The 67,460-nt window shown below is 34.8% G+C and overlaps 3 protein-coding genes across 3 annotated transcripts; 2 read left to right on the forward strand and 1 right to left on the reverse strand.

Moving 5' to 3' along the window:
* Positions 1-2,694: 2,694 nt before the first annotated feature.
* Positions 2,695-4,402, forward strand: LOC105218496 (transcription factor Adf-1-like). Its single transcript, XM_054227444.1, has 2 exons — positions 2,695-3,029; positions 3,996-4,402. Exons 1-2 carry the CDS (start codon positions 2,903-2,905, stop codon positions 4,400-4,402), a joined length of 534 nt encoding a protein of 177 aa, XP_054083419.1. The 5' UTR covers positions 2,695-2,902.
* A 14,091-nt stretch (positions 4,403-18,493) lies between these two features.
* Positions 18,494-60,634, forward strand: Aper1_10 (protein obstructor-E). The gene is made up of 6 exons (XM_011190118.3): positions 18,494-18,631; positions 20,353-20,410; positions 41,090-41,276; positions 41,807-41,925; positions 59,883-60,279; positions 60,363-60,634. Exons 2-6 carry the CDS (start codon positions 20,371-20,373, stop codon positions 60,511-60,513), a joined length of 894 nt encoding a protein of 297 aa, XP_011188420.1. The 5' UTR covers positions 18,494-18,631; positions 20,353-20,370; the 3' UTR covers positions 60,514-60,634.
* LOC105215925 (angiopoietin-4) lies at positions 51,072-52,348 on the reverse strand. The gene is made up of 4 exons (XM_011190117.3): positions 52,099-52,348; positions 51,968-52,033; positions 51,353-51,913; positions 51,072-51,299 (listed from the first exon to the last, which is right to left on the reverse strand). Exons 1-4 carry the CDS (start codon positions 52,290-52,292, stop codon positions 51,140-51,142), a joined length of 981 nt encoding a protein of 326 aa, XP_011188419.1. The 5' UTR covers positions 52,293-52,348; the 3' UTR covers positions 51,072-51,139.
* Positions 60,635-67,460: the final 6,826 nt, after the last annotated feature.

Consider the following 67,460-nt stretch of genomic DNA (forward strand, 5'->3'; position numbering starts at 1 on the left):
TATTTATATGTGCTATAATGACCCATATATATATATATTTACTGTTAGTACATATTACGCGCACTTCACAGCTAAGCGATAAGTCAATGCCTCACTCCCGCGGTCACTTAGTCGCTCCCTTCTGCTGGTTGGCGCTTCAGTGGCAACAGCTGCGCCGCCACTTTCGAAAACATTCACTCAACCGCGCTTTTCATTTAAAGTTAGAATTGCGGTGGCGGTCGCAATGGAGTTATCGTTCCATCTATCTATATCAGTGTGTGTGTTTGTTTGTTTGTTTGTGCCGCGTGCATTATTTTGTGCATTTAAGTGTAAAATGCGCCGCAACTGGCGTTGGCCATTTACCATTCAGCTTTACTTGGCGTCGGCTTTTAGGCGCAGCAGCACATTGCCGCTGCAGAAATGCACAGTGGAAATTACTTTAAAATACGCAAATTTGAGTTGAATTATCAGCGCACACAGAGTTGGACAGATGGATCTTTGGTGTGCGCTGTCAAGCCAATCTGCTGCTAAAAGATAGCGCTGGGCGCTGGGCGCTCGTTGCACTGCTCGTTGCATTAAATGGCGCTGCGTTATTTGCAAATGTCAGCCCAAGCCCAAGTAGTCAAGCAGTCAGGCAGTCAGGCCGTCAAGTTGCCAGTGGTAAATGGCACTTTGCACGAATTAAGTGGCAAGTGGTTATTAGTGACAGCTGTCTTCGTCGAACTTACAGCACAAGCGATTATGCCAAGTTTTAGTTTTGAGTATGCGAACGCCACACACTTTCTGTGGAATGCTTAAAGTAGCTATGCGTTAGTGAGACTTCAGAACTTGAAAAGTGCATCTAGTCTGTCAATCGCGCATCTTTTGAAGTAAGTTTCAAAATGTCAGAATCTAAATGTGCGCAACAAATAATATTCGAATATAAAATTATTTGAAATTCTTACTTCAAACAAACCCCAATTGGATTGGGTTGAAATGTTAGATATATTGACGAAATTAATGAGTTGTTAAGGGAAAGTCATGTGAGAGGATTAGCTGTTGATATTTCTCAATATAGATGTCCTTGTGACTTGATGACTCTTTTACTTCGGAGAATTCTATAAATTACCCACCCACAAATTGTAGTCTGCTTTTAGGTCGATATCGCTTTTATACTTCACAAAGCGATGCTGCAACTACTTAAACTCGTCGTCGTTTTCTGTAAGTCTGCAAAGTAGATCTCCATAGCGGCGATAACTTCCTCATTCGAATCAAACTTATATTCGGTGAGTGGGTTTGAAAATAAAAAGAAGTCGCTCGGATCAAATCTGCCTCGAGCAATTTGTTAGCGCGAAGACGGAGCCGACGAAGTTGTGAGCGTGTGCATTGTCTTAGTGTAAGATCACCCTTTTCTTCAATAAATGTGGCCTCAAATCTATTCATACATCTGTATATAGGAGCTCAATGACTGTTCTGTGCATTCTCCCGGTAGTCTATATAGATTTTGCCAGAAAACTGTGACTATTATCTGTCCGGCATATAGAACAGCCTTCGCCTTATTCGAAGCAGTAGCCGAGACAGATGAAATTCACTGTTTTTACTGCCTTTGATCTTCGGTTTATGTCAGTTGAACCATAGCTCTTCGTAATAATGACGCTGGAATCCCTTCGGTTTACACTTAAACAGCGTGAAACACTGTGATATGGTCTCACGGTTACGCTTATTGTCCGGACTGGGTAAACGTGGCATCTATCGTTCCGAAGGCTTTCATATTACCAAATATTTCGTGTAGAACCTTTTCTCACGTTGTCCTCCGTGGTAACCGCTTCCGGAGCATCTGAGGGAGGCTTATCAAAAATCGACATGCGATCATGTTAAAATTCCTTAAACCAATTTTCAAACTCTAGCAATCGAAGGAGGAGACTTACTTATTTTCATTCAAAACAAAATCGAATGAACGATTCTTTAGCATTTTTATAATATCCGTGGACCCACCAGCTTTCACACCCGGTCATACAAAATTTTGAGCCCACTTCGGATGATTTTTTCAGATAACCGTTTACCAGAATCTACTAACCACTGTAATTATAATAAGCGTTAGTAGCGCCATCGAACCGTCTGTATAAATATTTCTCAGACCCTCCTAATCATATTATCACCCTTCAGGGGAGCATAATTTTCAAAAAAATTAACCTCTGAATATTGAATTGAAGCATTGAACCCTATGGCCACTGCCAGCATGCAAGGAAATAATTTATCACAGTCTTTCGAACAAAGCAGATTTCCAACAGTGCTTACGCAGCTACTATATACATATCAATTCACACATAATGTTGTTATACGAGTATAACCCAAGCGATTTGTGTCGCGGTTTGACCCTTTTTGTTTGAGTATGTTAGCTCATATGTGTGTGGTTGTGCGCCTTGTTTTTCGTTGAAAAGATTGAATGCATTGCGCATTTTGTGACGCGCCAATCAGTTGATTATAGAGTGAGAGTACGAGTTTGCATGAGTTTGTGTACGAAAAAAATTTGTGTGTTCAAAAAATAGCGGGAATTTTTGTTTTTTGAAAAATAAAATATGTATTCATTCGTCTACATTAATGTTGTCGTCTTCAAAATAGTCCCCGTTCGATATCATGCACTTATGCCAGTGCTTCTTTCAATCGCTCTCAGCTCGATTTTTGGGATAGCCTTTGGCTATTTCAGATATATTAGTCTTGCTTGTAATGAGAACAATTTTAGGCTACGTTTATGACCGAGCGGATTCGCGTCGCGCGATGCGATGAAAATCGCTACTAGCGATCAAATACATAAATCCATATCGAAGTGTTTATCGTGCAGCGATTCAGCGAAAAGCGGTTTCAGCGAAAATGGAGCGACTGCTAGCGACGAAAATCAGCGATCAAAATTTTTGATTCAGTTGAGCGAATCGCGTTAAACACGATGGACAAATTTATTGAAAAAGTGCGAAATAAAGAATGTTTGTGGAATCTGCGTCATCCAGATTATCATAATAGAAACAAAATCAGAAAAGCTTGGGAAGAAGTTGAGAAAGAATGCGGTTTGGAAGGTAAGTAATAGTATTATTTTATTTTTATGTAATAAACAACCTATACTTAAGTGAATATAACATTTTTTTGAACAAAATATTCCTTAAAATTGTTTCGTATAGTCGTAGCAGCTTCAGAGCTTCTGTTATACTGCCTCTGCCTATTCATATTTATGGGAATAGTTTGCTGAACTTGCATTAAGGTTTGCATACAAACTCCCTCTTTATCAATTATAATATTGTGTAACAAACAAATAGTTTTAACAAATAGTTCTGCACCATAAATATCAGTTTCGATTGATTTGGTTAGTAAACGCCATTTGTTTGTAATAATACCAAAAGCACATTCAATGGATTTTCTGGATTTAGATAGCATTGTGTTGAATAGTTCAGAGTCATTGTTCAAATTTGTTTTAGAATATGGGCGCAATAAATATTTTCTGAGTGGATATGCTTCATCCCCAAGCATTACGAATGGTGCTGCAATTTCTGTGCCTGGTAGATTCCGCTCTTCTGGAATTTCATATTCTCCAGTTTCTATAAGCTTATGTAATGTTGAAGCTTCAAAAATGCCACCATCACTCTGTTTGCCATATGCTCCAACTTCAATGGCAGTAAACTTGTAGTCAGCAGAGGCAACGCCTTGTAAAACGATGGAAAAAAAGTGTTTGTAGTTGAAAAACATGCTGCCAGAATGCGGTGGCCTTTTGCAACGAATATGTTTGCCGTCGATACTTCCAATGCAATTCGGAAATCCCCATTTGGAGTAAAATTCGTCTGCTATTTTTATAAATTCTTCATTTGTTTTGCGATTCAAATGTTTGGAAACCAGAGACGTCCAAAGGGCGGCACATACTTCTCTAGTAATTTTGGCCACTGTGGCAATTCCTATGCGATAAGAAAAAGCCAAAGATCGGAATGAATTTCCCGTTGCTAAAAACCTGAAAATAAATATAAACGAAATTATTCTTTTTACATGTGTTTCAGCTGGCTCTGGTGCAAAAAAATGGAAAAACTTGAAAGACACCTATCGTAGAGAACTTCGTAAGGAAACTGTGGTTGCTTCAGGCAGCGCTGCAATGCCGCAATCAAAATGGACACATTTTAAGGATATGTGTTTTTTACAAGATACTATGGAATCGCGCTCCATGTCAGGTAACTTGATCAATGAAACAAGTTGTGATGAATTGGTGGAACTTGATGATGAAGATAAATCAGAAACTCCTGAATCCATAAAATTGATGCAGCCTACACCTAAAAAATTAAAGAAAAAACTTACAGAAAGCTCAGCGTTTTTGGAGTTGGAGGAAAAGAAGCTTAAGCTTCTAGAAAAAAGCAACGATGAGGAGGATGATGATTACCATTTTCTTATGAGTTTCAAAAAGTACAGTTAAGGTTTTATTTATTTTTTTAAGTAGGAAAATGTCTCATGGAACCATGTCCGACGAATATGGAGGCTGGAGCTTCGTTAGAGTATTGTTTTTTGGTCAAGACTACACGAACAAGCAACGAAGTGTGACTTTGTTGACTTTTAACAAACCAAAATCATCACACCTTACATTAGCGGCTGCTTCAGATAGAGTAAGCAATGCATACAGTTTTCTGAATCTCCAAACACGAGAAATTTTAAATTTCGAAATTCCCGTTATTTTTTGAACACATGCATGTAAGTTAGTGTCTATGTCAACGACGTGGTTAAAATGTTGCTAGCGCTATTGTGAGTCTCTGATGCATTACCAACGCGCAATTGGTTCACGAAAGCCTGGAATACAAGTACACACACAAATGGATGCACTGATATGTATTTGTATAAGTATACATGTATGTATGTGTGTGTTTGTGGAATATTATGTAAAAGTATGCGCATTTTGTAATTGGTTATGAAGAGTACCGGCAGCGAAAAATTATGCCATCATTTCAGGAATATACGTTTGTATGTGTATATGTGCTTGTGGATTCATGAGTATATGTATGTGTGTTGGCAACTGCATTGCCGCAATCTGAGCGCTCAAACGTGATGACAACCCAATTGACAAGAGATTGTCGCGTAACAGGCAGCCACAGTGTGTGGCATAATTGCATACATATACTCTGAAAACATATTTACAAATGCGTGAAATAATAAGTCGCTCATATGTTGAACATCAAACACTATGCTCACACATGTATATACATATGTATGAGAGTAAGCCTGTGTGTATGTGTGTTGGCATGCTGTAACCAATACACTGAACAAAAAAAAAAATGAAATGCACTTTATTTTCGGTGTCTATATATGTATGTGCGAGCACTCCATTGCTGTGTGCTGAGGTGCTGGCGATGTAGCATGCTTTTAGGCTTACATACTTGTTTTAATACAGTGCCGCGTACGGCGGGATTATGACATAAATCGTTGCATATTTTATGGTAATCAATTTTATGGGTGAGAAAATTTCAATATAACCAACTTGCACTTACTCCATTGCCTATACCACACATACATACATATATATATGCATACATACATATATACATGCATACATACATACATACAAATTCATATGTATGTGTGTGTGTGCAAAAAAGTGCATTTTAATGCACTACCACAACTGTAACGTCGCCGCAGCGAAACAAAAAAAAACCGGTTACTATGTGTGGTGGGCGAAAAAGTGCTTATAACCAAAAAACTTAAAACTCAATGCAACAACAACAAAACGCAAAGTAGTGAAAAACGCACGCTTGGCAAAGAAAATTACCAGCAGAAGTGCTGCAAAAAAAAGTGTCATACTTGGTTGTTGTTGTTTTTTGGTTTGGTTGTTTTTGTATTTTAAGCGGGTTAAGTGAAATTGTATAAGCCACACAGCCACTCACTGGCAGGAGCTGCATAAAATATATCGCTTTTTTATACACATACATTACGCTGAATAACGCTATCGCACACACACCCATACATATAAGCTTCATATGCCGTTTTATTTTTGCAACAAATACATATGCACATACATACATACAACAAGTAAGGAAAGGCTAAGTTCGGGTGCAACCGAACATTTTATACTCTCGCAATTTATTTAGAGATCTATCTATATTTTCGGTGAAAAATTACCCTTAGGCACTGAGTTCTTCATGTTTGATATCAGGGGCCTTGAAAAGTCATGGTTCGATTTTGACAATTTTTCCACAAGTGATGTCTCAGCTCAAATACAGTATTTGTGTAAAGTTTTATATCGCTATCTTTATCGGTTCCTTATGTACACATTATAAAGTGAACGAATCAGAAGGATTCAAAATTTAGTTATATGGGAAGTTGGCGTAGTTGTGAACCGTTTTGGCCCATATTCCACCTGTGTCATCAGGGTGTCAAGAAAATATTATATACCGAATTTCATTGAAATCTGTCGAGTCGTTCTTGAGATATGGTTTTTGACCCATAAGTGGGCGACGCCACGCCCATTTTCCATTTTGTAAAAAAATCTCAGTGCAACTTCCTTCTGCCATTTCTTATGTAAAATTTGGTGTTTCTGACGTTTCTCGTTAGTGAGTTAACCCACTTTGTATGGGAGGTGGGCGTGGTTATTATCCGATTTCTTTCATTTTTGGACTGTATGAAGAAGTAGCTAAAAGAAACGACTGCAGAAAGTTTGGTTTATATAGCTTTATTGGTTTGCGAGTTATTTGAGGGCGGGGTCACGCCCACTTTTCCAGAAAAATTACATCCAAATGTGCCGCTTCCTAATGCGATCCTATGTTCCAAATTTTATTTTCATAACTTTATTTATGGCTTAGTTATGGCACTTTATGTGTTTTTGGTTATCGCCATTTTGTGGGCGTGCCAGTGGTCCGATTCCGCCCATCTTCGAACTTAACCTTCTTATGGTGCCAAGGAACACGTGTTCGAAGTTTCATTAAGATTTCTCAATTTTTACTCAAGTTACAGCTTGCATGGATGGACAGACGGACGGACAGACAGACATCCGGATTTAAACTTTACTCGTCACCCTGATCACTTTGGTATATATAACCCTATATCTAACTCGTTTAGTTTTAGGACTTACAAACAACCGTTATGTGGACAAAACTATAATACTCTCTTAGCAACTTTGTTGCGAGAGTATAAAAATATAATGTTATATGTGCGTTTGCATTTTAAGCCATTTGACGCGGTTATTGGGGAGTTGGCTCAAGCATTATGAGATGAGCTGAAAAGTTAATAAGGAATATGGCGGCGTTGCATTGGTTGCAGCTTATTTCATATTTATATATAAAGGGTGATTTTTTAAGAGCTTGATAACTTTTTTTAAAAAAAAAACGCATAAAATTTGCAAAATCTCATCGGTTCTTTATTTGAAACGTTAGATTGGTTCATGACATTTACTTTTTGAAGATAATTTCATTTAAATGTTGACCGCGGCTGCGTCTTAGGTGGTCCATTCGGAAAGTCCAATTTTGGGCAACTTTTTCGAGCATTTCGGCCGGAATAGCCCGAATTTCTTCGGAAATGTTGTCTTCCAAAGCTGGAATAGTTGCTGGCTTATTTCTGTAGACTTTAGACTTGACGTAGCCCCACAAAAAATAGTCTAAAGGCGTTAAATCGCATGATCTTGGTGGCCAACTTACGGGTCCATTTCTTGAGATGAATTGTTCTCCGAAGTTTTCCCTCAAAATGGCCATAGAATCGCGAGCTGTGTGGCATGTAGCGCCATCTTGTTGAAACCACATGTCAACCAAGTTCAGTTCTTCCATTTTTGGCAACAAAAAGTTTGTTAGCATCGAACGATAGCGATCGCCATTCACCGTAACGTTGCGTCCAACAGCATCTTTGAAAAAATACGGTCCAATGATTCCACCAGCGTACAAACCACACCAAACAGTGCATTTTTCGGGATGCATGGGCAGTTCTTGAACGGCTTCTGGTTGCTCTTCACCCCAAATGCGGCAATTTTGCTTATTTACGTAGCCATTCAACCAGAAATGAGCCTCATCGCTGAACAAAATTTGTCGATAAAAAAGCGGATTTTCTGCCAACTTTTCTAGGGCCCATTCACTGAAAATTCGACGTTGTGGCAGATCGTTTCATCATTCATGATGAAATGTCAAAGCATACTGAGCATCTTTCTCTTTGACACCATGTCTGAAATCCCACGTGATCTGTCAAATACTAATGCATGAAAATCCTAACCTCAAAAAAATCACCCGTTATATGCATATATATATTTTCGGACAAATTGCATAAGCAAAAAAGCGCGTAAAATTTTTTTCGGTATTTATTTAACCAATTAAAAGGACGATTCTTTTGTGGAAATTCGATTTTTATAAGATAGATTATATAATGCAAAGAATTAAAAATATTATTGATGAACACAATGCAGTCACGATATTATGTTCAGAAAGTTCTGGTATAGCCTTTTCGCACAGGTGTTAATTGATAAATTAAGGGGTTAGGGGTAGACAGAGACACGAAAAACTGAGAATGTTCAGTAATTTTTGTTTGCTATTAAATCGTGTTATTTTACAAAAGTAATAATATGGCATTATTATACAATGTTTTGACTTAAAGTCACGAAAAATTAAAAAAAATCGTAAGTTATAGCTGTCTGTGTTGACCCAGTTTCAAAAAAAGGTCCTTGCGGTGACAATCATAAGTCTTTGGAGATTCATCTAATATCAATCGGTTAAAAAAAAATGTTTTATAAATAGATAATCCTGGGCCTGATCCGAAGCTTTTTTTTCAAAAATTAACAAAATGGCGGCCACAGAATTTTTTTTTTAGATTTTCGAGAAAAAATCAACAGTTAATTGGTCTTAAAAAATCGAAAATTTTGAAAAAAATCCTTCGGATCAGTCCTGAGTATATTATGTATTCTAAAAGCTGTAAATCGATGTTTCATTAAAATCTACTGAACGATTATCGAGTTACAGTTGTCATCAGTTCTAAAAACATAGTTTTGAGAAAAAAGCATTTAAAGTTTCACACTAGCGTGTTGCTGTGCCTGAGCGCTCTTTGTTATTTGTCGAATAACTCGAAAAGTAATTATCAGATCAACTTCAAATTTTCAGAGAATATTTTTAAGAATTTACTCTTAACGAAAATGAAAAAAAAAATTGACTACCACTAACCCCTTAAGATCGTTTACCAAACAAAATAAACATCTTATTTTACTATATTAATTCTTAATCGAATACAAATCAAGTTGGAACTGGAATGCAACTCTGTGGGTTTTTGTCCACGCTGTATATTTGGTTGTGGTGATAATAGCAATAGCAAACTGGCGATGAAACTTACCAATTTCTTATCAATAGCAACAACAAAAATGTATAATAGCGTTTTTAGACAGCTAAATTAATTGATCAATTAAAATTTTTATTGAGATACCCTTTTTTGCCTTTTATACTGCCGGCTACTCGATAACCGATCAGCTGTTATACATTTTTGTTTTTGCTTTTCATAAGGAGTTGCTAAGTTTCATCAGCTGATTAATATAACGTATGTCTTTGTTGCAGAGTTGTATTTGATTTTCAAGTCGATTAAAATTCAATTAAAATTAAATGTAGAATTTATTTTGTATGGTAAATCGATGTTAATAAGCATTTTAATCGAGCAGATGCCGGTTAATTGTTCAATTAGCTCCTATCTAAAAACGCTATAAGAACTGATCGTTAATAGAGTAGTGGGCTGTGCGAAAGGCAAAAACTGGTTTCTCAATTATAATTTTAATGTACTCAATTTATTTGGTTGTGCGAAAAAGTTATTATTATTATGACTCAATTAGCGAATATTTCGAAGCTATATCTAACAATTACTCTAATGGCTGGCACTATATGATACCATTTAAAGGTTTCTTCTCTAAATATTGTTAGTGGATTTGCGGCTCTTTAAATAGATTCAAAGTTTAAACAAAATAATTACAGTTAAACTTCCATAACTCGAACTCTTTAATGGGCAATAGAAGTCAAATTTCATACAAATTACTTTCTGTAACTCGAAAGTCCCTCTAACTCAAAGTTATTTTGTGGATTATGGTGATTCGAGTTAGGGAAGTTCAACTGTATATGATTAAACTATAACCATATCTGGTGTTTCTATGAATTACTGTCATTTATTGTTCTCCCACCGCCGACCATTGAGACCAGTCTTGAAAATAGATAAAATATATACAATATCACTTTATAATGAATGGTATCTGACTTAGCTAACTCATGTCCTATTTAAATTAGGTCTTAGATATTTGAGTATGGATTAGTTTCAGCTAAAAATTTTTGGTATAACTCTGCACTTATTTTTAAGCAAATATATTAAATACCAATAATATTTCGGTTAATCTTCGATTATTTCTTTGTTATTTCATTTGTTTCTTCATTTAAAGAAATGCCAATTCAAGTGCTTGCTGGCTTGGGTAGCATTAACTTGACATCTCCGTTACTTTTACCAATAAAGCAAGTCTTTGAAGCGCGATAAATGGAATATTGCATTAAAATGGTTGCAAATGTATATGAGTAGAGCATTACCAACATGTTTATAAAGTATTGGTTTGTAACTTCATTAAGTTAAAAACGTTATGTGTTCAAAAAATAACGGGAATTGCAAAATGTAAAATTAGTTGCCTTATTTTTTTGCAAGCATAATTGAAATCGTTAAAAGAGCTAAAGAAAAATTGAGTTCCAACGATTGGAAGAAGCGCTGGCATAAGTGCATAATATCTGTTGTTTACTATATAAGCCAATAACATTAATATAGACGATTGTATACATATTTTTTTATCAAAACAAGATTCCTGTTATTTTTTGAAGACATCTAGTACTTACTCCAAGTGTTTTATTCAAAGTTCTCCACAAAATTTAAAATAAAATTTTTCGCAGTAGATGATAATGTACATGATTTTATTAACCAGTACGACGATTTTTTTAACTGCTGCAATGATTGCTAAACAATTGATTTTATATTCTAATCAGGCATCTTACTGAAGTCTGAAGATCATCCAAGTCCAATTCGTCACATTTATGGTCACAAAAAGTCGCTTGATATACCTCTATTGAGTTACCTATTTGTTTTTCGCTCGTGTTAACTTTTCTTCCTTGTTCAACTCAACCCATAGCTTTCTCTTCTGAAGTCCATAAATCTCTGCCCGAAACTATGAAAAACTGTCGAATTGTTTCGGCAATTGTTTGTACTCACTTAAAACCACTTATCATAATATGTGGCAAAGCCAAGTGCTAGATGAAGAAAGCAAACAGCATATCTCTATTTCGAGCTAAGCTAATATACTCACTGCCATATCGTTTGGTTGCTGCTTTAAAGTGTGAAATACCCAGCAGATAATATTGTAATTAAAAATTTTTATTAATTTTGCCACACATGCAATATGCTAGTTTCGGTATTAGAATCCAATCCAAATTTACCATGTATTCCAAATATTTTGAAGTTGGGTTTAAGGTAGGATCTACGTGACCAAAGCGGGCCAGATTTTTTTAAACGGTGACGAACTTTCAAAATTATTATTACTAGGGGAATGCCTTTTGTCCCTAGAACAACAATAACTTTTGTCTAAGCCACTTTTCTGAATTGTCTAGACCATTTATGTTTCCTGGATAGAAGAGGACGAATCCTGGGTATATCTGATAGGCATCAGAACCCTAGAACAACAATAACTTTTATCTAAGCCACTTTTCTGAATTGTCTAGACTATTTATGTTTCCTGGATAGAAGAAGACGAATCCTGGGTATATCTGATAGGTATCAGAACCCCGAATAAAACAATATAAAAATGATATTTCCATATTCCTCATCATTCCGTCACATTAGGCAATCTCGAAATAATACCAAACTTAACCCGTCATAACCTCTTCGTTATACCTCAATCTCAAATTGATACTAGGTTCTCTGCCAACCAGGTGTAAGCTTATACTTCACATATCATTCCTGAAAGCACATAAGCCTCAATGCACACATTCATAGTGAAATCACTAGTTTCTGCTAACGCTTAGTCATATTTCCAGGAAGCAATTACACGTACAAAATTCCAATTCAGTTGCTGTCTTAGCTGAAGCAGAATACTCCCAGTATTACCAAAGGCACTGCAGCAAGCCAAAGCAGAAAAAGCAATTCAGTTTATAGCCAAGTACAAAGTACATACAGTACAGTATTTCGGCAGTAAAAGTGCAAGTGAGCCGAGTTGAAAAAGCATTGCATACTTGCAGGCGCTTTTCATAAATGCCATACAAACTGCAGTCATTCGTGCGCTGAGACACTATCAGCTTTTTGTTGCTGCTGTTGCATAGTGCGAAAAAGTTTCTTTTGTTTTTGTTTTTGTCATTTTACATCTGCCATGATGACAAATGAACCATTGGCTTGGAACTTCTTGCTGTCACAATGCTTTGCTGTCATTGTCATTGTGATTTTTGTTGCTGCCTTGCCATGATTGTCGCTGGTGTCGTTTCTTCAAGCAACGACTCTTGCACCAGATGCACATCTTTTGCTTGTGTTTTTGGGTTTTCTTTTTTGCTTTACTTCAATTTTACTGCTCTGACTCAGTTTTGGACCGCTTGCGCCACCACCAACCCTTTTTCATAATTTATTCAAAACGAATTTGTTTCACGCTCATTTTGGCGCAATCAAATGCAAATTTATGCACGTTTTCAATACTTTGGCCAACAGCAACGGCGGCAGCAACAACACCAGTAAAACAACAACAACGCAGTATATCAGCGCTCTGCTATGCAGTGTTCACTTGGCCGTCGAAGTTTGCCACTTTACACAGTCGGTTGCCTCCGCCCTTTTGTCGCACCGTTGTGTGCTTTAGCAGGACTATTCAAATTAGCTGCTTCGGGTGATTTTCGTAAAAACAAAAAGTCACCGAAAATATGACGCGTGAGTAGGGAAATTGCTGCTTGTCACAACGCTTATGTGCGAAGCTCTTTATGCTACTCCTCCTTCTACCACTTCTCATTTCACTCCTCACTCCTCTCGCTTTAAAACCACCATCCGCCAAGCAGGAGTGTCAGTGTCGTCGTCGCCCGTTTGTCGGGGCGTATGCGTGACATTTGTATTGTAGTGACACGGTCGTAAAACATAATACGCCACCGGCAATTTCTTGTTTATCATTTGTCATGCTCAAAGCGCAGCAGATATGTACGCTCGTCCGTTGTACATACTCGTAAGTTAATAATTGCTAAGGTGAATATGGCTGGCTCGTAATTATGTGGACACAAAATGGGGGCGAACGGCCGAAAGGCTAATAGGAGTGCAGAGTTGTTGGCCTTGTGTGAGGGAAGGGTGTAAATTATGTTGTTTTATGTATGCGCAGACCTTGCTGAGTTTTGTAGGCGGAAGTGAGGGTCATGCAGGGAGTAGAAAAGTGAAATGAGCATATTTTCAAGTTGCAAATGTGTGTCGATAAAGGCCTAATATCTGTCCTTTTCGTTGTACGAATGGGTTGAGTGAGTACGTTGTATGCTGTGGGTTAGGTCGCTTGCAATCTGGTCATCTTTAATTTGACTACATTATTTTACTTATCTGGAGATCTATTATTTAATGGAGCATATTGTGTGTTATTTTCATGGGAATGACATTAGTAGACGATTGTTAAATGCATAGACAATACGGTGTTTTTGGTATTGGAATTTGGTAGAGTAAGTGTGAGGGTTGATGGGATGGAGGAAGGTTGAAGCACATAAACTTGATTTATGAAGTAATTACAAATATCTCTAAGGGTCTTTCTATTATAATATGAATAATTTTAGGTTTTCATCGTTGCTTCAAGCTTTTACTCTTAGTATCCCTCCATTCGTTGGTTTGTTTTTGCTACCAGGGATAATTAAGATTTTCATTTAAAAGTGTGAAACATTCTTTTTTTTTCAAATTCAATGGAAGATATTAGTCATCTTCTAAGTGTTCCAAGCCGTCAGAAACCTAAACGTAATTATTTGGTGGCCTTAATAAGTTCTTAACTATGGAAATAGCACCTACTTTGCTCAATGATATCGACTTGAAAGCATATTATGTAGAAAGAGAAACCCATCAAAATTGTTTGTCGCTACAGAACCTTGTGAGCTTTGGCTTACAGCACATGTCACTTCCAGACATCTCAATCATTGGTAGTTTCCTTTCAATTTTTTCTGCCAAGCTTTATCATGTCTTCCTCGAGTTCGTCAATGCACATTTATCTTGGATCTTTTCGGATAGCATTCATGAATCTGTTCTGTAGCTTAGTACTGATCGAATGATGTTTTTTACAAGCTCAGTTTACAGCCCCAATTGAATAAACAGCATATGTAAATCACGGCCATTTAACAACATTAACATTTCTTCATGAACTTTTTGAAGGAAAAAATTTGGTCTACTTGACCTTTCTGGTTATCTAGACATTTCCTCCTCCAATGTCCAGTATTTGCCATACTGTGGTTGAAACAACTTGGTCCTTCGGCGAACCTAGCGAATAGGTTAGAATTCACAATAGCCGACTCAAGAAATTTGTAATAGATTCCAAGCGTTTTACCGAATCGTGTTGGTCTTTCTGATCCATTAGGAGTTTTTTGGTATCACAAAGGATAGTGCTAAAACCTGTCCTAGTGAGATCATATGTATACGTCGAGATCTGCCTATCAACCTAATCTTCCTGGATTAAATCCGCATTGATATTTTGGAAGGACATTTCCTGAGATAAAGGGAAAATATTGCCAGTAAAATTGACACTAATAATATGTCAGTCACAAATATACTATGTTAGTAATTTTGACACTGATGTTTAAGATATTTACTGACGCTTTGTTATAGGGGTGGGATTATCTGAACTTCAGTTTATGGGAGTGTGGTTCGTAGTTCATTTACAGTTTTCCGGATTTATTGCTTCTCAAATCTCTTCAATTAGGCACACACTTCGCCGAGCCTCTTAAATGTCTTAAAATTATGTAAGTAATCGGAATATCGTTAGGCTGCAGTATACGAGGGCTGCTATATATATTTCTGGCCTAGGCAACACTAAGTGTTGCCAGGTGCAAGCTGACATTTCCATTGGAAAGTTTGACATTTTTTAGCATAACATCACTCAGAACGTTTTGTCATTTAATCGTGAATTGTTTTATTTACAGGGAATTAAAAAATTCATTTCGGCCAAAAAATGGAATTAACTCGTGAACATATTCGTGCGATCATTTTTCACAACTTTCGACGTGGATTATATCGCGACAAGAGTGCATCGATGAACTAAAATCTTTGTATGGCTATGAAGCAACTGGTACAACGAATTCAATCGTGGCCGACGCTCGCTCAAAGACGAATTCCGTGAAGGTCGTCCAAAAACAGCCGTTGTGCCCGAAAACATCGATGCCGTACGTGAACTGATAATGCAAGACCGTCATGTAACATACCATCAGATAGAGGCATGCCTATGAATTTCTCCCACCAGCTTACATTCGATATTGCATGAACACCTGGCCGTAAAAAAGATTTGTTCTCGTTGGATCCCGCACAATTTGACAATCGCTCAAAAAAAGGCTCAAAAAAAGTGCTTCGAAAATTGGTTTGAGCGTGTATAAATCTTGATGGAGAATATTTTGAAAAACAATAAAACCATTTTCGTTGATAAATATTCCTATTTTCATTATTAGGCCAGAAATATGTATATATAGCAGCCCTCGTATATAAGCCAGGAATAAGTTCATCCTGTACATCAAACTCATGCCGCACCCTTTTTGATTACTAAATGCGATTTTCGACTTTGTCTTCTCTTCTTAAAAAAAATAAAATAAAATAACAAATAAATGCCCAATAAATTAACAGATTTCCTTTATATATGCAGCTAAAAATATACACCACCAATACTGCCAATTACGTATACGCTTCAACGACTTAATTAATATCGAACAGATACCGACCGTTTGCCACTAGTTGGTTATTTCCGTTTTGACCATATTCTCGCTTGTAGCATTATTGCAAGTCTCTGCTTGCATATGTATGGATTTTCAGTTATTTTTCACTTTATATCAGCTATTCGCTAATGATAGCCAACTAACCAGCTGTTTAAAAGCGCTTTATTGTTGTTGGTTTCTTTTTATTTTATTTTGTTATTGTTTTTTTGCTTATTTTTATTGCTCTTTGGCATCAAATGCAATTCAGGTTTCTTAGTTTATTTATAAATATGTACTTAAAGCCGGTTTAGCTGCGCACAAGCAACAGTCTTAAGCGCAAGCCGCAGTGGCAAAAGAAGAAGAAGCAGAAATAAATAAAAAGAAGAAGTAGTGGCAGCAGAGGAAGGTGAAAAATAGTAAAAAAGATAACATTTTGACAGTAATGAAAAAAGAACTTGCACAGACAAGTTGTTGTTGACTGTCGTTGAAGGCGAAGCAGTTCAAGTTTTTTTTTATATATATTTTGTGCGCTTGTATAGATTTAGGTGTTTGAGTGTGTGTGTGTGTAATTGTCCACACTTACATGGTGCTAGCTTGTTTTGATAGCGGTAATTGAAAGTTGTGGGTGCTACTTGTTCAGCGACTCTGTTTGGTGGTCGCGCTTATAAGCGGCTTAAAAGAGTGTATGACCCAAAGAGGCTTTACAACAACTTATTTTGGTCGATAGATGTATGTGTTTGTTTGTTTTTATGTGCTCACTGAGCGATTACAAAAGAGTGCAGAGCTAAGGCGTGAATGATTAGATACTTGTTTGTACTTAAAGTTACACTGAAGAGTGTGTGAGCTTAAGTTAGTGAGTCTATGACAAGTATTTCTTGAGTACTTTTGAAACTGTTGGGAAGATATACGTCTTATGAAACATCTGTAAAATTATTGCTTTCAGATATATGTATATATTAATTTTTATGATACTTCTCCGTCAGTAGTATATAGATCTTGATGAACTAAGTTGTAACTTCAAACTAATACTTCTAATGTTACTGAGAGCACTCTACAGTATCGTCTTTCGTTTACCATGTCCATAAGAGCTTGAAAACAATGATAAAACCAAGATTTAAATTGTCCGAAATCCCAGAAAAATTATTAAGAGAGGGTTAGAAGATCATGATCAAGCCTTTTAGAGGTCTTTTTTTCTCATCCAAGATAATTCATATTTTAAATCCGATTTAGGTACCCCAGCATACAAAAAGTTGGTTCAAAATATATAATTAATAATTACAGTCACTCCTTAGTATCGAAAACTACATAGCTATAACTTTTATAGGATATAATTCGTCATAAAAATCCTAAATACCTTTCTACAAGCATTTTTAGAGATTATTACACTGATCTGTCTTGGAAGTACAGTATACACGCTTTGAGACTTATTCTTTTATCCACAAAGATTATAAATTTTCTTAATATCCCCACAAAAAGTCTATAACTATGATTTTCATAACATGTAACAACTTTTTTCAAAGTTATGCGTAAACAGCCGGCTTGTTTGAGAATTATAAATTTATAAATACAAACATATATTTTTGTAGTACAACAATTATTTTTAGTATAAAAGTAGTAGATATGTATATCCACAAAATATATATATACTCTCTTAACTCGCTCTTCGTATATTTATTGCTTCTCTCTCTCTTTTTATCATAAAAATTCAATTTGTCCATTGAAATTCATTGTGTGTATTGATTTCAGGTTTGACAACTCAATTGCGCTGCTGAATTGAATTAGCTTTGCGCATGCGCATGCGCAGTGCGGCTATTATGCACTTTGCCAACTATTGTTTTATACAAGCAAGAAAAAAACAATAACAACAACAATAACTTGAAGTAAGTTACAAATACGCTACCGTTGTGGAACTGGGTATGTTAAAGTTTTAAGTTATTTGAATGTGTATATGGTATATATAAGTAGTTATATTACTAGGCTGGGTCTACTTAAAAAGAAAAAAACTCTCTTGGTGTACGATATGGGTATCTACTCAGTTTTAAATTTTAATCTAAACTGTATGTGCTTCTTAATCTACATTTAGCTAAGTATTTTGTTTAATTAATTATTATACCAGTTGATTATACCAGTTTGTTATATACCAGCTGCTTATTTGATTCATCATTCTCGGAGATTTATATACTTATATTTAATTATACCAAATTATTCATTTATACCAATTGATTATACCAGTTTTAAATTTTATACCAGTTCTTAGTTCGATTCACCATTATAAAATATTTATATATATTTAATTATGCCAGTTGTTTATACCAGTTTGGTTACTTGAACAAACAACTGGTATAAATTTTTAAACTAAAAGTAATAAACCCTGCGTTATAGCGATTCGACTGCAGCCAGTGTAGGGTACTACTTTACTTATACGCCAGTATTCTGCAAATAAATTAGCAAATAAATCGCATGTGTTTATTATTAACCAGAAAAAAAACTTGGATTTCTTGAAATTTTAGTTGTACCGTTCATCTGCTTCAAGATTTTCTTATACATATACAAAAAAAAAAATTTAAACATAAAAATATTTAGTGAGTGTGTGTGTATGCATACCTCCTATACTGGTACACATGCGTCAAAGCGCTGCCAAACAACTGAGGCCAACGCTGAAAACATGTATTTAATGTGGTGAGAAGTTGGTGGCGGCTCCTAGTCGTGGCTGGTCTGCGATCGCTGAGTGTGGGTTAGGGCTTGCAAGAAGTGTACATAAAAAGTCGAGAAAGAAATATATAGATAGAAACGTATAACAGGTATGGCAAAGCAGCCACGTCGAAGAATGTTGAAAATTTCAATAAAACTAAATTAATTCGAAAATAAATTAATGCAATTAAAATAATATTAATATAATCAAAAGAGTAAACATTTGACGTATGTGTATGCGGTGTTAAAAATAAATTAAATTCAAAGAATTGTTGAATAAACTGTGTTGTGCTAATGAAATGTGCAAAAAGTTTTGCCACGAATGCAAAATTTAATTATTCCTACATTTTTAATAGTAAATTTGAAACAATATTTAATTAAAACGCCTTGCAGTGTTATGCAATTTTATAAAAAGCGAAGTGTTAATTATTGATAATTTGTGGTGAAATCAAAATTTTGTGCATAAATATATTTTTTTTTAATACATGTAAAAGCATTCCTTGTTCAAAAGCATAAATATAATGGATGCGTTTTTGATAAAAAAAAAATATTTTTGTTACATTCATTATGCATTTGCATAATATAAAAGATGCGTTTTTGATAAAATTATTTTTTTTTAATTTTAATTTGATAAAACCAAAATTTTCATTTTCATAGTTTTTTTTATATTTTTCAATATTTTCTTTATTATCGTTATATATAATATACAATTTTTAACTTTGTAGTAAAACAATATTTTTGTTCTAATATCAATAAAAAAATTTAAATTATTAAAAAAAAATATATTTTATTTATGATTAATTTTTTCTCGAAATTTTTTTCAATAAAAATAAATTTAATATAAATATGTATATTTTCCTTAAAAAATTTTTAACAAAAATATATTTTTATTATTTTTTTTTATTTATATTCAATAAGTATATTTCAATATTTAATTTCTTTTCTGAATATTTCAATTTCTGAAATGTTTTAATAACAAATCTATAATTTTGTTTCTTTTAAAGAAAACCTCTAAAAAAATATATCGATAAAAAAATAGTTTATAACCAATGAAAAATTAATCTTTAAGAAAAATAAAAAAAAAATATAATACTTTACAGTTACTAATTTTATTATTTTTTTGTTTTGTGAAACAACCGTTAAAAAAATTAAAAATACTTTTTTTTATTAATTTTCTAAAAATTTAAAGATTTGTAAATTTTTTTTCCATGATTTGTAAAAAAAACTTATTTTTTACACAAAAATTTAGCACACCAAAACTCAGCTCTCTCTCTTTATGTATTTTAATAAATTTTTACAGTTAAGAAATATTTTTTTATTCACTGAAAATTTTTTTATATTTTTTTATGTCAAAAGTGCGTAAATTTTTTCCAAATAAAATCAAAATATGACGAAGAAATTTTTTTACCAAATTAATTAATTAATATAATTATTTTTTTTATACAAAATTGAATTCATTAGAATATTTTGATTTACGTTCAGAGCTATTTTGAGTTAAATTGCAAAAAAAAATATTTTATTTTTTGATCCAAAATAAATTGTAGAGTGTTATAAAATATTTTTCACACAATTAAATTAATTAAAAATCTCTAACACGGTTAATCGCAATTAATTTAAAAAAGAAAATATTCTGTACAAAATAAATTCTTTTCTTTTATTAAAGTAAAAAAAATATTGCAAACAATAAAATTCCGCATTAAATACCACGAAATATTTAACATTTTAACCATTTTCATTTATTTGCTTGTGCAATAAATTTTGATTTCATTTTACAAACCGCTCGCTCAGCTCAATTAAATAAAAAAACACACACATTTATAAATCGTTACAGTGTTGCAGTATAAATAAAATGGCGTTTTTGAAAATTTGCATATTCGCCATTGTTGTTGGTAAGTACATGGATATATACAAATACAATTCACAGTGAATTTATACACACATATCACTTATAAAAAATATATATAAAAATACATACAAATCAACAGCTTTAATTTGCAATTTGAATAATTTAACATTGACAATTAACTAAATTTCTCTGCACTTACTTATATATATGTATATATATATTATATTGTATATATATATTGTATATATCGATTTAATTATATATGTAAAATGTCATCCAACTGCATGTAATTGCATAAATAATTGGAGTTAATGAGTGAGTGATTGCTTAAATGTGTAATGAGTAGTTTTAATGTAATGAGTGTGAATATGTGATAGGTCAAAGGACGATGTACTATATGTGAGTTGGAACACGACTGCAGACTACAGGGTTTGAGAATGATGAAGGGTGGCAGGTAATCTTCAGAATCCGTCACAATTCTTAGAACTTGGTGTTATTAGCATTGGAAAATGATGTTCAAAAACATTTTAGCTGATTGACAACTGTTATATTGTGAATACTTAAAAGTATGATGGGTATCTTCCATACGGACTCTCTTTTGGGAAATCCCAACCCAAATAAAAAATATGCTTCAATAATCTTTCATATTTTTGGTTTTTAAGAAGTCTCAAACTTTGAGTTTTGAATCATTTTTTTTATAGAAACAATAAGTATCTTATTCTAGAAAACTTATACAAGATTTCGAAAACAGTCGCTGGACCTTTAAAGTTGAACACAAAATACAATAGTACATTTAATATAAACCGTTATCTAATCGATATAATCGTTCTTTAAGATCAGTTCAGTATACAATCTGTAGCGAAGAGAAACGATTAGCATTGAAATACTATTTAGAACATTGAAGTAATTTAGCAAGTAAAATGAGTTGACATGACTTTGACTGGGTTGGTCTCAATATGATTCCTGTACATGTTCGAAATTGCAGAGAATTGTTCTGGATCTGGCAAATTAGGCGGCTTAGTCATAATTTAATAGGTTGTCTCCCTTCCGCTTTTTTACTCGTTATTCAATGCTTTATAAAAAGTGTTACAGTGTTTGGATTTAGTTGAAATATGCGCCGTTTCGTTCGATAATCTGTTTCCATCTAGACGGCAGCTTCATGTTCGCAGTAGATGGTAGAATTAAGCGTCTGGCCATATGGGAGCAGCTTATAGTGGATGATTCCCTTCCAATCCCACCAAACACACAGCAAAACCTTCCTGGCCGTCAATCCCGGCTTGGCCACTGTTTGGGACGATTCACCGGCCTTCGACCACCACCGTTTTTGCTTGATATGTGATTAATTTTTGGTCGCCAGTCACCATCCGCTTCAGAAATGGGTCGAGTTCGTTCTGTTTCAGTAACATATCAGAGGCGTTGATTCGGTCCAGAAGGTTTTTTTGCGTATAATATTGCGGCACCCAAAATCAAGTTTTTTTGTGTATTCAGGCTTCTGCAGATGGTTTAAAATGGTTTGGTGACTAAATCTCATCTCCTGGGCGATGTCACGAGATGCCACATGCGGGTCTAACTCGATGCTTTCCATGATTTGATCGGTATTCGTCGTCACAGGTCTTACGCCGGCTTATCCATGGTGTCGTTTTCACCCGCTCTGAATCGTCGAAACCATTCCTCCGCAGTTCGAAGTGATAAAGTATCATCCCCCAAAACACCATTAATCTCACGGAACGTTTCTCTAGCGGATTTGCCTTTAAGGAAGGAAATCTTTGAAATAGCGCGTGTTTTGGCGTTAGTGAACTCCATGTTTACACGTCTATAACTGTTGAACGCAATATCCAAACTAATCATGCCTAGCGTCGTTTTGTAGGTTATGTCAAGACCGTTCAAAGATGTATAGTATTGTCAGATACGAGCTCTGTAGCGCTTTATACATAGCCGCGAAATTCAAAAGACTGAAAGACGGAAGGGAGATATTTGCAAATCTAATATATTTACATTTCAATGCTTCTTCGTGGACTTCCGAGATATTTAATCTTTATTTTTTTCTGGTGTTTCGGAATATTTTTTGCTTTATACGAAAACTCTCGATCAAGATATGTTGAATCGATCCTTAAACAAGCTTGGAGAGTTCGGAAATTCAACAAATTAAAACTTTTCGAGAGTCTGAGTGATTTTATATTGCCGAAACACGTGGTAAAATAGATAGAAATAAATGTCGCTCTAATTTCTTTCATTCTTAGAAGAAAAATGTTGATGAACAACATCTCAATGATATCATTTTTAAATTTATTAGTTTCTTAATCTTGTTGTTTAATTTTCTGCATATTCTGTTCGCCACTGGTCTTTTTATGGCATTTAATTAATAAGACTTATTTGCCTAAGAGTAGAGAAATAATAGATACGAGAGACGTCAGTCAGACAATCAGTCGATATGTGCATAAATCTTCATAAATTAAGCAACATTCGACGTCAGCATACCTTAATTCACTTTCAAGCAAGACAAAAAGTCACATAAAAAGAAAAAAATCAAAAAAATAATATTAAATGATAGCAATAGCATCTAATACCTCGTCTATATGTATGCAAACAGGTTGACGATGTGTGAGCCAATAGTTCTGACACTAAGTTATCGCCACAAAATGAACGGTACTTTAAGAATAAAATAAAAGCAAATAGGAGGGAATCATATTACTCTCAATCTATAGAAACAACCGTTAAGTGAACGAAACCTTCATATGTAACCGCCACAATTTGCGGTTAGCGCCCACGAACGCCTTTGAAGGATTTCACTTGTCTCGATAACAATTTGTATTGATTTCATCTAATAACTGTTATCGACACTAATCAACCGTTATTATATGCTGCTGTGCTGTCATGAACATTGCGTTGATGCCACTGTCAACACAACTATCTTCCTCCAGCGCCTCAGACAACATATTCGGCTTGCTGCAGGCATCATCCGAAGTTACATGAAAAGCCATTGAGCCATCAACCATTGGGAGACGTGCTATCAATAAGCCATCAATAGTCGTCAAATTATAGCTACTAGTTATCAAGTCTTACCGCTTTAACGTTACTCTTTATGTCGCTCGCCGACTGATGCCTTTATTTAACGTGGGCTTAGCGACTAGCTGGCTGGCTGTGGGTTTGTCGTCCGCATCTACGCACATTGCCATGCGTGTGCCTCAAACCTGTCTTTGCGCGTTCGTTTGCTTTGATTTGTTATGAAACCTGATGCTGTCGTCCAGCTGCTTTGTGGTAACAACAACAGCAACAGCAGCAGTAATGCTTGTTGAACATGGCATGACCTTAAAAGTGAAAGTGATTTTTGTTGGTAGTTGGTTGTGTCTTTTTATATTTGTTGTGTTGAGTTGTGTTGTTGTTGGTTGCTGTTTGTTTTTGTTGTTTATTTGTTTTTGTACTAGCGCCTTGTTGCTGCGATTTTTGCTACTTATGGTCTTTGGTTTTCAAGCATTTTATGTTGCTTCACTCAAACTTGTTTGGCATCAATATTGTTTTTGATGCTGTATTCGTTGACAACATGTAAATATTGATAAAATCGCTGATACTTATTTAATATTTTGTCACTTCTTGTTTACTTTGTTGCATAAGTCATTATATATATATTTCAGTGGCGATTTAAAGCTATTTTTGTTTTTAATCTTTTCTGTGCCTATAAAATATAGATGCTTGTTCAAGCCTAATTTATCGATTTTATCTATAAAAGTATTTCAAGACTAGGCCAGAACTCATCTAGAGAAATTAGTCATTTTGGGAAAAGTTTTAACCCTTTATTTGAGAAAAAAATCTTTTAGAGAAGTTTGCAGCGACAGGTTAGTAGGATCTACGCAGATCGTTGGTCTTGAATAATGAAGACGACCTCTGATTGGTCTGATGTCCTAGAACATTTGTATGCATATAGAAGAGCAAAGTAATTAGTTACTTCCTCAGAGGATATTCAGTCTTACTATCTATGATCTATGTCTCTTATAGACTGAACGATCGGAATCAAGGGCTTGTATGGGAATCTTCCGCATTTTACTACATATCTTCACGAAATTTGGTGTGAGTTGTTGTTCATAGAAATAATTTAATCTCCGAAAAAATTGTTCAGATCGGTTCACTATAGCATATAGCTGCCATACAAACCGAACGATCGGAATCAATGGCTTGTATGGAAAATTTTCGCATTTGACGTGGTATCTTCACGAAATCTGACATGGATTACTGCTTAAGGTAATACCCGGCTAAAAACAATTAGTAAAATGTTTTCTTTTTTTTTTACTTACTTTTTCTTAAGTCTTTAGATTTGCTTAAACACATAGTTACTAAAAGAAATGCACCTGTGAAGGGTATCTTAGCTTCGGTACAGCTGAAGTTAACGTTTTTTCTTGCTTTTTTTTAATTTTAATAGTAAACAATCCATATTTTCTAAAAACGTTAGCTAGTACTGGAAAGCTTATAAAGTGTTAATGTTTCATCAGGTTATGTTTTCCAGCCATCGCTGAGTAAAATATTCACAGATAGAGGTTGATCATCGGAGAATAGTCACTCGCCAATTAATCTACTTTTTCAACTTTTCAAAATCTAAATTCAGTATTTTAAGAATATAAAAGGCTAAGCTTGAACCATTATAGGAATATCCACATCCCAACCCTTTCTCTTTTCCAAAAAAATGCTCCTCCAAATCACTCCAAAAATGTTCGCGATTGTTAAGAAAATCAAAAACTCGAAAACCATTCCGTAGCAATTAACTCACCACACCTCAAATGGCAGCAACACTTATTGGTCAATTGAAGAAGACTGCCAGAAGTAAAACGTGTGGACACTATGCATGCAGAAGAGCATGCAAAATGGAAAATTTTCGAAGGAACGTAAATGTCTGCGCCGCTTTCGCACTTAAAATTCCAAACACGCCCCGGCACATAGTGGTCAGCAAGCCAAGTCATATGCACATACTACTCACGCATATATGCAGACATATGTACATATAAACACGAATGTGGGTTTATGAATGCGGCGATTTACACGTATTTCGGGTTCGTTGCACAGCTATTTACCAGAGTTATTGATGCATTCAAATGATATTTCGTTACATACATATCTACATTTGTATATGTAAGTATGTAAACACCAGCATAAGTCCATATGTCCATAGGTATGTTAGCGGCTGCCGAAAAAGTTGTAAAGTTCGGTTCAACTTGAATTGGCAATCGAGGTCGTTCGCTTTGATTTTATGAGCTGAGTAATTTGCAAAATGGGTCAACGGAAAATATTGATGCGAGTGTGATAAGCATTGTATATAAGTATATGTTTAATGTTACTACTTTTTCGTAATAAACTTTAATTGACTTCAAATGAAAGAAACGCAGAACAGGTTTCAAATATTTACGAGATTCAAGTATTTATTATCGAACCTGGTACTCCCAGTTTTATTTATGCGTATATTTAGTTACCTCTTCTAGGTTATGTATAATCTATATTCAACTGTCCAATGGTGTTAAAATCCATATTTTCTCAGCCGCTTCAGATGCAAACTAAGAAATTATATATAAATTTGAATGATCTGTTGTATTTGGATATTTCGAATCGTTTATAATGTTTTTGCCATTGTAACTAGTTAATATAATACAAACTAACGAACAATTTGTTTTGCTTATTGTATAATATAAATAAATTAAGGATGCTCTGCTTGTATATAGCGGAGAGTCTGACTACTGCATGAGGTGGTGCGGCTTTTTGCGTTTTAGTCTTTCTTTGCTTTCGCTTTGTGCGACAAGAGCAGAGCCTTCAGTGTTCACATGGTGTGAAAGTCTTTCCATGTGAGATTTGGCATATTTATGGATTGCTACGGCAACTGAATCAATTCCGAGATCGCGTTCAAGGTCTTGGCGGCGAATGTACCAAGGTGCATTGACGGCGCATCTTAGGTTTTTGTTTTGAAATCGTTGGATTTGTTCGACAGTGTTGAGCAGCCCCAAAGTTGAATACCATAAGTCCAAACTGGTTTGAGTATTTGCTTGTAAAGCAGGACTTTATTAAATATGGATAGAGCAGAGTTTCTACCCAATAGCCAATACATGTTTCTGTATTTTATTTCTAATTCTTCTTTTTTCTTTTTAACATGTGCGCTCCATCTAAATTTTGTATCTAATGACATACCCAAATATTTCCCAGTATTGTTTTTTGTGAAATGACTATTAACTCTTATATGCCAATCAGTTGTTAATATAGAGGTCCGGGGTTGTCATTGATACAAGTCAGTTCGTATCTGGCTGAATCAAGCATTAGAAGTAAATGTTTCAATCTTTTCGATCCAAGTTGTTCCACAGTGTGTTTAAAAACAGTCTATAGAACGTATGTAAGTCCATATGAGTGTTAGCCTCCACACCTTATGTATTTCAAACATAACCTCAAATTTTTGTTTAAAAAAATCTCATACACTTGCTTTTACAAGAGGAAACAGTTATATATTCAAATAAAGAATGTTCTGAAATAATTCCGGCTGAGGAGTTAGATTGTTTAGCTGTCTACTTGATATCTTTTATCTATTCGGTTACAGCCTATAAATACAAATCTCGAGTATTTGAATTCTTTATAACCAGTCCTGACTTCTATAATTTCTAAAATTATAGAGGAGATCTCTCGGAAAACAGCATAAAACCATGGAAAAAATCCTCATTTAAATATATAATGCTTTGGAAGCACACCACATTGTTCCCTCTTTGGAACTATACTCGGAACACCCTTAAACGATAAGCCGATCTATTGACAATTCTGCTAATGGTCTCAACATTACCTGCTTCTGTCAAGTCTATTCGACATACTTGAATTTCTGAGTCTTCTATTAGTACGTTTATGCTTCATTTCTACTCGGTTATATTCTACATGGGTAAAGCCTATAAGCATAAACGGCAAATACTCTACTCGAGCTAAATTCTGAATTGAATTCAATTGAGGGCTGCCACGTATTTATAAATTTGTCCGTATTTTCCAGATATAAGGGGTGTGCGGCATAAATCGGTTGAGAAGTGTTCGGGCAGAAATGCATGAGCAAAACCGACCACTGACCGACCCAAAAAAAAAACGTTTTTTCTACGAAAACCGACTATCCACTCGTCGAAGTTTTTGCAAAAAACCGGTTTTCGCTACACCATCCGACTACCCACAGTGCCACGGGTGGGCCACATAAACACGGGTGCCAAAAAGTAACGAATAACCGGTTACTGTAGTACTACACAGTGGTAAGTGGGGTGGGGCTTTTTAGCGAAAAATTGACAATACGGGAACCCTGTATATGCAATTTGTCAAAACAATATACACCGGCACAAAAAATCAGCTGATTTGACGTTAAACTTAACTCTAAATCCGTTTAAGCATCCGAGTTAACTCGTCTACATACGTAAAGAAAATGTGTATGTTCTATCCGAGTAGATCATTTAATCGTGGTGAAAAAGTGTTTATGCATGTGGGTTGAACTTACCCGTGTATAATATAACCGAGTAGAAGTGAAGCATAAACGTAGTATATGTGTGGAACCAATATGACCGAAGCTAAACCCCTTTAGAAGTACACCCCATCGTTCCCTCCTTGGGACTATTCTCGGAACACCCTACCTACATATTTGAATTTCTGAGTCTTCTATGTGTGGATAGATGCCATGCTAAAACTCTTGCATTCTCGAGATTTTCTGGTACTTTTACCATCAAATAGATGGCGTGGAACTAAGGGTCCTAAGGGTTCAACTTTTTTTACTTTAGCAAACCATATAAATGTGTATCTAATAACAAAGAATCATCTTGTCATTAAATGTGGAGCGTCGTTATGTTGAAACCTGATGTCAAAACCATCATTCAATTCAGACCCCATAATATCTCAATTATCAGAAAACTTCCGTCGATCTGCTTTGTACGTCTAACTGAAATTATTTTAGTTTAAACTAACAATTCGTACACCTCTAAACACCATATTATACTTGTTTATTATTACTCTTGCTGTAGTTGTAAAAGATTGTCTACCAACGACAGCTACTCGTTCATGTCTTTATACCTTGCCTTTCTATTAATTACTGCTACTGCTGTTGTTATAATTATATTTCATATTTTTAGTTTTATTTTTTCATATTTTTTATAATCACACTTGTTGTTGTTGCGAAATTGCAACATTGTCGTGTTGTGTTGTCTGCCTTTCATGCCAACATTGGCAGCACACTGACGTGTCGGCGAAAGGCTTGGCTCGAGTTTCTTCAGCTGACTTTGTTGGTAGCGCAAATGCTGTTGACATTGTTCATTATTGCTATTATTTATTTACTTTTATGCCAGTAGTACGTTCATTACTGTTATTGACTTGCTGCATCCGCGCGTGTGTATTTGTGCGCTTGAGTCATGCACTAATTATTGGCAATGTTCGGCACGTCATTGAAGCAGTTCAATGAAAATGTAAACTCTTAAATAGCAAAATGCACCTGCTACAACAACAACAAAAATGTATATAAAAATACAACAACAACAATAGTACACTTAAAGTCAGTTCAATTACATGTAACCTGATTTTGCACACGATATTGACATCAATCCACCACGCCACTTCATCCATATGCGAGTAAGTGAGTGAATTTGTGTGTATATATTTATATGTATGTGTTCATTTTTCTGTTAAATATCTACTTTTCTGTGCATTTACGCGCACTATCTGTATGCGACGACATACAGCCTCCGGCTGACATCGGTTCACCTTGAGCAGCCATACATTGCATGCTCGTTTGTTGTCTGCTTTTGGAGAAGGCGTTGCGGAGCCTTTAACCTTCAGTTTCGTATGTGAGTGTGTGTGCAATTTCGCGGAAGTTGCTCGTGTATTTGCTCGTTTATTTGCGCCTTTAATAGTAATGAATGGTGTCAAAGCTTTGTACCATGAGCAATGAGTCGAATGTGATTTCTGTCACTGAGCAAAGCCAAAAGTCTGTAGGCAATTCATAGACGAATTTTCGTGAACAATTTTGAATTATAGTATGAACTGGTTCCTTAAAAAATGTTCACATAACTCTAGGATCACTTCTTGCAATTCCTGTGGTCTGGAAGATATACCGATATCGGTAGGCTGTAGATAGCTTACCTCGGAAAATAATCGTCTTATCGTATCCGAGATAAAAAAGTTTACAATAGTCTTATCAAATATGGGAGCATATGTTAAATTTGAGATTTTTAAATAGTCAGAGATTCATTAACACAATCGTGGTGTTCTTAGGTCGAGTACTTTTTGTTCATCGATCTTGACAATATTGATCATATTTCATCTACAATTTTTCAAACAGAAAATTACTAGAATTTCGTCTCACTAAAAATCTTCTTCTTGCTTAGATATTTATTTGATCTGCCATTGCAACAAATTAGTTGTTTATTGGATGAATTATCGCATTTGGAAGTCTAGGAATAAAATGAATTTTAGTCATATCAGCTGATTTTACGAATCGTGAGCTTACTTATGCTCTCGCAGTTACCTTACTCTACCCTTTCTACTAAGTCACATACATAGTGAGATCCGCCTATATATAAATGATCAGTATGTTGAACTGAGTCGATTTAGCCATGTCCGTCTGTCTGTCCGTCCGTCCGCCTGTCTTTATATATACGAACGAGTCCTTCAGTTTTTATACTCTCGCAACAAATGTTGCTAAAGAGAGTATTATAGTTTTGTTCACATAACGGTTGTTTGTAACACCCAAAACTAAACGAGTTAGATATAGGGTTATATATATCAAAGTGATCAGGGTGAAGAGTGGAGTTCAAATCCGAATGTCTGTCTATCCGTCCGTCCGTCCGTCCATGGCCCCGCCCCCTACTAAGTTTTTTGTACATATCTCGCAAACCAATAGAGCTATATAAACCAAACTTTCTGCAGTCGCTTTTTCTAGCCACTTCCTAATACAGTCCAAAAATGAAAGAAACCAGATCATAACCACGCCCACCTCCCATACAAAAGTTAGGTTGAAAATTACTAAAAGTGGGTTAACTCACTAACGAAAAACGTCAGAAACACTAAATTTCACATAAGAAATGACAGATGAAAGCTGCACTCAGATTTTTTTACAAAATGGAAAATGGGCGTCGCCCACTTATGGGTCAAAAACCATATCTCAGAAACTACTCGACCGATTTCAATGAAACTTGGTTTGTAATAGTTTCCTTACATCCCAATGATTTGTTGTGAAGATAGGCCAAATCGCCTCGCAACCACGCCTACTTCCTATATACCAGAACTTTGAAGACGATCTGAATCGTTTACATTACAATATATAAAGTTAGTACTAAAGAAGATATCGGTGCAGAACTTCGCACAAATACTATGTTATTAGTGTGGCAGCCCCATTCTAAAAATCGCCGAAATCGGACTATAGGTTTTTAAGGCCCCATATATCGAACACGAGGACCTCGGTGCTTCTAACCTAATATTATGGTTTCCAACTTTCAATGGACTTTATACAATATGTATGACGAATATGTGGGTCAAATTGTGTATTATATAATATAAATAAAGTTAAATAAATAAATTGCGAGTGTATAAAATGTTCGGTTACACCCGAACTTAGCCCTTCCTTACTTGTTAAGAAATCGTTTTGAAATTTTGCAGATGTTATTTTCTCTTCAAGATTTCATTTGTCGGAACTGCCGATATCGGTTCACTATAGCATATAGTTGCCATACCAACCGAACGATCGGATCGGATCAATGGTTTGTATGGAAAATTTTCGCATTTGACGTGGTATCTTCACGAAATTTGACATGGATTACTGCTTAAGGTAATAATATAATCTCCGAAGAAATTGTTCAGATCGGTTAACTATATAACCTTAATGTTTCTAGCAAACAACGCGGCTAAAACGAATTAGTAAAATGTTTTCTTTTTTCACTTACTTTTTCTTACGTCTTTAGATTTGCTTACTAAAAGAAATGCACCTGTGAAGGGTATATTAGCCGAAGTTAACGTTTTTTCCTGTTTCAATTGATTTTGATCAAAATTTTTGGGAGAGATCTCTAAAGTCAAAACCAGTTTCCTCAAGCATAGGTGTTCCGATTTCTTATAGTCTGAGTCCAAGTTCCAAGTTTTAAAGGACACCATTTCGTATTACCATAAGTCTCATAAAAGTCGGTGAGTCCCTCCCAGCTTCCAATTTAAAACATATTTTACCTCAAAACTTACCAAAAATTCTAATTTCAATCAAATGCATCAACTTTTACTCTCAACTCAATGGCAATAACTCACTACAAGCGCTATCCTGAAAATATTTGCATAATATAGGAGTATACCTGCACTAGTTTGTACTTATATTTTAATGCCATCAATTATTGCCAATTAAGTGAACTTTGCCTAATTGCAACAATTTACATATTTGCCTCAAAACTTTAAATTCGTTCGACGTGTTAAATATTGCACAAATGCACGAACTTACCAAAATGGACTAAATGCCCCACATACAATTAAATTAAATTACGCTACAAATACATGCATAGTTTCAATTATGTAACTACTTGTTTGCTATTGTGTTTATAAATACCGAAAATACCTTTAGACTAATAAGTGTTGTGGCTGGTTGGGGGTCAAAGGGGAAACTGTTTTCCATGAAAACTTGAAATAATTATATGGATTAGATGTAAATATTTTGTTATCAAAACTATGTTTGTGGGTGTATAAATATACATAGAAACGAAATGCCAGCCCGACTGGAACAAAATTACAAATTAATAGATTAAAGGTTCAGTTTAGCGAAAGAAAATCGATCTCAGTATCTGTTTATATATAGGTTATTCAGAGTTTATACTCTGGTTCCTTATAACGCTTTATAACACTTTTGACATTTCCCTCTCTCTCTCTCTCCTAAATCATTGGTCTCTCTTCTACTCTCCTCTAAACTCCTCACTTCTCAACTCCACTATGTGCTTAACCTTAGGGTTTCACGGAGGAAGCTTGAAAGAAAACTCAAATTTCATTAAAATGTTACTAATTCTGAATGGCATATAAGTTAAGTTAAGCTTGGATTAGATTTCTAAAAAAAAAATTATTGAAAAAATCATAAATTACCTATAGGGCATTTAACCATTAATATCATTATCAGCCGTGATTTCAACGGTATCAAATCAATCCAAGTATTAAGTGCATTAGTTAAAAGGGAATATTCGCCACAATTATTTGTTGAAAGCCAATTCTATTTTACTGCCAGCTTACTTGTTGTACACGACGGATAAAAATATATATAAATATAAATATATGAAAATCTATAATATATATTTATCTATATAGGTACCTCTGTAATGCCTAAAATATTTATATTTATATATGGCGTAATTTCAAGCTTGCATTAATCGCATCCAATATAAGTTAATAACCCTTTAAATGTGTGTACATCAGTGCAATTCATATAATACAAGTATATCTATTATTATTATAACTGTTTCAATATATATGCCAGCGCTTTGCTGCGGTCTCTTTCACCACAAATTCAACAATTCGAAAATGATTTTAGTCCGTTTTCACTTAATTATTGGCAACAATTCACATTGCCAGCTTTATTTTGATTATATTTACATTTGTCTGTACATATATTGTTGGTTATTTAATTGAATCATTTGACCAAATTAGTTGTCGACAAATGGTGGTCTATATAATTTGTATAAACAGGTATTTAATTGAATAGTGACGGTTTGAGGTTAAATGTGCGGAGTTTTCTCGTCGCGATTTTCATTCATATTTAACGGTAGTAAATTTAAGAGTAGTACTTTAATTATACGGCTCTTAAAAGTAACTCTTTATGCTATCCCGTTGGATACTTTATAAGGAATGTTTCAAGATTGGATTGTTATTTTTGGAAGACCTACGACTTATATCAATCCACATGGCTAAAATTGAGGCAGTAGTCTGCTTTACAGGCTTAAAAAAATCGATTTTTTTGTTTTGTTTTAAATCTCTTCCAAAACTATCCAAGAATATGTCTTTAAAATTCCAGAGACCAATTCGACATATTTTCGAAGCTAGAGCAGTTTTAGTGGTTGAGCGTCGAACAGGTGCAAATGCTCAGGCAGACTTTAAAGCGCGTTTTCTCAAGTTTTCATTTTCACAAGTGTTAGAAAACAGTGCCGGCGGAAGCAAAAAGAATAAATGTCCGATCGAAAAAAACCAAAGTGATCTAGCTTCAGTATTAAATTATCTGCTATTTGAACTAAAAAAGTTGGACAAAAGTATTATTTAAACTACTTGTTTTGCAACTTAAAATCATTTTTCTTAAAAAAAGTGATTTTTTTTTATTAAACTTCGAAAAAATTTGGAATTTTATAACTTCTTCGGTATTTTTTTAGTTCATAAAGAAAAGAAACTTATAAAAGTTAAAAAAAAAATGTTCGTATGCTTCAGATGCATAGCACGACCTCCATCACCGGCACCGATTTACAAGTGCAGACTCCAGGCGCTCCAGAAAAATACTTACAACTTTGAAAAACTTTCAATATTTTTTAATAATAAATATTGTTTTTTAAGCCTTAAATATAGTACACTATCGTCTTAAAATTCCGTTTACCACAATAATTTCCTTCCCTTTCAAAAAAAAAAAAAATTGCTAAAAAAACGCTTTTTTCGGCTTCTAAAGCAGACTACTGCCTTGAGTAGATTTGAATTTTTATAGTGTGTACCCCTGTTATTTTTGTATTTTAATCACCGTACTCTATTTTAGAATTGATATCAATGAAATTAATCGAGGATAATACCAGTTTGATGGGGCTTCCGCATAAGAATTTATGAGATTTTTGTTGCCAAAAAGTACTTGAGTGTCTCTGTTGCAATCTAGCGTGAGAAGTATCTCGAATCCCAGTCTATAACTTTAGTTTTTTGTTAATTTTCCATTTTCGTTATATCTAAGGTCATAACGATTTCGGCACCCAACAAATTTTAGAACAAAAGTCGATCGTTCTCAAAGAATTTTGTAGCCCCTTACTGCAAGCTTGCCTAAATTCACCACACTTGTGGCATGCTAATACTCTTAGGCAGTTATTTGAAGAACTCGCTGTCATAATCTAATCAAAAGTTGCCTCACCACAATACGGTTAGGCGTTCTAACACGTAAAGCATGAAAACTGTCACCCCAAGTCAAAGAGTTTATTCTAGAACGGCATGTGGGCTCATGACAACAACTGCAACAACTCAAAGAAAATTTTATTCTCGAGTTATGTTAGTGTAATGTCAGGCTCTCTCTCTGCTGCCTAGTGACTTCTATCAAGAAATGAGTAAACTTGTTAATATTGTTAGGCAACATCCTCATGTAATCAAGACAAAATGCAACGCTGCGTCAACTAAATTAGCATTTAGTATGCGTGTTGGAATTTTTGTTGATAACAACAAACGCTTACAACACAAAATTGCTCGCATTTTGCTAGCAGCTTGTTGAACTCTGTGCAAAAGCGGGGGCGTGTCACTTTCATATACATACATACTCGTATATGCCGCTAAGCAGTTTTAATATCTAATCAGACATATTGCTGCTGCACTTGCCTGCAACTGCATGGTGACGCGACGGCATGTTGCTGAGGCTAAAATTAGCGTTTTGGGATTAATTAAGTGCCACTTGAAAATGTTAAACACGCTGCTAAGCGCAAGCACTTGTCGCCTACGGCACGAGTTTGAGGTTATGTAAACTACGTTGAATGTAAAAGCGACTGCCGGATGCAGCAGATAGTGGCAGTTAGAGCCAAAGAAGCGCGCTCGTGTTTGTGTGTGTGTGTGTGAAACTATGTCACAAGTGCAATTTTAATTACACACATAAGTTTACAGCTACATTAGCTTAGTAGATATCTCAACGATTTTAATATTCTCACACATACATACATACACACACATATGTTTCATAAGTTCATACATAATATACGAGTATATATACCATTGATATCCCCTTTGGGCCTACCTAATACACATACATATATAAGAGTAATGGAATTATAGCAAGCACATAACTTACATAGTATTCCCATATCGGTAATTTTGTAATCGGTTAAGTGCAATCCATATAATTTGCGTGGCATTGCTGTAAAAGTGTGCGTTTGCATGTATGTGTGCACGTCAAAGGCCGTGATAATTTGTAATTAATGATGACTCGTTTTAGGCGAAAGTGGGCCAAGACAATGCATTAGCAGCTTTTTACTTTATTTACTTAGAGAGATGTGCAAAAATGTAGTGAATGCTCAGTAATTGACTATTTTTTTGGAAGATTCTTAATATATTTTGGAGATACTGCTATTTTTTTTTTTGGTAAATCGGGGTAGGCACCTGCTCTGCTAAAACTAAATCTGAGTTCGAGAGACTTCAATAAGTTTGATGAGATTTTGAAGCTGCTTTGATGCTGATTGTCTTGACTATGGCAATAATAATACATTCAAAGAAAAGGAAAGGTCGAAAGAGTTTGAAAAAAAAAATCTCCTTAAGGGGTTATATACAGTTGGAATTTTAAAAAAATCGATTTTTTTATTTAATTTTCTTACAGCCCTATTCTGTGCACTTGACAAAATAACAAAAACATTGAAATTTTTTTCAAATTTTTATCAAGTAAAAAATTTTTTGGTATTCTGTGACAATTTTGATAAAATAAAAAGCTTGAGTACGCATAGCTTTTCCCCACACGTGTGGGAAAGAAAATAATGTAAACAGGAACAGCTGATTTCTGTCCAATTATATTGAAATGAATTGAAAAATTTATTTGAATTATTCTATAAAGTACGTTTTCACATGCATTTCAATTTTTGTTACAAAATAGTTAGTAATTTAACTTCAATTTCAGAATAAATTTGCTCTTGGTCTAGACGTGAAGTTTCTGAGAGTGCGCAAATATTCCATGCTCCGAATCTGGCCCTATTTTTCATGCATAAAGTCGTTATTTGTATGAGTGTTTGTTTTAACCGAGCCTTCTTCATTGTAGCTTCATTAATAAGTTTGGTTTACGATTGACCGGTTATCAGCCTATCTATCCGATTCTAATGAGATATCGACTGAAGCGTCCCGGACCTGATGCAAAGTTTTTGATTTGGTTTTACAACCCCATTCCCAGATCCCCCCTAATCTTTTGGTCCCCCGCAAAGCCATAGAATACTATATAATATAATACATCTACATATGTACATATGTCCTTTATAATATATTTAAAAATATTTGGAAAGCAATTTTGATTTAGTTGGTAGTTATGTTTAGCTTTAGAAAAGTTTTTTGGGGACTACGAAATCTTTGTTCATTATTGGCAAAAAGCTGAAGCTGTAATCGTATGTAATACAGAGAAAACAATGTCCTCAAAGTTACCCTCATTATCTTAATATTTTATATAAAAAAGGGAAAAATAAACTTCTTAATATAAAAACGGCTCAATACCGCGAGCCATCAACATGTTCATATGTTTCCTCTTTGTATAGAAATAACGACAAAAGTAAAATATCTCCATTGCAACAAATTCACTTTCACACCCATCCACAACCAGATATTTTATTTGTCAAGAGCATTTTACTTCTTAACAACTTATAAAGAAAAAAGCTTTTTATTTTAGACACAGAATACGAAATGCTTGATAAATTTCAAATTTTTACAAATTAGAAATTTGTTGAATTTGTAAAGTGCACAGAATAGGGCTGTTAATGTACATATATTTAAGAATACACACAGAAAATTTCATATCGTTCCGGTGAATATTTTCAAAGTTACAAGCAAATTTGAAAAGGCGTTTCAGAGTGCTTGGAAGTACAGGGTCCAAACTTTAAACGCGTTTTTCTCAAAATGGTGTTTTCAAAGTCAGTGACCAACATTACTCGAAAACGGCTAGACCGATTAGTCTCAAATTTTAACACGGCCTTCTTAAATATATTTTTTAGTGATTAATCGAAGATTTTTTCTCTCCGATAAATATTTTTTTTTTTATAAACAATTTAAGGCCGAAATTTCGGTGAAGAATCGATTTTTTTTTTGAGAAACCGCCATTTTGTCAAAAAATTTTATTTTGCTTATTCCTTCGATTAATTACTAGATTTAACATTATTTTAACGAAATCTGTTTGGTTTTTTAATTTCGGATGATCCAGTTCCGAGATATAGTGGTCACCGCAAAACGTCTTTTTTGAGAGGAGCTCCTGGAGATCAGCTGTAGCTCTTTTTCAAATAAATATTTTTACTAGTACTAAGTCTTAAAATACAGTTAAAAAATACCACAATATGTGTATAAATTTTTGGATCAATAAATTCAAAAGTTTTCTCAGAAAAAATTCTGGAAAATTCACTTTTTTTCGGCCATCTAACTGTATATAACCCCTTAAACACCCATATGTCGATAGTGTAGTAGCTAACTCTCTTATCGCCACATCCATGCTCAGTTCAGACTACCCAAGAACTGAGAATAATACTTTAAAATTAGAAGAATTAGAAAAAGATTTTCTTATCTCTGAGATCTGTAAATCTTTGCTTCATTCGACAAATCCAACATGGTTCACCACTGTAATAACGACTATCTAAACATTAGATGTATTGGGTCGTTCATAAAATAATTTCGTTTTTTAAACCCGATCTTTGTATTGTGTAAGACATTTTATGAAATTATATGTTCTTAATCTTACAAGATTCCGGTGTAGACATTGATTCCATGCTCATAAAATTGTTGATCCTAGCAGTCACAAAATTGGACGTCCTAATTTGAGGTGAAGGTTTTTCCATCCAAAAAAAGCACAAGTAATAATCCGAAGGTGCAAAGTCTCGATGATATGGTGGAGTTTCATTCAAGCTGCAAAAGCTTTTAGCGAGTCATCAAACTTGTATGAGGTCTCCCATTATCCTGGTGGAACACTACACCTTTTCTACTGATCAACTCTGGCCTCTTCTGTTTGAGTGAATCACTTCATTTGTCTAGCTGATCAGAATACACTTCAGAATTAATCGCGGTATTGTCCAGCAAAACCTCAAACGATCTTAAAACCTTAACGAACCCTTTGAAATTCTAACAAACAGACAACATAACCTTTTCTTTTGGTGTCTATCGGCCTTCAAAGTGGTTTGATCGGGTTCATCCTTTTTGAGCATGACGGTTTGCATTCATTAGAGTTCGTATTACGCTTTCTCTTTCTCTCTCTTTCATTCACTCGCCTATACCTTACTTATAATTCCCATCCGGTTTATTAATTTTATAATTTAGGCTGACAGAAACGTGGCTTCTAATAAAATCTTCTAAATATACAAATTATAAGCGTTAAAGACTGTTTATTAATTTTAAAATTTGCTATCAAAGAATCTACAAATAATTGTCGCTGTCTTTTTCAATATTTCTATCTTTGTACTCGTCCTAAAATAGATGCCTTTCACTTTTATTGACACAACCCCACACTCTCGTCTTATCTACACTTATCAACTTATATTTTTATAGCGATTCTAAATTTATTTTTCTCATCTTTTGAGCGTTTTTCACATTTCAACGGAACGACTCGGTACTTTCCCGCAACTCATATTTATGAAAACAAAGTAGTTACTTCTCTGAGAAACACTGCCACATATGGATAGATAGTATATATATTTTGCACAAATATTTGCTATGAAAACTACTTTGTGGTGAGCGACAAATACAACAAATATGAGTATGCAGTGTTGCAAGTAATTGCGTAAATAACGGTAAGACGTAAAGTGGCAAGTTGCAAGTTGAAAGTGGCAGCTGCACGTAAAGGTACTTAAGACAGACGGATTGGCAGGCAGATAAGCACCCTCACATGCATAGACGGATATCGAAAGTAACACAACAACAACAATAAAATAGAGAAATTACTTGACGGTTTTTAGAAATCGAAAAGTGACGTTTGTGGTTGCAAAAATTATGAAAATAAAATGGTAGAAGCGAGTCATGTATAAAATGTTGCAGAGCGTATGACAGCCACATACATGCAACAAGTTGATGTGTGGTGCTTGGTAAAATATATACCTATACTAAGTTGTAGGTGTTGTTGTTAGTTGTAGTATATATGTAGTAGTACAATCTTTTTGTTAAAAATTAATGTTTTGATATTTGTTGGTGTGAGTGTGTTTAGTATATGTTGGGCGTAGTGCCATTGACAGGGAGTGAAGTATTTAGTATGTGCGAGTATATGATTATTCTTGATGAATAGGATTTATGAAAAATAAAATAAAGTATATCTAAATTGAAAATATGAAGAATCAAATTGCAAATTATAACATAACACATTTATTCGGAAAAAATGTAATTTTTTAAGTCCCAAAATATATATCGAAAATCAAAATTTTTAATTAGAATTCATAAAAAAAATTATTTCCTATATAATTAAAAACAAGTAAGGAAGGGCTAATTTCGGGAGTAACCGAACATTTTATACTCTCGCAACTTATTTATTTAACTTTATTTATATTATATAATACAAAATTTGACCCACATATTCGTCATATATATTGTATAAAGTCCATTGAAAGTTGGAAACCCTAATATTAGGTTAGAAGCACCGAGGTCCTCGTGTTCGTTATATGGGGCCTTAAAAACCTATGGTCCGATTTCGGCGATTTTTAGAATGGGGCTGCCACGCTATTAACATAGTATTTGTGCAAAGTTCTGCACCGATATCTTCACTTTATATATTGTAAAGTAAACGATTCAGATTGTCTTCACAGTTATGGTATATAGGAAGTAAGTGTGGTTGTGAAGCGATTTGGCCTATTTTCACAACATATCATTGGGATATAAGGAAACTATTACAAACCAAGTTTCATTGAAATCGGTCGAGCAGTTCCTGAGGTATGGTTTTTGACCCATAAGTGGGCGACGTCACGCTCATTTTCCATTTTGTAAAAAAATCTGAATGCAGCTTCCATCTGCCATTTCTTATGTGAAATTTAGTGTTTCTGACTTTTGTCATTAGTGAGTTAACTCACTTTTAGTCATTTTCAATCTAACCTTTGTATGGGAGGTGGGCGTGATTACTATCCGATTTCTTTCATTTTTGGACTGTATAAGGGAATGGCTAAAAGAAACGACTGCAGAAAGTTTGGTTTATACAGTTTTTTTGGTTTGCAAGATATGTAGATATCCGAGATATGTACAAAAAACCTAGTTGGGGCTGGGTCATGCCCAATTTTCAAAAAAAAAGTACGTCCAAATGTGCCCCTCCATAATGTGATCCTATGTTCCAAATTTTTCACAACTTTATTTATGGCTTAGTTATGACACTGTATAGGTTTTCGGTTTCCGCCATTTTGTGGGAGTGGCAGTGGACCGATTTTGCCCATTTTCGAAAGCAACCTCCTCAGGGTGCTAAGGAATATGTGTTTTCATTAAGATATCTAAATTTTTACTCAAGTTATCGCTTGCACGGGCAGACGGACGGACAGACATCCGGATTTTAAATCCACTCGTCATCCTGATCATTTATATATACATAACCCCATATCTGACTCTTTTATTTCTTGGTGACACAAACAACCGTTTTGTGAACAAAACTATAATACTCTGTGCAACATGTTGCGAGAGTATAAAAATTATTGAATTTCCATAAAATTATTTTTAAAAGAAGAATAAAAAGATCGCAAGAAATTATATTAACTAAAACACTTAAAAGATTTGATTTCAAAGATTTATTGAAAAAGAATTCATGAAAATGGTTATGTGTTATAAAATTCTGTATTTTTGGTTTATAGAAATATATTTCTAACATATAAACCTTTTCACACAGGCACCGCCTTAGCGCAGCGCAACAATTTCCGTAAAGGCGCCGGACATCCAACCTCACAGCGACATCTGCCAAAGCGACCAACAGATCCACCACCAACGGAAGAGGGTTACGAGGCAACAGATGAATGCCCAGAAGCAAATGGTTTCTTCCCCGATTTGGAGCAGTGCGATAAATACTATTCATGCTTGTAAGTCTAAAAATATAATATTTTTATAAGCTTACATAAACTCAATATCCAACTTTTTTTTTATTCCCTTATAGAATTTTCTAATATTTCTAAGTCCTGCCACAAATTTTTACAAATTCCCAAGAAATAAAAATAACCTTATAGAAATCAATTTAATCGTAAAAATATATCAAACGTATTACGCACAGCTCATTTAATATCACTAACAAATTAATAAACACCAAAGCACTCAGTCAGTCAACCACCTATCCTCAACAGCCGTTCGAATAAACACATTAAGTGGCAACACTTATACAAACCGTTATAAATGTCTGTCTCGTGTGTTTTTTTTTCTTTTTCGACAGCAATATTTATAATCAATATATTTCATATAAAAATAATAAATGCTTTACGCGCTAGACTAACAACAATAACAGCAAAGAATTCCAATAATACGTCTGCTGCTTCTTTTGATTTCCTACACCCCCAAACTATATAGCATAATATTTATATCGACGTTATATACTTACACATGTATTAATTAATTGCAGCGAGGGCAAATCGACCGAACGCCTCTGTGCCGATGGCTTGGTCTTCAATGATTACAGTCCTCTGGAGGAAAAATGCGATCTGCCATACAACATTGATTGCAGCAAGCGTTCCAAATTACGTGAGTAGATTATCATAATAGCCATAGACACACATACACTTACATTTATAGTTATTAAGTATTTATTTTGGGTGAGCAAACAGTTGAGGCGAACGAACAATTTGTGCTTTACTTTGTGAGGTGTGAAAATGGGTGGGCGAATTTCTTTTGTATTGTATTAAAGGATATTAAATGAAGTCAGAGGCACGAAAAAAATGAGAATTTTCAGTAATTTTGTTTCGCTATTAAATCATGTTATTTTACAAAAGTAATAATATGACATTATTATACAGTGTTTTGACTTAAAGTCACGAAAATTTAAAAAAAAAAATTATAATTTCCAAAGTTATAGCTGTCTGCGTTGCCCCAGTTTCAAACAAAGGTCCTTGCGGTGAAAACGATAAGTCCGTGGAGATTCATCTAAAATCAATCGGATAAAAAAATTAGTTTTACAAATAGATAATCCTGGGCCTGTACCAAACTTTTTTTTCAAAAATTAACAAAATGGCGGCCTCAGGAAATTTTTTTCTAGATTTTCGGGAAAAAATCAACAGCTCGGTCGGTATTAAAAAATCGAAATTTTTGAAAAAATAAATCTTTAATTCAGGCCTGAGTTTATTATGCATTCTAAAGCTGTAGAAATTTCATTAAAATCTACCGAGCGGTTTCCGAGTTACAGTTGTCACCAGTTCAAAAAACATAGTTTTGAGATAAACGCATGCAGGCTGATCTGTTGCCATGCGGTTAATTAGAGCTACTGACGCTAGTTTGCTTTGGTGAATATTTATTTGTAAGAGATGCATTAGTAATGGTTACATCTACATCATATAGAGAATCGCTTAAAAGCTCTTTCTCGGTATATAAATTTGAGAGCCTGCCCGCTAGTTCAGACTCTGAGAAGCACTCACCTTGTTCGAGGCTATCGATATCGTTCGAGGACTCCATTGGATCTTCCTCTACCTCACCCATCTCGTTATCCGAGGTAAGATGGTTGATAGCGCCGGCATCCGCTTTGTAGGTCTTCACTTTGACTTTAGTGAAGCCATAATTAATTTCACCGCCACTTCTGTTCAGCGGTTCAATTGAGTCGTTAGTTAGCAACAACAGAATCTGCATCGTGGCCCTTTTGGTCTCCACGCCTGATTCAGTTGTTGCTTCTTCGAAAGCTTTCACAAATTTCCAACCCTCCGTTGGTAGGTTTGGGTTGCAAGCTTTGATTAGCTGCATGATCTGTTCCGGCTGGGATGGTGTAGCCAATCCCAGTATCCAAACCCTTGCCCTCGGCCTGGACGGAATGTCTTTTTTGTCGACGGCTATTAGCTTGGCTCCGGGATACACCTCTCCCACCTTCGCTATAGCGGCTTTATATAGCTGGACCGACCTTTCGTCATCACAAGCTACTAGCTTGATCTGACCCTGGTACCATCCAGCATCTATGCATGACGGCGGCGGGCCTGGATTGCTTAATAGCACTTCCAGAGCCACGTTAGCCAGCGCAGCCTGTACCCATTTCCATTGGGTTCTGGGGATTTTTCCTTCGGGGTCTCCCTCATCCAGAACACCAATGATGATGCGGTTCCGGGCCACTTCCGCAAAGGATCTGTTGGGCAACTCACCCCTTGTTTTAGGCCGCTTAGCTGACGGCTTAGCCTCTTCAGCTGACCTTTGCCTTTTAGTAGCGACAACTGGCGGTTCCATGCTAAAGTTGGGTAACACCGCTTTAGCACACTCCAAGGTTTCCTGGAGCCCTTTTGTGAGCTCCACCTTTGTTGGTGGGTACCGGTGCGCTCTTCGTAAGATGTATGCAGCGCGTTTCCTCTCCGCATACTTTGCTTTTGATGGCTCTTAAAGGTAGGCCATTCTCTGGTTGATACACCAGCAACTACACACTTGGCATCTTCCTTTGCCTTCTGCCTCCGGTTGGTAGGTCTGGCTCCGGCTGCCTTTGTTGTTTTGCTGGAACTTGGCTTCGCTGAAGTTTTTGTTAAGATTAAGATTTTACTCTTAACAAAAATGCAAAACAAAAAAATATTTTTTTGAAAATTCTGACTACCCCTTAACCTTTCATTTTTAAACTAATTGAATAACAGGGTGTTTCCGACCAATCATTCAATTATTCATTATTTCTGAGTAGCTCAGTACCTCAGTAATTTTTTCCTTCAGTCCTTTAGAGTCCTCTCCTGCTTTTCTATGCTATTTCATCTATTTTCAAATTTCATCTTATTTATTACCACTAAAACTTTCCGAGTTTGACGAAATATATGATAATGCAAATATTGATAGTGTTTAACCTTAAACCCGAAATGTCTCAATATTCGCACAATTTTTTTAATACTTTTGTTTATTTATATAATCATATTGTTGCACCAGGATTGAGATATCTAGACACTTTCTCCTTCACTGTTTAGCTTGCGCTAGATTCTAGCTGAAACATCTTTGCAGGACGTATTTTGGCGAACCGGTTGATCTATTCCTAATAAATTAATGCGACTCAACAAACTCGTGAAAGGCTCAAAACGCTTTGTCGGTTCATGAGGTTATTTGCCTATCAAAGTTGGATCGCTTGTGGATTTAGCATAGGGATTTGCCATATAACCTAACCTAAGGTCAGGTTTATGTTCTTTGTTGTTCCGTGTTCCGTTCTAATGTATAGTATACGTTCGTTGATCTCGAAAGCAGGAGAAAATATTCCTATACTATATACTACATTATATATTTCATTAGAAACTTGTGTAATCACGAAGCATCGGCTTTACAATGAAATGCAAGTTCTTACATAAATGGTAGTTCTTACTTAAATATAGATAAGAAAAAATATCTGTCTAACAAAAAAAGATCTGTTCAAACTTCTAAGATTATCACTATGAGAGGTTTCCTAAGGAATTTGTATTATAATGAGAGGATCTTAGATACATATCTCTAAGTCCTTAATTTAACTAAACAACCTTCTCTTTTAGAACTTGTACTGTTAATGGTTTCTAGTATATCTCTTTTGATTTTGATATTCCTCTAGTTTCGGAACACTTGTCACTTTCGTTATGGATCAATTTGTAGTCAAAAGAAAATGAGGATAGAGTTCCTCCGAGAGGCCACAGCTCTCTTAGGTTTTATTCACTAATTTTCCATTTCTTTATGAATCTTTTTGACTCTAAAGTCACTTAGTAGGAGAGTACTTGTTCATTAATGAAATAATTTTAGAACTATTTAAGGTAGATCACCGTATAGAAGCAGTTTTTTTTCCAGAAGGAGTAATTTGTATCTGGAGCTTCTAAGTTATCTTTGTTTGGTTCTTGGAACACAAGTGATGAGCCTTTAGGGTTTTAAAATTTAAACGGGAAAGGAATGACAAGTAATGTGATTTAAACATTTTAGCATAACATATTTTGTAGCTAAACCAAAATAAAACTGGTAACAGAGAGATTACATACGCTTACACACAAACTTAGTTCAGCATGCCCCAGTAAGCTATTTTTATAACAAGCGTGGATGAGACGTGAGCGGATTCGTTAATGAACTTAAAGTGGCGGCAGCTGGTTCACCAAGGAGCGGCAACTCATATTCACACATATACCATATACATTGGTGTACATATGGTTGTATAACTGTGCGTCGATTTTTCCGATAGGTGTGAATATTAACGCAGTGGTTTGGAAAACATTTGTTGGGTGTGAGAAAATGCCTTTCATGGTCCAATGTGTGTGGATAATATGTGAGTATGAAAAGTTGTTTTTGTATTGATTTTGTACTACGAGACTTTGTTTTTGTTTTGTTGGGTTTCCGCTTTGCAAACCCATATATTTCTATATAATTAGCCATTTTACTGCCCATGTCATGTTGACAGCAGTCCAGTGAACTATGGCTTTTCAACGGTCACGTGTCCACATCGGTGTTATTTGATGGTTGCATAACTTTGATGTGTTTGACGCCGAAGTTGACTGCGAAATGCACAAGAGAGTTGCGTAACATATTACATACTTTTTGAGGGCATTAGAAATTAGTAAGCTACTGTAGTCTTATAATTTTAAAATATATTCAAGTGATTTCATTGAAATATCATGGTGGATATAAACGGCATAAAGTAAACTGAAATGTCGAAAAACATTATATTGGAGTTAGGAGATGGTCTGGGGTGTTTTAATTTTTGGAATAGTTCTGGGATTGAAACTAAAGTACATATACTTGAAAAAATATTTCCATTCGATATGTCACATATTGGCCCGTGTTTCCGGCATAAAGTTAACCGAAAGTTCGTAAATTATTATATTTAGTATAAGATGACTAGACCCCCATCGAATGTTCAAAAATCATTATATTAGATAAATGAAGACTAAGGGTGTTTTATCCGTTTTTAGTATCAGACTACAATTTTATTAGAATAATTGATCGTTAAATATCAATAAGATATCTTTGAGATGAACCGATATTTCCGGTTTCCGGTCACTCATAGGCACTGCGGTCCTGATATTCGTTATCTAGGGTCTCAAAAAGTGAGTTTCTTTGTTTCTTCAATTTCATTCTACAAAACACCAATAATGTAGTGTTTATTCGTTCTATCGAAAAATTAAGTCATATAAATTTCTATCGACATAACCTCCAGATCCGAAAATTGTCTGTATTCTTAAATTAAACGTAAGAGCATCAAGAGCTAAAGTTTAGCTGCCATATATTCTAAAAATTATTTTTCAAAAGCGACTTTATCGCTTAACTGGCGGCAAAGATGGTATAAAACGTCAAAGTCACATACATAAATGTAAACAAACAAAATCATTTGACATGCAGCAAAGATTTTAGTGATTTTAAATTACACTAAAAAACTGAATTTGCGCTTACCGAAGAGATAAGAAAGCTGTGTGTACGCAGTCGATTTTCAATCGAAAACCACTTAAGTAGTCTGCGCGTAGATTTCTTTTACTGTTCTTCTTCTACTGTATATTTCGCTCCTTTCTACGCGCCCTCTGTGCTTTCATTAAAATGCAAGTAACGTAAAATGCGTAAATTGTAACATGCCGCGCATAGAAAATGTGGGGTAAATGCGAAGACTTGACATACTTTCGCGCTGCTTATGGCGTACTCTCTTTATTTTTTCTACTATTTTCATTTTTTGTTTCATATTTGGTTTATGGATTTGATTCTTTTTGTCCAAGTTCAATAGAATACAGATTTTATTTGATTAGTAGTCGCAGTGTAATCGTTGCGGGCATTCGAAAATATGAAATATCTTATACAGTTGCTGGTTATTTATGTTTATTGTTCGAGTGTATGAGTTGGCGGTACTCATGAGTATATGTACCAGTAGTGAGATCAAAACGATGAAGTTGTCATGCTATTGGCATAATTTTTAAAATTCAGCGCATAAAACATTTATCACTTGACAATCTTTGTCAGTGCTCATGCCACTCAAAAGTGTAGCGAAATTTAAAATGGTGCTATGATTGGAATAAGTAACATTATTTATTTTCATTACTGGCCGAAAATTGAACCAATGTATGAAACTCAATAACTTAAAAACAATCTGATGATCACTTATTTGACGCAGTGAGTTCATGGAGGAGGTACATATCTATCATAGGGATGCAATGATCCTTTGGCATATTTTTGAAAGTTTGAGATCTCTTCAAGAAATAGTTAAACTATAATTTATGAATGTGTTTTCATTAACATAGGCTTTAGAACTACACTAGCCTAATTATCCGTTCTCCTTCTCAATCTGATTTCCTTCACTCTAATTCGAAGTCAGATTTTGTCTAAGATGATCGACCCAGAGCGATAGGGAAACGGGTTATAATGATCTCCTGTACTTTATAAGAAGTTTGACTGCTCTCCTTATACAGTTACCTAATTTAAACTTATGTTTACACAATAGCTGGTCCAGCAAGCTTAAAACGATTGCTTTTTTAAGTTAAAATTTAATTTATAGCTTTCTTTTTAATATTTTTCATATAAGTAATGAATAAAGTCCATGTTTTAGTCTCCATAGCAATCTATTCAGCAAAGGGACTTCCATATATGTATTTAGCTGGATTCGACAATTCAAACTGTCTATCTTCTTTTTTCTATGAAGTCGAATACAGATACTGTTATTCATCGAACAACTATACATTGTCTCTCTCTCTCTCGTTGTTTTGACTTACACATTCTTGTTTTCTCTCGATCTCTCTCTCTTTGTTTCTTTGCATAACACTTTGTTATTTCTCTATCTGTCTCTCTAGTCGAATACAGATACCGTTATTCTACCATCGACTATTTTTTTCTCTCTTTCTCTAATATCTCTTTGTTCTCTCTTTTTCTCTCTATCTCTATCTATCTCTTTGTTCTCTCTTTCTCTTTCTATCCCTCTATCTTTTTGTTTCTTTTCATAACCCTTAGTTCTTTCTTTCTCTCTCTCTGTCATGTTGAATACAGATACTGTTATTCATCTAACAACTCTACCTTGTCTCTCTCTTTCTTTTATTATTTTCATATTTCCTCGTTTGGTCAAAGTGATCGTTTTCATTTTAGATTTTACCTCGGTTACAGCGCACTTTAAGTTTTGCCGTCGCCTCAAGGCATTTACGCTGACTTTTACACAATTTTTGTAATTCTCGGACGGTTTAAGAAATTAGTTTTTCATACTTAATATCATAATGATATAAGAATCTTTCTTCAAGTCTGCTTAGTAATGCAAGCTTTTATTGAAACACATACGATTCTCTATAAAAATACCAAATTATATATATTTATAGATTTTTTGAATTCTATATGACTATTTTTAAAGCCTCAAATCTCCATTTTCAATACATACCACATTCTTATTGCACATTTTATACCTTTCTCTACTACTGCATGACCATTCGTGCATACCATTCATATATCGATACCTCTGTGTATAGTTAAGTATTTTATAGCTGCGCTGTGGGGCAACTTGTGCGGTCATTTTGTCGAATTAAAATCAATTACTGCCCATAGTATTATAGATTGCGGTGCAGGCAGACAGCTAGCGTACACTTAGGGGCACACACATAGAGGACACAGAGATACAAATACATAGATATATATTATATATAAAAGTAAGCGCTATGCATTTTATATGTTGCAACACCAATGCTGTTGAGTTTTTCGCAAAAATTTCACTGCAAAACTGCAGCGTCAGCTGTGAAGCACCGCGCAAGAGGAATGCAATGCAAACGTGCCTAAGTGCGTGGTTTACGAAAACTACAAGCACAAGTATGATTCAACATAAATTAGCCGACGAAGTTTACATTAAACCGCTGCTAAGTTGGCTGCTTAGCTATTTTCGAGTTGATTGAATGTGCAGCGAATTGTTGCAAAGGTTACACTTTTGCTCACACGAACTCAAGCGCATGCAAGCACATCTCTGTATGTCTGAAATTGTAGTCCTTTCATAGCAAGGCAATTTTCGAACAGCTGCTGCTTCTGCTAGAATCACTTAACACATTTGCTTAAGCATGTCTTTAGCACTTGCCTGCACTTAACCTTTATCGAAGATTATCTTTTAATGCGCTCGTTGCAAACGTGTATGGCGCAATTTAATGATATTTTACAGCGCCGTAAAAGTTGTGCGGATTGCAGCAGATTACGCGTATCATTGGTTATGCGATATACAAGCGGGTATTATTATGTCAGTGTTAAATAGTTGCATATTGTTAAACTGCTTAAAACAACCACCTCGGTACACGGTGAATTTTAAGCGCTTGAGTCGTGAACTTTAAGCGCTGTCGCTTTGCATTCTTTTTAAAGGTGAACAAGTTGCATGTGCGATAGTGGTTTATGGTAAAAGTAAGTTAAAGCTGGTGGTGTTATTATTTTTAATCTAGTAAATTATCAATTTATGCCTCTTCCAACTATGGCTGTCTTCTTAATATTCCATTGAATAACTTTCTTTGTTTCTAGGGTAACTATCTCTATAAGTTTTCGACTCTATATCTGTTGTAAATGATTTTATTTTTTATTTCTCACTTCCCATAGAAATTTCACAAGCAATTGTTGTTCTTTTAGCTGCCTAATAAGTTTCTCTAACAGTTTTCAGTCAAATCCATTCGAGTTCCATAGACCCGACTCTCATGACAACATATACCCCTCTCTCTCACTTGTTTACCTATATTTTCGGTGAAAAATTACCCTTAGGCACTGAGTTCTTCATGTTTGATATCAGGGCCCTTGAAAAGTCATGGTCCGATTTTGACAATTTTTCCTCAAGTGATGTCACAGCTCAAATACAGTATTTGTGTAAAGTTTTATTTCGCTTAGTCAAAGATGTCTTTAACTAATAAGACACAAAAACGTATTTTGCCCTAAACCACATCAAGCGAGCATGCGTTTTTGTCTTGTCTTGGTCGGTGTGGATTGTCATATATGAATCCATGGAATGTTGTATCAGACAAGAAAATACGTTTTGACTAATTAGGTGTGGGTTGTAAGGTTATACTATACACGATTGTTTCTCATCTCATCTCATCTAACACTATCCTAAAGTCTATTCAACATATCTAGTATGTGTTTTCAGCTCTACCTTCTATTTTCTAGTTTTTGACAATATCATTCGCATTGATAGTAAACATTCAGTGTTGATTAGCTACATTTTTGCACCAGGTCTCACATTCTTTTTATCTCATATTATCTCAGATACTGTTTCAGAGCTTTAAAGAAATATATATATATTTTCATCTAATTGTCTTTGTGTAAGTAGTAATATTCTGGTAGACACAGTTCTCTTGACTTCTTCAACCATCCCTCTAACATATTTTGCAGTCGTCGTATACATTTTATATTGAACTTCTGAGGCTTCATTGAAAAGTATTTCATGTTCTTGGATTTCTATGGTCAGTTTTTCTATACTTCTATCTGCTCTGAATCTCCTTGAGCTTAGTGTTTTCCTCGATCTTATAATCTTATCAGCCTAAAACACATTTGAATTCTCTTATTACTCTCTCTCTCTCTATACGTCTATACTATTTTTTTATTTCTTTCACAATTTGAGATTTCTTTCAGCCTTTTCCTACACGACCTTAAAGGTGGCACAAGTCTTGATTCTCCAGCCAATCTGGCTTATTTGGTGCCACTGCTTGTTCACTTTTTGTTAACTACTCTTTCCACTTTCTGCTTTCAAGTCTGGACTACATTTTCACTCCACTTGTGAGCTTTTTATTATTTCGATTCGTAATGTAATTTCAAATGGTAAATTGTACTCTTTCGTAAATCAAAATATTTTCAATATTTTCTCAAATTAAAATATATTTTACAACTCCGTTTTGATCTTGAGGCAATATTTTGGTCGTATCGCCATATGCACATACTCCAGCGAATAGTTCATGCCCAATGTGGTCTTATTATCCCATATAATGCCAACCTGCTGCTTTACCTCCCACTTCGTTGGCGCATACATGCCATTTAACTTACTGCAAGTAAAGTATAATTCGTAAAACTAAAATCAAAAACAAATATTATTCACCTCTTAGCGCAACCCTCCTTCCACCAGCCGCCAACCTTCTCCTTGCCAATACAATATCCCACGCGATCTCTCGTACGAAATTTGTAACCAATCAACTTACTCAGCTCATCCGACGCATTACCGCTGAATTTCCCCACCATTTTCAAGGCATACTGTTCACCCTCATCGCCAATAGCGAAATGATCATAGTTCGCAATCTCATCCACACTATCGCTATTCAAACGCATGACAATGCGTAACTCCTGCGGCTCATCGCTCGTCAGCCAAAAAAGCGATTGCATGCCGACAAAGAAACTCTTATAAGGATCGCCGAAACCCGCCTTGTAGTCAGGCCATCTGAGATTGAATTCGGTATCCTTGTCTTGACGCCTGTGCACAACGGTCCAGGGGCAACCCCCATCCACATCGGACAAACAGTAGACGTTGATCGGCGTATAGCCGGAAATGTGTAAGCTGTAGACATCGTCGCGATCACGCACACCCGGCGGCAGTATATCCGCGCAGGTCTTGGGAAAGCGCAACAGCAGACGCTTCGTAAAGGTGTCGCTCAGTGAGCTTACGCTGTGGAATTTATTTCAGTTACTTAGCTACATATTTATTTGTGTCTCAACTTACGTTTTCTGCATTAGATCGCCCAACTGTTTCATTGTCACGGGCATTTCTTGATCTTGTTGCAGTTCACTGTAATCAATTTAAATGTGAAAATGTTTAATGTCAATTTTTGAGCCAAAAATTCTGTCTCCCACCTTGTTTGCGCCTCCGCTCTTACGCTTTTGTTGCATTGCTTCACCAAATTACGCATTGTTTCGTCCACTATGATGGTCATGAAATCCGCATCATTCGCACTACGTTCATAGCGATTTGCCGAAATAGTTGGTGTTTGCACTAAAGCTGTTATCAGCAATGAACAAATTAATAATTGCTTCCTGAAATGCAACATCTCGTGTGTTGATTAACTGACTGACTGCACTTGAACATCACCAGCGGCTTGAGTTCTGTACTAAATTTTACGTTGTATGAGATAAGTTCGACGTCTTATCAGCTTTCTATTCTCTATGCTAAATAGTTATACTTGATTAGAATATGTGAATGTTCGAGTTAAAATATGGCAATATTTCACTGATTGCTGTTGATAACGTGGGAACTAAGTTGACTGATTAACAAAACAACAAACTATATGAACAAATTGAAGATAGGTTTTTTTTTTCAATGGATTAAGCTTCTTACGTCATCGAACCGGTAGAGTTTTGTTACGGTTTTATGTTGATATATGCTGCTGTAATGTTTTGAATTCTCAAAAAAAGTATTAAGACGAGATAGTTAGTTGAAAATTATGTTCGAGCAACTACTGCAATTTTTTTCAGATCTGCCTTTCTGTTTAATGACAATGGTTCCATTAGTATCTCTATATGCATGACTGAGTGGGTCTTCCATTGTTTTCATAATAAATATCAGGGGTTCATAATACATATAATATTTTCATATTGGATTTTTTTTATCAAGAATCTTGTATTAGAATGCCGTTATATATTAGAAAGTGTCGACTAATATACCTAATGTGCCTTTAAGTCTAGCTGAGACCAATTATTCCTAGTATGTTGGTGGAATATTTGTCGTTATTTCCATGCTTGCGCCAATCTGGTTCACTATTTATTCTTACGCCAAGAGGTATTCCAACCATAATAAAACTTTGAGAGAATCTGATTTTTTTTTCTGTCTCATCTTCTTCTTATTTATAACAAAAGTATATATAGTGTCTGTTGTACTTCTCATATGTCTTTTTGGAGTCCATATTATTGACAAGAGAGAACTCTCTGTTGAATTAGAAGACTGTCTTTGTATTCTGCTGCGGTTCGTGTTGGTTTAAAAATATACGAATTTGTCTACAAAAGAAACTTTAACTGTCAGCAATGACATATGAGCCATGTTACTAGTACTCTGATGTTTTTTTAAGGAATTATTATTTCTTAATGTTTTGATGCTGTTAAATTCACCATCAGTTGACTTGGACTAGTTTTTCATAAGGCTAAATTGTGCATTAAAACCAGCAGGTTTTACATTTTGTGTAAAAAAATGTATCAAGGGGGTATTAGGGTGTTGAGGCAATACATTTCTTAATTTTGACGTTACAGGAGTACAGAGAAATAAATAAAAAATTGAAAAAGTTAAAAATTAAACAAATTCAATCAGCTGATGATGTAGGGAGTTCATCTAGAGTAATCTCGCTATGGTTGGAGCTACGGAAAAGTTGAAAGATTTTTTTCTTAAAAAATTAGTTGGAAATAATGCAAGTCCTACGATAGAGACCAGTTTGAATGTCGGGTCAGGAAAATACCTGTATTTTCGAAAAATACTTGAATTTTGAAAAATTCTGGTTTAGATATATTCTTATGCAGTTAAATTTTGAAAATATAGCATATACTCTTAAGGCAGTAGTCTGCTTTAGAAGCCGAAAAAACGTTTTCTAAAATTATTATCGATTTTTCCAAATATGTCATTTTTAAAGTCGGTGACCAGCCTACAGAAAAAACTACTGCATCGATCGTTTTGAAATTTTGAACAAATATTCTACATATATATAGCTCTCGAATGACGTCGAGTTTTTCCAAATTTTTATTACTAACAATGACTAACGAGCTCGACGCTCGGCTACTAAAACTGCTCTAGCTTCAAAAATATATCGAATTGGCCTCTGGAATTTTAAAGACATATTCTTGGATAGTTTTGGAAGAGATTTAAAACAAAAGAAAAAATCGATTTTTTGAAGCCTGTAAAGCAGACTACTGCCTTAAGTATACCAAATTCAGACAACCACTTTCTTTCGAGCTGCAGAAACGACTTTTAAGTCAGCAGGTGTTTCTCTAATGTGTTTTCAAAAGCTTGACGTATAATCTAGTCAATGTCTGTGTGTAAAGCTACACGGATATGATTTAAATTAAATTTAATATTTTCTAACAGAGGACTTCAAAATCATAAATTCTCAAAAATCAAAAATTAGTTCTTTATTTAGACGACATTATGTTCTTCCTATCCTTCCAGATTCCTACGAAATTTATGTAGACACCTTCAAACGGGGTCTTTGTAATTAAAAAAAAAAATTTTTAGAAAAATTGAATTTTTCTATAATGATAATATTTTTGCGATTTTAATTTATTTTATATTTTTTTTTCACAATTTTAACTATTTTTTTAGAAATATTCGGTTTGTATGTCAATCCATCATTTTGACTATATTTCACTCAATACAGCTCATGTCATATTTATGCTGCACAAATTGCATACAAATTGTTGTGACAAATCGTTGCTAGATAAATTGAATATAACCAATTACATCCCTGCATATTCATTAAATTCAATAAATTTATACAATTTAACCACTGCAAAGAATTGAATTTGCTTAAATTCTAGTTAAAGAAACGCACACACGCCTATATATATATACATATATAACAACGGCATTTGTGTGGAGAACCGCAATATGCATGGATGGTAGTTGAAAAGAACAAAAGCTTTTGCGCTTGTTGTTGTTGTTGCTTGGAAGAGTACGAGTTGAAACCTTGAAGCGTACAGTTAGATAGTCGTAAGTACTCAATTAAAATTGCATGCAACAGCAATATGAGCAATGACAGGATGTAAGTGGCTAAAAGCAACAACAAATACAAATAGTCGTGGTTTAGCAAACAAATAAACAAACAAACATACAAATATTTACATATTTGCACAAAACTTTATTAACACACACACGCACGCACATGCACACGCATCTTTATGCTGACAGCTATAGCAATATGCTTGACCACTTGCTTGCTTTGCAGGCTTGCTAGTTTGTGTGTGTGTTTTTGTATTTGTTTTTGCATATATTCATATTTCGATTTGCATGCAATCCCCTTGCTATGCTCCTTTGGAAATTGTGGTCACTTGCAGTTTGTTGTTCATAACACATTGACAGCCAAGTAACAGGCTGTGAACAAATAAACAAAAGAGATTACATATGTGAGTGTGCATGTGTGTGTGCTTGGTGGAGAGAGAAATGACCGACGCTTAGACTTGCTCAGGCAAAAGTTGAGCATAGAAAAAGTACATATATATACACATTGTTATAAATATTTGATATACATATATCCATATTGATAAATATTTGTAGCATGCTTTTAGGCGCTACTAAGAAATCGTTAGAATAAATTGATTTTAAATATAAAGAGTTAAATAAATTGAATTCTTTTTGTTGTTGTAATAACAATTTCAATGGAAAAATCGTGGAAAGCATTTTATACTATAAATAAATTATATGAAATAATTATATTTTTTTCCAACATATTTAGTGTCTGTGAGACTATTTTACTTTAAGAAACTCTCTAAAAAGCTGTAAAACTTGCAGTTAGTTAGTTAAATAAATTCTTTTCAATTTTCAGTTGAATTAAATTTTTATATTTACTACTTGCTGTCCATTTTTGACCGATTAAATTTTGATTGTAGATTACATAGCTAAACAAATTGTTGATAAAATAACTGGCAATTTTGTAGCAATTCTCTTGCGATTGAATAAAAAATATTGAATATTGAATTTCATAGGATTTTATTGATTCGTATTAAGGTTATTTGAGTATTGTTAGGATATCCAGGAGTCAACGATAATATTGGGTTGAGGTTAAGACTGACAGCCGAAGGTTTAAAGTATTTTATCTCGCTTTAGTGTCAATTTATTCAAATAAAATTCAGTTTAATGTTAAATGAAATATTTTACTAATCAATAGCATGCTCCGTGATAAGTTTTGCAGACATTTGTAAGTGGATTTTTCCACTTGAAAAAATTGCCTCTAACTGCTCAAGAGAGCGGATAACTGTTGGAAGCAAATTTCATTGTTTCTAAATATTTTTGTGAGGGAACAAAATGGAGATGTTAAAGCTGGTGAGTCATTTGGTTAGCAAACTGGTGCTTCAAAGTAAGATTCTTAGGCTTTATTCAGTAAACTTTTTGACATTTGTTTACGAAAGTTAAATTACATTTTAAAGGTTTTCAGAATTTAAAATTACCAATTAGCGCAGTCTTAGGTTGATTTATTGCTTATTCTCTTGTCTCCCATCAATGTTATAAATATTTCGTAAGAAACGCAAAATTATTGTTACTTTAGAGTTGAAGAACTAATAGTAAGAAAGTACTAAGAACTCTTTTTATCAGATATTACATACTAAAATTTGCTCATAATTTTCCTAACTCTTTCAACCTACAATATGAGGACATATATGTAGATAATCGACGGAATTACTGTTTCAAATGTACATCGATTGCTGGTCGACCACCTGGTATTTTTATATTGTATGGTGTACGAGATGTGTTCAAAAAATAACGGGAATTTTTTAATTTCCAAAAGTTCAATTGTCACGATTTTATTATGCTGATACATGCCCCTAAATTTCCAACTCTGTTAATTGCTAATTAAGGTTAGGCGTGTCACACTTCATTGCTTGTTCGTAAATTCTCGGACAAAAGCAGTACTTAACGACGCTCTTGCCTCCATAATCGCCGTGACGTGTGACTTTTTCATTTTTCTAAAAATAAAGAGAATCTTAAGGTACCGTCATTTTGCAAACATAATTACAGGAAATCGCTGAAAGTTATCCCATTTTTTTCAATAGCGTTTTTAGACAGCCAAATTACTTAATCAATTAAAAATTTTATTTAAAAACCCTCTTTAGCCTTTTACACTGCCGGTTACTCGATAACCGATCAGCTGTTATACATTTTTGTTTTTGCTTTTCCTTAGAAGTTAGTCAGTTTCATCAGCTGATTAATATTTTTTTTAGCTGCGACATCTACCGTAGTTTTTTGATAAAAAAAATTCAGCCAATCGCAGACAAAGAACTACGATATACGTCTTGCAGAGTTGCATTTGATTTTCAAGTCGATTAAAATTCAATTAATTATATGTAAATGTAGATTTTATTTTGTATGGTAAATCGATCTTAATAAGCGTTTTAATTGAGCAGAGGCCGGTTAATTGATCAATTAGCTCCTGTCTAAAAACGCTATAAGACATAACTACACTTCGAGTCTCGATTAAGTTAATCAGATTATTTCAAATGATTCCCATTATCTTAAGCCGACTTAAGCGGCTTTAATATATCGTCACTAGGGATGCAAACATCGTGAAATGAAACATCGATGGTTCGATGTATCGATGTTTCTTCAAAACCCATCGAAATCAAAAACATCGGCCATTAAAACATCGAAACATCGATGTATTTTTGAATATTTTTAACTTATTTTAAATTTAGTGTGAAAAGCTAAGGGATACAGAAGCATAAATAAATGAAATGTAGTACGCCTTAAGTTGATACATTTTATTTTACTTAGCATTATATGTCTGTTAAAGTTTTTTCTCAATAAATAACAGAATTTCAAAACAACGATATGGAAAATTTTTTCACTGTCATTTCTTTTCAATTTTACTTCTGCGTGATAGTTGCCCTGGGTTTAGAAAACAGACGTTTACTCGGCACTGAAGAGGCTCCTCAACCTTCCGTCCCTGTAATTGTAGATAAATTTGACAGCTTACATTTCACCTTTTGGTGGACCAAATGTTTATTCTGGTTCCAAACATCAAACGAGTATTCTGTTTCACACTCATCCGAAGATTCCGTTGTATCAGCGCGATTAATTTTCTATGAAACAAAAAAAAAGTATTTCCTTTAGCCCTAGCATCTTTAAAATGAAGTAAAAAATCAAACGCAGTAGCCTACGCCAGAAGTAGGTCCAAGCGCACATTCCCTTAACGAATTCTCCGTATATTACAAAAATCTAATTCCAATGTAATAAAGCGAATCCAAATAGAGGGTTTCGGGTTAATACCCGAAAAAGTGTGAAGGCGTGAAGTAAAATTTTTATATAAAACTTCGACATAAAACATCGTTGAAAGTGACATCGATGCATCGATGTTTTTAGAATCGAGACATCGATGGCTAACATCGATGGCTAACATCGATGGTTTTTGACGAAAACATCGATGTTTCCAAAAACATCGATACATCGTTTGCATCCCTAATTGTCACAGATATATGTATTTAGTAACATTTGTCTCAATATTTCTAGATTTTCAATTATTACTACATTAAGCAGGGCAGAGATGCTTTTGCTCAATAGCTCTCGTTTTTTATTGAGGACCACAATTTGTTGACCGATTAACATACATTCTGTAAAAAAAAAATTTATTGCCAACACATAAACCTCTCGCAACTTACTCAGCCGCTCAGCTGCATGCCTCAATGCTTAGCCTATTTGCCGCACTAAGTTATTTGTTTATTTTACAAATTTTACTGCAATATTTTTATTAACGCAATGCATTATGCTCAAATGTTGCCAATGATGATGCTGCGACACTCTTCTTACATTGTTTTGTGGTTGTTGTTTGTCTCTATTTGTTCTATTGAACTACAAATAATATGCAATTTGTTATTGTTAGTTATTGTTGTCTCGAAACCGGTTATTGTTGCAATTTAGTTGCCAACACACCGCACACAGTAAAACAATAAAAACAACCTTGCAATAAAGCTGTCAAGCGGTTGCAGCTCAAAGCTAGCGCTCTCTTGCTTCACTTGTCCATACTCAGCCGCTTTTTACTGTTTTTAATTTGAGCGCTTTTGCTTGGTCATTCACTTGTGACGTATGATGAGTCGTGTGTGTATGTGTTTGTTATATACAGATATACGTACGCAGCTTCATATAAGCTTTAAGCGCCCATAAATATGCTACACTTTAGTGAGTTTTCCTTTGTTTTTGTTGTTTGCATCCTTGATGCGTAACGTTAGGAAATACGAACTAGCGGTACATTTTTTTGCATTTTTGAATTTTTATGTTGTTGTTGCTGTCCACTATGTCGTTTTTGTTGCTTATCTGACGCGTTTTTGTTATACTGTGTTCCAGCCCAAATTTGCCATAAACCAACAAAAAGTGTTATAACAACAACAAAAAGACCGTCCAGCTTTTTTCAGTTTTATTGCTAGAAAATGAAGAATTAAAAACTGCTGTCACATAGTCTTTTCTAATGGTCCACTCCGTAAGGGTTACGATGACTTATTGTTTCTGACAGTTCTTTGCCGCAGCAATTGTCGTTCGTTCCATCGTTTTTGAAGTGTTTCGGTTTTTGCGAGCATTCATTGACTTCATTTCTGGCAAATTGGGGGATTGGGCTTTCAGTTTGAACTTAACCTCACAATATCACCCCCTTGGTAATATTGTGAAGTATTTCTTCTGGCATCGCCTTATATAGAGAAGCTTACATGTTCGATTGAGTTCATGCCTTCGGTTTCTTCGTAGTCTAATCAAAGTGAGACCTCATAATGATTCTCATCGCTATCTGGTTAAGCTGAACTCTTATAACTAACTGATTGGTCTCTTGACCGCAATCGTCGATTCAATATACCTCAATATTTGATTTCAGATCTGAATATAGTATATAGCTTAGTTATAGTCTCAGTTTCAATATCTTTATTAGAATCTTCAACTAAATATTCCCCATCTTTTCACCCCACAGAGACCCCACAACCCTCACAACATTGTCCACGCAAGAATGGCTACTTCGGCCACGAAGAGAAGGGCGTGTGCGACAAGTTCTACTACTGTGTCGATGGACAATTCAACATGATCACCTGCCCCGTGGGTCTGGTGTTCAATCCCAAAACCGGCATTTGCACATGGCCCGATGAGGTTGGCGTGAAGGGTTGCAATTCGCAGGATATTTTCGAATTCGAATGCCCCAAAGTGAATGAGTCAGTGGCGGTTACACATCCACGTTATGCCGATCCCGATGACTGTCAGTTCTTCTATGTGTGCGTGAATGGTGAGATACCGCGTCGCAACGGCTGCAAACTGGGACAGGTGTTCGACGAGGAGAAGAAGCACTGCGACTGGTCGCGCAATGTGCCCGAATGGTAGTTAAAAAAAAACGATATTGAATGCAAAATTTGTAGATATCTTAGGTAAATATTTATTGACGCTTTCATTTTCACTGCAGCGCCGACTGGTACAAGGGTCGTCTGACCGACGCCGAATTGGAGGAATTGGAGAATCCCAAACCGAAAACCAAGAAGCCACAACGCACACGCGGTCCATCGCGACGAAAGCCCACCAAGGTGACGCACGTTGAAGAGGAGGAGGAGGAGTAGTGGCGTTGCTGGTGTTTAAAGCCGACAGCTACGCGCTCATAGCTTTAAGTTCTTTATTTGTGTTTGTTTTGCCGTCGTTCGAAATTCGCCAATAAAAAGCACGACAGAATATTTCTATAAAGTGAAATGTGTTTCTATGAATTGTACGGTCATTTAAGTACCAAATAAAAAACCCATTCCAGCGCCTATTAGTATGCAGCGTTTAAGCATTGTTCCTGTATTCATACACACACACACACACAAATAATAATATTTTCATTATTTTTATATTGTCAAATTATTCTTTATGACTTGGGGTAAATTGTGGCGTGAACTTTATTGCGATTTTATTTGCAATCGTAAATTCGATCATTCTCAATATTATTGACATGCTCTTTAAATTTGTTTCCTCATTTTTCTCCATCGCAATTTTTGTTTATAATCAATTGTTAAATGCTGTATTTTAATAATAAAAGATTAATTCAGCTGACTGGGTTCATGGTAAGGATAGGGGGATGCTTTTCAATAAGTCTCTTTTTAAATTAAAATTTCGAGGAGAGAGTAATCGTTCTGATAATGTGACATTAATAAATATAGTGTTATTACAGTTATTGAATTGTGTAATACTTTATTAACAATAAATGAAGGGCTAGATGAGGTTGTAACCGAACATTTTTTACTCTTGTAAGTTATTTATTTATTTTTATACCCTGAACAGGGTATATTAAGTTTGTCACGAAGTTTGTAACACCTAGAAGGAAGCATCGGAGGCCCTATAAAGTATATACATAAATAATCAGTATGTTGAACTGAGTCGATTTAGCCATGTCTGTTTGTCTGTCTGTCCGTTCGTCTGTCTGTATATATACGAACTAGTCCTTCAGTTTTTAAGATATCGCTTTGAAATTGTGCAGATGTTATTTTCTCTTCAAGAAGCTGCTCATTTTTCGGAACTGCCGATATCGGACCACTATATCATATAGCTGCCATACAAACTGAATGATCGAAATCAAGGGCTTGTATGGAAAACTTCCGCATTTTACTACATATCTTCACGAAATTTGGTGTGAGTTATTTTTCATAGAAATAATTTAATCTCCGAAAAAATTGCTCAGATCGGTTCACTATAGCATATAGCTACCATACAAACCGAACGATCGGAACCAATGGCTTGTATGGAAGATTTTCGCATTTGACGTGGTATCTTCACGAAATTTGACATGGATTACTGCTTAAGGTAATAATATAATCTCCGAAGAAATTGTTCAGATCGGTTAACTATATAACCTTAATGTTTCTAGCACACAACCCGGCTGAAAAGAATTAGTAAAATGTTTTCTTTTTTTTCCTACTTTCTTTTTCTTACGTCTTTAGATTTGCCTAAACACATAGTTACTAAAAGAAATGCATTTGTGAAGGGTATATTAGCTTCGATACAGCCTAAGTTAACGTTTTTTCTTGTTATTAAAATAACTCACTTGATTATTCGGCATAAAGCCTACTAGAATAACGAGAATAACGAGAATCAGTATATATAGTATATGAAGGGATATTTTCTGGACCGATTTGACTCATTCCACTAAGCTATAATATATATAATTTTTATTTTTTAACCATTTTTTGGCACAAAGATTCATTACACAGCCACATAAAAAAAAATTATGACCTGAGAATATCACTATGTACACTATATGTTTTTGTGGTCGCTGAATCCGAATCCGAGGTCCATTTAACCCCAGCAGGGTTTTGAGATAACCCCAAAGAACTAATCGGTTTTTCAAAATTATAAATGGCGGATTCAATATGGCGGACGCTATTTTGATAAATTCATCAGAATCGCTTGAAATTTATTACTCGGGTGTTTTCGGGGTCACTGATTACGAATTCGGTGTCGGATTTTTTAATTCAAAATGGTTTGCTATTAGTTCGCATTTTTTGAATTTTTAAAAAGTAACGTCAAATTCGTAATCAGCGACCACGAGAACCCCCGAGTAACGAGTTTCGAGCGATTCCGATGAATTTTAAATATTGCTGTCCGTCATATTGTACCATCCATCCACCATTTTGAATTTTTAAAAACCGACTTCGGATTCGTAATGAGTGACCCAAAACACCCCCGATAACGCTATCAGCCATATTGATTTTCTGCGGTTACCCCCAGATCAGAACCTTTTTTGTGACTGTGTTATTGAAAGAAAAAATGTCTCTCTGAATTTCTTTAAAATATCTGAGAGATTTACAGTTCTTTTTGATAACGAATTTGGCACAGTCAATGAGGTTTTCATGTTCCCAACTATCGAACCTAGCCTAGAAAAAATATTATAAATCGATTTCAACAATTATATAATATAATAAAAACAAGTAAGGAAGGGCTAAGTTCGGGTGTAACCGACAGCTTGCACAGACGGACGGACGGACGGACGGACAGACAGACATTCGGATTTGAACTCCACTCTTCACCATGATCACTTTGGTATATATAACCCTATATCTAACTCGTTTAGTTTTGGCTGTTACAAACAACCGTTATGTGAACAAAACTATAATACTCTCTTAGCAACTTTGTTGCGAGAGTATAAAAATTATAAAAAGGATACCACACAAAGTTTTATTCCGATAACTTCACTGGTTCTCGATTTATATCTTTCAAATCAGATTGAATTCAAAACTTAGTTATTTGGGAAGTAGGCGTAGTTGCTAATCGATTTCGCCAATTTTCCATCGGTAATATCGGGAAGTCATGAAATATTATGTACGGAATTTCATTGATATCGGTCGAGCAGTTGCTGAGATAAATTTTTTTAAGCCAAAAGTAGACGACGCCACACGAAGTAGCTTCAAGAAATTTATAAATGTTGCTTTTTTTATCCAATAATAATATGTAAAGTGATCTCGGGAAGCTCGATAATACTCTACTCTCATTATTCGATTTGATTAGATATATGCTATTCTTCGCGTTCCGTTTAAGTAATGCTTCAAATACTGCAGATAATTTAATCAATGTTTCATTGTTGTATTTATTCAAAAAATTATAAACTTAAATGAGCTTTCGGAATGCGACAGGCAAGAACCTGAATCTATTTTTTAAATGTACATACATATATAATGCTACAGGGTCTAATTGGATCTAATATATAATATTTCCGTTTTCACCAAAGTTTTTGAATTTCATCTAGTAAATATTTGGATGTTCAAAATATTCAAAAAGCTCGAAGCTTTCAAAGCTCCAGATCTTGCTCTTGAATAAGGAAATCTCTCAAAAGCTCTCAAAGCTTTGACTTTTGGTAGAATGGAGGAGATGACTTCATATAAGTCGATAAGATTCGAAACTTCTTCAGGTAGAGCAAGTTTTAAAATCAAACAAATTTGATTCGTTCGATTTCAGACATTCAGATTCTCAAATTTCAATTTGAGTGATCGATGATCTTTAGAATGATACTAAACAAGTTTTCTTTACCATAAATAAATATAAAGTATAGTTTCCTCTCTCTCACTCTGCATTCTTTACAAATCAGCAAGTTGTAATATTTTTGCTCACCCCATTACTTGTGTGTAGAGTTTTCTAACAAAAAACTCATGGAATTTTTAAAACGAAATGATTGAATTGACACAATTTATGAAAATTTTCTGTAAAATAGAATGTCGATATCGTCTTTATCTGTAAAAAATTTAAAAAGTGAAAATATTTAAGTAAAAAAAAATAAATAAAAAAATGTTTAATCAATGTATGGGTGATGGTATGAATGGCAACCAATATTATTGGGGGCAGCCGGGGTATGGACATTATGGACAATGGTCATATGACGGTTACAACAACGCTACGCCGTGGTACAATCAATGTCCTTATAACAATTGGAACTGGTATACGGGCTATAACAATTACGAGCAATCACGTGCGCCATGTCCTCATTATTACGCGGAGAATCCGAACATGCCGCTGTTGAACGATCCCAACAACGAGTATAAAATGTATCAACGCCGTGTAACTGGACACTATTTGAAGCCGGAAGCTAGCAGCATGACCGATCCACCGCTATGGAAATCGGTAAAGATTGACTGTTTCTCAGCAAAAATGAATATGCATAAAACACAGTCGGAGCTCTTGAAGAAAAGTTCACGTTTTCTAATCAATAAAGCCTCAAGACGTAAGAATCGTAAACGTCGATTTAGTGGTGCAGCACGCAGTACAACAACAATGAAAAATTCGTTCAACAAACTGGGTAAGAAGGTCTATCTGAATGGTGGTGGTTTAGCGTATATATTATTTAAGCCGAAGGAATGCGAATGTGATGAACAAAATCGTGGTGACGGTCCCGATGTGCCATTTACGTATTACCCCTCGAAGAAACGACATGATATGGAAAAAGAGTTCTACGAAAATATGGATCGTCAACTGAACGAATCCGAACAGGAGGAATCGCAAACAGCGAAGAGTAAAGAGTATATAAATAATTTGAATAAATTATACGCGGATATTAATGGGGGTTTGGACTGCAAATCGAAATCGGGCACATCACATTGTACACCCGAGGAACTTGCGGAGATTCGTCATGAATTTGAGGTATTCTTTAATAAGACCACACGCACCAGTAAGCAAACACAAACAAAATTGAAAATGAAAACACTCAAATCGGGCAAAACCAAGGGACGCATGAAATGGAACTTGGGTGCTGAGCCGTCAAGGAAGCTATTCAACGCCAATAAACAAACAGCTGAAACGACAAAACATACCCTGCGTAAGGATATCGGTTTGAAAAGCAAAAAAACGAGGTTACCGACTACCTTCAAAGAACCGCTAACGAAGCGGAGCGTCAAAGAAACGTTACCGAGTAAATCCAAACGTGCGCATGGTAGTAATAAACAGCATAACAAAGATCAGAATAACGATAATGAAAATGATGGAGTTAGTACACACTTCGTTTGGAGACCGACTAAAACACCCAGCACAACGCAGAAGGCATCAAACGTAAAGCACCTTGGCGGTAGAAGTGGACGTAGTGTTTCCTATCATCCCGGAAGAACGGTTGATGATGCTCCTAAACCTGCAATGAGATCTACTTTCGCCAAATTTGGTTATTCCACGGCTTGGAGAAGAAAATAGTGTCACATTTTGCTTATGTCTAAATTATTGGGTGTTTAGTTGTTGGATCTAACGGTTATTATTGAATTTCTCATTTGATTTCACTAATGACACATTCAATAATCACTGATGGATCTTTGAGACAAATATTCAAAGTTCAGTAAAATTTGTTGTTAGTACGGTATGTGAGTAATTTTGAAGGAATGTCTGTGCTAAAATTTACTATGGAAATAAAAACTGTGTGTTTCAGTTCATTTTAATATGCAAACAATTTGATTTAAATTTATATTTTTTAATTTTGAATGCAATAGTGTCAATAGCGGCATCATGCAATTTATATACGATTTTCGATTGATTATCATGTTTGTGAGATACCTCAGCTCTAATAGAAAGCTCGGTTAGGAGATTTTAATTTTCTTACCTTATAAATTGTAAAATGTAGCTTGAGAAACAAACAAGTCTCCAAACTCTTCTATATCATCTGAATGTATCAAGCACTCTGTCCTTTAACGAAGATCAACTCTTCGACTCTGAGATTCATGTTAATACCATGTCGGTATTATTTTCCTTTGCAAATTCCGAAAAGCTCAGCCGTTGGTACCTCATATCCCATAACAAGTTCAAAAATGTCTTTCCGTGAACAAAATAACTTTTTATTGGTTTTCCAAAATCAATAATCCAAAAATATTTCGAGTACATGGATAAATCTAGTTAATGAACGAAGGAAAAGAAAAAGTACTAAAATTTGTATTTTCGAAAGATTTTTAATAAAAAAACTCACTTTTTTGGTAAAAGTTTCGCCATATATTGGATCGAAAAAATTGTTGTAATAGAAATAAATAAAATCATACGTTCATTAACTAGATACTCTTATTTCAAAGATAAGTGCCAAATTTGAACAAAATCGCTTCATAACTTTTCGAGAAACCGTAGTCTGAGTGACGGAACTTCCGAAGGGTCTATCTCATACAATTTCACTCTGATCAATTTGATATTTTTGTATAATAATTTAAATATATTGTACTATTTAATAAGGCAAACCATTTTTTTTTTTTAATTTTGAAACCACCTAAATCTTGAAGTAGATCGCCGGTTTTCAGCATCCAAGAAGATAAAGATCTATATTGATAATTTCAAGAAATTTGAACTACTTTCTAAGCTTAGCAAAGCAAAACTTGTCTATTAACAAAGCTTAAAGTGGACTGAGAACTCATTGTAAATTTATCTAGAGAACCATCGGGGAATATGGTATTGGCTTTACAGTCAATCAACTTATTTTCTTTCTTAGGCTCCGAGTGAAACAAAGTGACCACTCGGTCAAAAAAAAAAATGGTGGGTTAGTTGAAGTAGTATTATTTTTCCATCAGAGCTCACCCTGGAAAAGTTGTTCGTATGGGGACAGAAAACATTTCTCAGATGATTTCGAGAAATACTATTGAGAATAGTTCCCATAGACCTGGCCATCGTGGGTACGAAAAAATAGTAGAAGGTTGATGTACTTGAAATATTATAAAGCTGTCAGTTCACGGAACTTATTTTCAATATCTCATTGAACACCTTGGCAACAGAGACGTATCGGCACCGAGTACGCGAAAATATTCAAAAACTCTTAAATGTATTTCATAGAACACACCAAGAATGAGACAAAAAAAAAAAAAACTAGTATAACTATATTGGATTATCCGTTGCCATACTTATGCTCAGGAATAATAATACAAAGAATAGTATTCAAAAATATGGAAATATTATTCTTTAAAGACTCTAATACTATGTTTACATATAACGAGATTATCTCCATTTACGAGCTTAACTCGATAATCTGTAATTGAGAAACGAGATTTCTCATACAAAATTCCTTCTCTTGATAATCCGAGATTATAAAATTATC

Source organism: Zeugodacus cucurbitae, chromosome 3 (genome assembly GCF_028554725.1).
Source record: "Zeugodacus cucurbitae isolate PBARC_wt_2022May chromosome 3, idZeuCucr1.2, whole genome shotgun sequence".
NCBI lineage: Eukaryota > Metazoa > Arthropoda > Insecta > Diptera > Tephritidae > Zeugodacus > Zeugodacus cucurbitae.

Bases quoted from the DNA above. Each gene is read 5' to 3' on its own strand.
- LOC105218496 (XM_054227444.1), top strand. From the start codon at position 2,903: ATGGACAAATTTATTGAAAAAGTGCGAAATAAAGAATGTTTGTGGAAT. The intron at 3,030-3,995 runs GTAAGTAATAGT...CATGTGTTTCAG, and splicing joins GAAAGAATGCGGTTTGGAAG to CTGGCTCTGGTGCAAAAAAA.
- Aper1_10 (XM_011190118.3), top strand. From the start codon at position 20,371: ATGGCGTTTTTGAAAATTTGCATATTCGCCATTGTTGTTG. The intron at 41,926-59,882 runs GTGAGTAGATTA...TTCACCCCACAG, and splicing joins CAGCAAGCGTTCCAAATTAC to AGACCCCACAACCCTCACAA. The intron at 60,280-60,362 runs GTAGTTAAAAAA...TTTTCACTGCAG, and splicing joins TCGCGCAATGTGCCCGAATG to CGCCGACTGGTACAAGGGTC.
- LOC105215925 (XM_011190117.3), bottom strand. From the start codon at position 52,292: ATGTTGCATTTCAGGAAGCAATTATTAATTTGTTCATTGCTGATAACA. The intron at 52,034-52,098 runs GTGGGAGACAGA...AATTGATTACAG, and splicing joins AGAGCGGAGGCGCAAACAAG to TGAACTGCAACAAGATCAAG. The intron at 51,300-51,352 runs GTGAATAATATT...CTTTACTTGCAG, and splicing joins AAGGAGGGTTGCGCTAAGAG to TAAGTTAAATGGCATGTATG.